The sequence below is a fragment of the Acomys minous genome, assembly GCF_964271855.1.
Source record: "Acomys minous genome assembly, chromosome: 6".
NCBI classification, from domain to species: domain Eukaryota; kingdom Metazoa; phylum Chordata; class Mammalia; order Rodentia; family Muridae; genus Acomys; species Acomys minous.
Window position 1 is genome coordinate 10,557,406 of NC_140487.1, and position 72,089 is coordinate 10,629,494.

A 72,089-nucleotide genomic window follows, 5' to 3' on the forward strand; every position below is an offset into this window, starting at 1 on the left:
TTTCTTCATCTGTACAATGAGATCCTTTGTGCCTATTTCAGAGAGCCTCGGTACAAACTGAATGAAATATAGACCAATGGTGCTGAGCATGACACCTGGTCCTTAGCTTTCTATTGGTAAATTAGGACCTTTAGTGTGAAGGAACTTGTGGTTAATTTTAGTCTGTCTCACTTCCTAGCACATACAGTAATGTTTGGCACATGGTATGTGTCCAGTAAATACTCAGTGTCATATACAGGAATGAAAATTCTATCACACCGGGACATTCCCATTCCTAACAAACAGATTTAACTAAAGGTTAAATTTTAAGATTTAATGTGTTTTATTCCATGGTATGCTGCTTTGAGTGTTTGTAATGTGGGCACAGTCATACCTGAATTAGATAACATGAGTTCAGTGACCATTAACCCATGGGAATAATGCCAAAATATTATATTTCTAAGTTCCTCTTAGACTGATTTATATACAGTCATGTGGTGAGGTTTGGGGAAATGATCTGGCCTCATAAACAATGGTAGTCTTGGCAGAATATTGTATAGTGACATTGTAGCCACTTTAGTACAAGTATAACTCTGTAACACTTGCACAATAACAAAACTATGTGATGATGATAGTCAAATAATGTGTGTGCATGTAGGTACATGTGCACATATTTGTGGAGGGCAGAGGGCAGCTTTGGGTACCATTCCTATGGTGGTTTGATTGAGAAGGGCTCCTATAGGCTTATATGTTTTGAATACTTGGGAGACTGTTTGGGAAGGATTAGGAGGTGGCCTTGTTGGAAGAGATGTGTCAATGGGAACGGGCTTTGAAAAGATTGTTAGAGCCATCCCAGTGTGCCTCTAGACCTCTGGCTTGTGTATCAAGATGTAAGCACTTGGCTTTCAGCCGCCATGTCTTCACTTGGCCACCATGTCTTCACTTAGCAACCATGTCTTTGCTTGGCTATCATGTCTTTGCTTGGCCATCATGGATTCTAACCCTCTGAAACTGTAAGAAGCCAAATCGAACACTTTCTTCTGGTCAGTTGCCTTGTAAGCCTGTCTATCTAGGCTTCCCCAGGGCTGGGATGACAAGTGCACACCACTATGCCTTCCTTTGGTTAGATGATTTATGGATATTGAGTTAAGGGCCTCATGCTTGCAATACAAGCGCTTTTCCTACTGAGCCATCTCCACAGCCCAAAGTGTATATAGCATTGATAAAATACCTGAGAGGAATAAGAAGCCAGTACTTATTAGCAAAGAGCTTCAAACGTTCTTTTAAAGTAACTCTCTTTTACTTATCCTTTAAGGGCATTCGGTAGTATGTATGTTACAACAGTTTTGAACCTTGTACTTAGTTTCAATAAGAATAAGAATCCAATACTTATTAGCAAAGTATTGTTTTTAAACCAAATCCCAAATGTTGATTTTACCAATAAAGACTTGGGAGCCAGATACTGGCGTGAAAGCCTTCTAGCTCAGAGAGTCAGAGAAAGCACCCAGCTGACCTTCTTACTCAGCGGACATCCCAGAAGGAAAAAGCCCCTTCTTCTCCATGCTGTCTTTGTTTTGTTTTGTTTTGTTTTGTTTTGTTTTGTTTTGTTTAGACAGAGTTTCTCTATACAGCCTTGGCTGTCCTGGACTTGCTTTGTAGACCAGGCTGGCCTCAACTTCACAACAATCCACCTGCCTCTGCCTCCCAAGACCTGGGATTAAAGGACTGTGCCACCACGCCCAGATCCATGCTGTCTTAAATACCCTTCAACTGAGTGGCTCTCCTGTCTACTTCCTGTGCATCTCTCTAACCCCTCCTTCAGACTTCCTCTACTCTCTATGGTTTTTTTCCTATGTTCATTCCCTGTCAACTGGTTGCTTGCTTTGCCTCTTGAATTATGGGTGACTTTATTTAATCCTGTTTGTAGAAAATGTGGATTAAAGGTGTGCTAGGGATGAGCCACACCACAACTAGAAACAAGTTTTTCCAATACACAGCCTCGGGGTTCATAGTATGATCAAAGATCCTGCAACAACAAAGAGCTTCAAAAGTCCTTTTAAAGTAGGCCCCTTTTACTTATCTCATAAGTGGCATTTGATAGTATCTACACTATAACCTTCTTTAACTGTGTGCTTGGTTTTAAAGTCTCTCTTTTTAAGTTGTTTTCAGAGTTCATCTAAGATTTAAACACCAGGAATAACTATTTTTTATTTTTTATTTTTGGTCTTGTTTGAAAAATCGTAACCATGTTCATTGGTGGAGGTTATGAATTAGTTGGCGGGTATCCTATATTCATGAGTAACAACCAACATAAATGGCTATTCTTATTTAGGGACTTACATAGAATTCAGTAAGTACAACACCAATTTTGTTTTTAGAACAAGAACTTCCCCAAGCCAACATCCTCTTTCATAGTGTTAAAGAGATGAAATTTCAACTGTCTACATGTAGTTGAAAGGATTTGCAGATAGCATAATGCCTGGGGGGGAATCCTTCCTGTACAGTCCTGTAGAATGCATGCTCATAACTGATATATGTGTATAAGCCAAGGCGCGAATGAATGGTTGGCAGGGCTAGCTTTAGAAATTACATGATGAACTGTAGTTGTTACCATTTGTTTCTCTGTTCCTAACAAAGGTATCCATTTCTGTGTTAATGTTTATCAGAGACAAGTCAGTACTCAGTAATGAACACCAGAATTCCTGATTTGTTTTAAACTGTGAGGCCGACCAGTCAGCTTCTTCTGTTACCTTATTGGCATCTGTATTAGCAGAATCATTCTCACAGCAATAATGCAAAGCATTTCAGAACAATCAGAGCCTTGAATAAGTACTATGAAGGCAACAAGCCCATTTCCCCCTGGGAACCTACTGCTGCCAACGCCAGGTCCTTCCTTATTTTCAAGGAAAAACCAAACCATGAAATTCTATAGAAAAGAAATAGAGAAGTCAGCACAGCCTTCTCCTTTACACACTAAAAACATAAGTGAAAAAGGTCAGCTGAGTGAGATATCATACACACACACACACACACACACACACACACACACACACACAGCCCCGAAGGGATCATATGTGTTAACCCTCTGACATCTGGCACATCTCTTACTTCTAAAACTAATCATGACAGCAACACCTAGCCCACACTCTTCATGTGTTCTCTGCTCTTACTATAATGTTTAGTATCTCTTGGGAAAATACAGGTTAGTTTCCATTGCTCTGTAAATAATGTACTGTTGATGTGATCATATTTTATTTTGACACTCAGACCCAAGAGTTTTAATTTATCTTCTGTTTTAGTATAAAGTAGATTTAATTATCCAAGTTCTGAATATCAAACTTGGGTCATCCAGCTGGTGAAGGCCTCCCTTGCCCTCTGAGACAACTCATTAGCCCTAAGTATTGCTTTTTAAAACATAGAAGGCATATGAAATATCATCAACCGTCTTGTTGTTGCTTTATTTTAAAATTGTGTAACTTGGTCCATACTGATGCAGATTTCAAGGGGCAGAATCAGAACTAGAAGCTTCAGGTTTCAGAGTCCTGCACATGTGACAGATGCAAACACCTAATTCAATGGTCAGAGAGAAGGTTAGGATAATGCTACAGAATTATCAGTAGATTCAAGAAAAACTAAAAGCTCACATCTGTTTTTTACTCACACAGCATGTATTGTTTAATTACTGGAAACTGGTTTAAAGGAGGTATCCTGATGTATACTTTGTGGGTTATATTTAATTTTGTTTTCATATCTAATACAGAATACTATATTTAGGCAAGTAAATTCCAGTGGAAATTTTATGGTCATCAGTAACCTATTTTTATAGAGAAAGACACGAGGAAGTTGCATTTTTGTTGTTGTTGTTGTGCCAAAGCCATTTCAGGCTGGGAAGATAGTTCAAAAGCTAAAAGTATTCACTGCTCTCACAGAGTTCTTTAGTTCAGTTTCTAGCACCCACCTCACATCTGGTGGCTCACAATTTCCTGTAACTCCAACTCTAAGGGATATTACACCCTTTTCTGGCCTCTATGGCACAGACACATGCATGAACATACACATACACAGACACATACAAATACGTCAAAATAAAAATATTTTAAAAAACATTTCAGGGAAGTATTAAATAATGTGACGTCATACTACTTAAGTTAACTTTACTTCTAGTACTAATTGTAGCCTCTCTTCTCCACATTGGATGAAAAAACTCACCCAGGTTTTTATTTTACCCTGTATCTCAGTGTCACTGCATAGTAGCTAAACTGAATACTCAGTGCATATTTAACTACAAGTGGTTTTATGTCCTTGTTAATAATGGAAATTACTATGGATTATAGTTGAAGTTATGAATTTCCTTCAGTATTTCTTTCCACCTCAAAATTATCATCACAATATCAGTTTACAGTACGATTTTGTTGCTTGTAACAAGTATGGGCTGAATTTGTCCACATACAAAAAAGAAGCCAGTTTCAATTAACTTGTCAAGTATGGCTTGGGCAAACCAGACTAGATAATGTTCTGTAGTCTAAATGTAATATTCTGCATGTCTATTTCTTATATTTCTTTTTTCATACACCTTTGTTTTACAACTCAAAAATCTTTCCTTAGCCTTCAGGTGCTGGAGTTGCAGACATGTGGCACCTGGCCATTAGGCGTTTGTTTCAGGAGTATTTGTTGGCCCATGTTCCTTCCTTAGATCACTTTGTGCAGCTAGCTCAAGTCTGGTGTACTAAACAGAACTAGGATGAGTACATTGAGTTGGAGGGCTGTGAAGGGTAGGTTGTGCCTTGATTCCTTGATCTCTCAGCAGTATTTTCTGTACTTAACAAATAGAAGACCTTAGGCGTGGGGCATACCCTGTTATTTTAATTGCAGGACTCAGGAGGCAGAGGCAGGGGGATTTCTGCAAGTTCAAGGCCAGCTTGGTCTACAGAGTGCCAGGTCAGTCAGAGATACATGCAGAAACCCTGTCCCCAAGAAATAAATATTGAACAAACAAACAAATATTAAACAAATAGAAGCCCTGTGTAGTTTCCAGGTAAGAAGGACCCCTATGTTCCTTCCCATCCCCACCTGACCCTAGCCCACCCATAATATCTATTTTATTTCTTCTTGCAGAGATATCTGTGCATCCCACCTTGAGCCCTCCTTGTTCCTTAGCCTCTCTGGGTCTGTGGCTTGTAATATGGTTATGCTGTAATAGATGACTGTTAGCCACTTATAAGTGAATATACACTATATTTGTCTTTCTGGGTCTAGTTTCATCCATCCTGCAAAATTTATGATTTCTTTGTTTTTAATAGCTGAGTAGTTTCCCACTGTGTAAATGTTCCAGTTTCTTCATCCATTCTTCAACTGAGGGACATCTAGGTTGGTTCCAGTTCCTGGCTCTGATGAATAAAGGTGCTACGAACATAGTCAAGCAAGTATCTTTTTGGTAGGATGGAGCATCTTTTCGGTATATGCCCATGGGTGCTTTAGCTAGGGCTTGAGGTAGATGGAGTTCTAATTTTCTGAGAAGATGGAGGGAGAGAGTACATTCAGGCAGAACACTGTATATGTAATAAACAAATCTTAAAAAAAAAAAAAAAGAGAGAGAGAGAGAGGGAGAGACCCGAGTCAAGTGAAGACACTGTAGTTTGAGAGGGAAAGAGAGATGGTTCAGTCAGTAGAGAGTCTGGCGCACAAACATGAGAATCTCTGTTGGATTTCTAGTAACTATAGAAAACTGGGCCCGGTGATTGCACCTGTAACCGCAGCACTGGGCAGGAGTGCGGTCGGAGATGGCCAGTCTTGGAGCTCAGGAGTGGGCTAGGCTGGCTGGTCTAGTATCAGGGTCAGTGAAACGTCAGTGACGGTGGGGAGTAACCCATAAAGATACCAACCATCACACACACCACACACACACACACACAGACACACACACCCCACACACCACATACTACACACACATGCACACACACCACATACTACACACATACATGCACACACACCACATACTACACACATACATGCACACACACATCACACACTACACACACACACTACACATATACACACATACACACATGACACACACCACACCACACACACACACACCACATCACACACACACCGCACACACACCATACACACAACACACACACATACACATAACACACCACACCACACACACACACACACACACACACACACCGTACACACTACACACACACAATACACACTACACACGCACACACATACCACACCACACCACACACACACTGCACATACACACACCACACACACACACACCTACACACCACATACACACACCACACACACACATATACCACAACACACACAACACACACACATACACACACTACACACACACCACACACACACAACACACACGCATACACACACTACACACACACCACACACACACCACACACACCACACACACACAAATACATACACACATACACACAACACACACACACACACACACACACAAGCACACACTTCCATTTAAGGGAGAAGCATGCAACAGAAACCTTAACTTAGTTTTGCATTCTAACAAAAAAGGAACCTACCACTCCGCCTTGTCTGTTACATTAGAACCAAAATGGCCGTATCATCTTGTCAAAGGGGATTCTTGAAGAAGGTGGAAGGCCGCATGACTGCCCTATCCTGTTTTCCTGGGACTTTCCCAGTTGTAAAGCTGAAAGTCTCATCTCTGGGAAACCCCGCAGTTATGCTAGATGATCTGAGGGTTTTTTCCCTTCAAATTTAAGCTAAAATTTGAGGCATGAGGAAGTTTATTTTCTTTACCTCCTGGTGGGTTTTCTTTCCTCAGCCGCACTGGGACTTTATTTCTTTCTCTTGTCTACTTTTGTTTGTTTGAGACAGGGTCTTTGCTGTGTACCCCTGGCTGGCTTGGAGCTCACAACGATCTGTCTGCCCACTGGGATTAAAGGCATGCACCACTACGTCCAACTCTTGTCTGCTTTTCAAATCTGTTCTCAGCTATTTATGCAAACATTAATTACGTCAGCTTGAAGTTACTCTTTCAAATGCTATTTGATACCAAATATCAAAGCCATAAAATAGAACAGTGCATCTGACTTGTTTCCACGTATAAGTACAGTTTAGGACTCATGAGACATGTAGCAAACTTTAACAAGGCGACACATTTAATTCTATCATACAACTAAGGACAAAAATTTGTAAATATATTATGTTTTCAATAAAAAGTCGCAAGAGCATGTATCCACAAAGAGCAAAAGGGGGGGGGAACCCCTGCTTATTCATCCCTTTATTGCTTTATTAAGATTCCAGAGGGGAAATGCCATCATGTACAGCTTCATGACAAGACTTGTTTTGGGAAATGTGCTTCGCGGAGCAATTTCATTATTGTGGCAACATCATGGAGCCACTAAAATGGCTACAGGCACTAAGAAGTATGACCTTCTGGGATCCGCACTGGACTTGTGGCCTGAGATGTGCTAAAGCACACAGCACACGACTGTAACAGCACTGAGCCCAGGCTTAATGAAGAGGTATAAGCAGTGGGCGTGGTGATGCACGGCTCTAATCCCAGGCCCTGGGTGGCACTGAACTACACAGCAAACCCGGTGACAACCACAGCTCTGTATGAGACACTGTTTGGTTTTGTTTATTTGTTTGTGTATTTGTTTGAGGAATGAGAAAGAAACTTAAAACTTTGAGCAAACTATTCTTCACAGAAGTTAAGAATGCCATTTTAATCTTATCCACAAAAATACTTCAGTTTCAAAAGATTTCAGGTAGAAAAGACAAAATTAAATTCAGAATAAAGTAGATATGCTGGGATTTTAATTGTGATAAATAGGAGCACTGTGGGTTCCTGCCTCCGGGTCCCTGCCTCCTGGTTCCTGCCTCCGGGTTCCTGCCTCCAGGTTCCTGCCTCCGGGTTCCTGCCTCCTGGTTCCTGCCTCCTGGTTCCTGCCTCCTGGTTCCTGCCTCTGGGTTCCTGCCTCCTGATTCCTGCCTCGAGTTCCTACCTTGACTTCTCTTGCTGATGGGCTGTGGCCTGTAACCCAAACAAACTGTTTACTCCCCAAGGTGCTTTTGCTCAGTGTTTAATCACAGCCCCAGAAAGCAAAGTAAGCCATAGAGCAGTGCTTAAAGTATAGGTGGAATTTGGAGTTCAAGAAAGGGACAGAGAAAAAAGAAGGGGAAGTGGAGAAGGAAATAAGCACAATGGAAACAGGGCAGGACAGGAAGTCCCGACCAGGAACTATTTGCCATACGTAAAGTAGCAGAAGTCACCACTTAAGTATTAGTGATTGGCTTGAATTTACTGAACAATCATTGTGGTGAAGAAGGCATGGCAGCAGGAGCAGCTCTCAGCTTTGTAACTTCCAGAAGAATCGGAAAACTATCAATGTCAAAGGCAGCCCACAGTGACCTACTGCCTCCAGCTGGGCCCCACCTTGTAAAGGTTACAGAGCCTTTCAAAACAGCAGCACCAGTCAAGGACCTACCATATAAGCATGGGGTCCTGTGAAGGATTACTTTACATCCAACCCGGTAACAGAAGTATTTTTCTTTTCTGGATAAAATGATGTATCTTTATATTTTTCTATAGTTTAAATATGATTTGCTTATGTACAAGAGTTGGTTATAAGAAACATTGACACCACTGGGCGCGGCGGGCACATGCCTTTAATCCCAGCACTTGGGAACCAGAGGCAGGTGGATTGCTGTGAGTTCAAGGCCAGCCTGGGCTACAAAGTGATTCCAGGACAGCCAAGGCTACACAGAGAAACCCTGTCTCGAAAAACCAAAAAAAAAAAAAAAAAAAAAAAAAAAAAACCCAAAAAACAAAAACAAAAAAACCAAAAAAAAAAAAAAAAAAAAAAAAGAAAGAAAGAAAAAGAAAAGAAAGAATGAAAGAAACATTGACACCAATGAGGTCCTAGTGAGAGGTGCTATGGAATCTTTAGGAGGAAACTAGTCCAGGCTATTTTTTAAAGTAGTTCTTGGAGGAACCTACCTTCATTCATTTTTTTAAAATGGTTATTTATTTATTTATTTATTTATTTATTTGTGTGTGTGTGTGTGCAAGCATGTGTGTGCATGTACTCACAGAAGCCAGAAGAGGGCGTTGGATCCCTTGGAGCTGGAGTTACAAGCTTAATGTGGTGCTAGAAACCAAACCTCAGTCCTCTGCAAGGGCAGCAAGACCCCTTAGCCACTAGGCCATCTCTCCAGCTCCCTGACTTAGTTCTTCGCATAACAACTGATTATAGGAGACAGAGTCTCAGTTCTCATTCTCTCATTAGCCACTAACTGCTTGTAGCTCTTCACCTAGGGGGAGGGTCTTATGAGACTCCCCCTATCCATGTTAGCACGTGACCTGGCATTAGCATTGTGTTGGACGTTGTTTAGCCGAGTATCTTGTTGAGATTTCACGAAGGTAGCATTCCTGTTGTGTCAAGAGAACACGATCTCTAGACAGGTTCCCTGGTCCTCTGGGTCTTGCAATTTTCCTTCTCCATCATCTTCTCTGAGGTATAGAGATAGCACCAAGGAAGCACCAATCGGGGTCAGGCACCCGACTGTCGGCTTTCTCAGCATTCTGACTGAGGCCTTCTATTTCATTTTCTTATACACCTATTCGTTCCGGGCTTCGTTTTGTTTGTTTGTTTGTCTGTAGCCCAGGCTAGCCTCCAAGCTTCTATGTAGCCAGGAATGAATAAGTGCTCCCTGATCCTTCAGCCTCAAACCCCTGAGTGCTGGGATCCAGCTATGCAGTCCTGTTCTACGCTGTGTTGAGAACTGCACCCAGGGCTTTGTGCCTGCTAAGGAAAACACTTTGTCAACTGTGAAAATCAGTTGCCTTCCCACTCATCTGGAGCCCAAAGGTACGTGGGAAAGGTAAGGAAATTATGGCAAAATTTTCACAGTGGAGATGTGCTAAATTTTCTCCCATCAAATTTTAAAAATGATTCAGGTTAGGGATTGGAATACGAAGCCCATGAAACCTAAATACATGAAAAGGTAAGTAGGTATTGTAAAACAGGAAAGAGAGGGAAGGAAGAAAGGCTGGAGGGAATATACATGCATGAATACATTTTTTCTGACAAGAGGAATAATAAGTTCTCAATAAGCAAACTCTTTGTAGAGGTACTGCTAGATAGTGCCACATCCTAAGGACCTTCTCTTCAGATGCCATGGGAAAAAATACCTTCCCTGCATCCTTTTGCAAACAACAGCCAAGTTACAACAAGCTCAGGTCTTGCGGAAGTGGGATACCTACCGGACATCCAGAGGGTGTACCCAATCAACAGTACTCAGATCTGATGGGCCTGGAATGAGGACACTGACACCTGCTGGCGTCTTTGAAGAATTGCACCAGATTCATTTCCCACTCAAACATACGCTTAGAATAACAAACCACCTTCCCTTTTATGCAGAACTTTAAAACATGTAGTAAAGTCATTAGTGACATCTCTAGAAACAGAATCTGAAAAACATAAAGTAGGTTAAAAGCAGAAAAGAAAAAATGTGCAGCCACTAATAGGTTCCATGGATGTGCTGTAGATACTGTCTTAGTTAACTGCTTATTGTTGTGAAAGCCACCATGACCAAACAAACTGCTGCAAGTGAAAACATTTAGTTAGGGGTTTGCTTGGCGCTTTAGAGAGTTAGTCCATGACCATCATGGCTAGAAGCAGAAGCTTCCAACAAAGCTACACCTCCCAATCCTTCCACACAGTTCCACTAACCCCACCCATTCAAACATGTGTGCTGATGGGAGTCATTCCCATTCAAACCACCACAAATACTTAATTCTTTCTGTAATTAAACATGTTCAGTGTAGCCTGCCGGATGACTCAGCGAATAAAGATACTTGTCACTTGAACTAAATCCCCCAAACCCATGGAGTGAAAGGAGAGAACAGACTCCAGCAAGTTCTCTTCTGACCACATTCTGCCAGTCTCTCTTTCTCTAGTAAAATCATTTTTTAAATCTATTTTACTTTTGAGATAATAACATAATGATATCATTTCTTCTTTCCCTCCCCTCCCTTCAGACCCTCCCATCTACTTCTCCTTGCCCTTTCTTTCAAATTAATACCCTCTGTTTTCATTGTTCACACACACACACACACACACACACACACACACACACACACTGAAATATAACTTGTTGAGTCTATGTAATATTACTTGTATGTATGTTTTCAGAGCTGACCATGTAGTTTTTGATAACTGTTCCCTTGGGGAAATGGTTTCTCCATCCCTCAGCATTTCCTGGTTGCCTGTAGTTCTCTGTGCTGCTGCCTTGTGGTCTTTCCCCATCTATGTAAGCGTCTCCATTGTTGTTTTCCTTGTTTGGCTCATGTTTTTGCAGCCATGCTGGTGAGACTACCGTTGAAGCTTCTGGCTTTACTAGAAGATTCTTCTTCTTCTTCTTCTTCTTCTTCTTCTTCTTCTTCTTCTTCTTCTATTTTTTTATTTTTATTTTTTGGGAAGACACAATCTTTTTCTACCTTTCCTCCTTTATTTTTTTTTTGAAGGTTAACTCTGAGTATAGCTTATTAGTTCTAAAAATGGCCATCATTTGATTTAGCTGGATCTTAAAGCCCATAAGGTGGGTTATTTCTTTTTCTTAATTATCAGGTGAGATGGGGTGAGGGGGGAGAGTCAGATTCTATTTTGAAGATCAGTTTAAGATGCATGAGACAAGAAAAATAAAAAATGGTGCCTTCAAACAGGGAATTAAGCTCTGCCCACCACATATCCGAGTAGATGGGCCCAGCTGATGGGAGCTTTGGAGAGTGGAAGATGAGGGTCAAACACTGTTTGCACCGGAACCTCATGAAAGAGGACAGTGCTAACGTTTCAGGTAGCTTGGGGGGCAAAATGGAGATGTGGCAAAGTGCCAAGGTTCCAACAAGTGTTGGGGGGTAAGCCCCAAAACTGCCCTATGGTACAAACACCTTTCCCATTAGCCTTAACAGCCACATAGCCACCCACAGCTCTAAAGCAGAATGGAAAATGTCTCTGTTCTGTAAGATCAGATAGATTTCACAGGAACCAGTTTGTGCCGTGGGCTACCTGTCTGGCCTCTGTGATGCCACCTTCCTGCCACACATTGATGGTGTGTCTGCCCCTCCTCAAGACCCAGTCTCTTTCTACAGTCTGCTCAAAGTCCAAGGTATCTGGGAGAATATACATCTTTTCATGAGGAAAATAAAAAGTATTAATAGCAATGTAAAAATGATGATATTACCTGCCCCAACACTATGAAGAGTAAAAGTAGAGGGATAGGGTTACAGCTCATAATGAAACAAAATTTAAACAACATGACACCTGTGGTGGTTTGAGTAAGAACGGCCCTCATGTGTTCATATATTTGAATGCTTCTTCCCTGGGAGTGGCTCTATTTGAAGGCATTAGAAGGCTTAGGAGGTGTTGTTGGAGGAAGTGTGTCACTGGAGGTGGGCTTGGAGGTTTCAAAAGCCCATACATATCCCACCCCCTCTCTCTTTCATTCTCTCTGCCGCCAAATCAGACATTGTGTCATACTCCCAGCCACGATGACACTGTAAACAAGCTCCCAGTGAAATGATTTCTCTTGTAAGAGTTGCCTTGGTCATGGTGTCTCTTCATAGCAATAGAAAGTGATTAAGAGAACATCATTGAGCAGCAGGACATGGTGGCACACGCCTTTAATCTCTGTGAGTTCGAGGCCAGCCTGATCTACAAAGTGAGTCTAGGACAGCTAAGGCTACACAGAGAAGCCCTGTCTTGGAGATGAAAAATAAAAGAAAGAAAAAAAGAAAACATCATTGGTCAATCCTCTGCTGGGGTGCAGTATGAGAGATGAGAGGAGAAATGTTCTACAGCACAGCAGGGCTTATGATTGACAGTTAATGGAATGTTTCAAAACAGATGGCAGGGAGGATTTTAAATGTTCCTAGCACAACAACAAAAAAAGTGTATTTGAAATGATAGCCATGTCTATTACCCTAATTTGACCATGACCTAGTATATACACGTATTGAAATACCACAGTATATGCCAAATACATACAATTGATATGTCACAGAGAGGAACTGTGTCTGTAAGAATTTCAGGGTCTCCCTACTCTGGCAATGGAGTTCTTTGGTTAGTGCCATGGAGCAGCCATGCTCTGGGAAACACTTGTTCATTGTTCCTGGACAGGTCTGCACTGTCCATTCTGTTCCTGGCTCTTGTGGGCTCTCAGCTTTCAAAGTTCACTGTAGTTTGTGTGATCCCACATGACAGCTTCCCCCACACAGTTTCTTTTTACTTTTTGGTATTTCAATATAATTATTAAAAGCTTTCCCCCTCTTAAATGTATTTTGTAATTGGGTAATAAATTTAGTAGTCAAACTGTTTCTGTGTTCAATACCCAAGGGACTGATTTTTGACAAGCGCATGAAATTTTAAGATGAATTCTGCCCCCACCCCAAGTCAGCCCCCCAATTAGAGCCGAGAATCACCACAAAGAAGGGATCCTGCACACTTGGGTTGATGGAAATGGAAATAAACAGATCAGGACAGTAGCATTGTGGTCATTTGTTACACAGCAATAGAACACTGCAACACTGGGCTTGGGTCTGAGCCAATGCTTATTCCCTTCAAAATCATGTGCTATTTATTGATGGTATCACTTTGGATATGAAGCCCTTAAGATACAAACAGCCAGGTTTGGAAGCTTTGGGGACACGTTTGGATCTGTAATTGGTATACAACAATCCTTGAAATATTTCATTTCACAAACTAAACTGACACAGATGTTCCTTTGAACATTTCAGAGGTGAGAATGGTTTAGAGGTGCCTTTCTAGCTGCACAGGGGTTAAAAGGTGCCATCAGCATTTATCTCGGGGCACAGTGACACACAGATTGAACTGTACCTAAGTGCTGAGACACAGCTTTTAGCAGGGCCATGCTTTCTTGTCTATAGGACCCCACTTCTGGTACGAGATTCTTCGCAGAATGAAAGACAGAAGTATTTGAAACCAAGTCAGTCCTAAAGAGCAGTGGCTTAAGCAGGAAGTGTTTACTTCTCAATAAAGTCCAATTAGCCTAAGGCTTGTAAGGTTCTCTATGTAAGGGACTTGGGTGTCAAAGGAGCTTCAATTTCTGTGTGACAGGATCTTGTCTGGTATTAGGAAAAGTAGCCATCTGTTAATTAAGTGGTGTCTTCTGTGGTTGATTTATCTTTTTGTTAAGCTGTGTAAGAAACTGATTTTTATGAAACCAAAGTACATTTTTTTCCCCAACAAATTTCATTTTTCCTTTATAAAGTGAAGGGGGAGTGAGTGCACACAGGCATGAATCTCTTTTTCCCCTTGTGATACTGGATCATAGTAAGAACCACTTGTATTTTGCCCTATATTTACAAAGATTGAGTTTTCCACTAGAGCTGAATTTATACCCAAGAGGTCTGGGTTTGCTGGTTTATTTACTGTTGGGAGCCAGGAGTCCCAAGGTACTACTCTGAGATGTCAAAGCTGCGCATTCAGTGAGTTTATGTCCACACTCAGCTAGGAGTTAGCAGATTAGTGACAAATGAAGCCAGAGAAAGGTGACAGCTTGTGCTGCCTGGTCATAAAGACTTCTAGGGGTACTCATACAAATATGAATGAATTAAGTAGTAGGTGTTTAAGCCAGGTGTGGTGGCGCACGCCTTTAACCCCAGCATTTGGGGAGGCAGAGGCAAGTGGATTTCTTTCAGTCCAAGGCCAGCCTGGTCTACAAAGTGAGTCCAGGACAACCAAGGCTACACAGAGAAACCCTGTCTCAAAAAACCAGAAAGAACTGAGTGTTCCATTGTTTCCTAAGAATTCATCATTGTGAGACTCAACTGCCTGAACGTTCGTCTTCTATTAATCGAAGGGCTCTAACACCACATGGCCTCACAGGCTAACGAGAAAAGTATGTTCCACAGGAGTGTAAGAATTGTATCCAATGTGGACTTACAATTTGGGGGAGGGACGGTTTCTCAGTCAAACCATAGAACAAAGTTGACACTAAACCAACCAGCAACTAGCTCCTATTTGTTAGGTGAAACTCAAACTAAGGATCAAAGTGTCTTAATGTCTTATTAGCATGTTCTAGTTCACAGGGACACTTCTTAACTTTCCCAACAGATTTAATTTCACATTATGGTGCTTACATTTCCATGCTAAAAGCCTGTTACCTGTAGTTTGATGTTTCACTGAGATTGCAGAAGATTTCCAACCTTTTACACACACACACACACACACACACACACACACACACACACACACACACACACACACAGCGGGCCCAAGCAGTTTACAAATTGTCTTTCCAGAGAAAAGTCTCTGGCTTGAGTTCCTTTAGAAACTAGCTTAAGTCAAGTCTGAAATTGTGTGTATGCTGACCAGAGGCTGGTACTAAATGAGTTCCAAGTGTACCAAGATATTGGTCCTCCTAACAGGCCATGGAAAAGCAGAACTACCATTCCCACAGTGTGCCTTACAGATATCAGCATCTCTGAATATGCTGTAATGTACCAGCGCCCACATAACACTACTGTAGTTCCATGACCTTTACCATGTTTCATGTTTGCCTAACACCATACCTCTACATAGTTTATCTTGAGTAGCTTGTCATTTAACTTTTTCTATCTTTATCCTGTGACATTAATTTTCTTAAGTCTCACTGGCCATTTTAATTGGTAAATTAACATTTCATTCATTAATAAGTAGCACTCACTCATGGCCGGTCCTACAATGCTTTAGCATAATGCTTAAAACATTAAATATTGAGATACCTATCCTTCAAAGCCAGTAATGGTGGGGCAACACTCCTCTCAGTCCAAGCACTTAGGAGGCAAGGGCAGGCAGATCTCTGGAGTTGGAGGCCAGCCTGGGACCAGTGATCTCCTGACAGCCAGCACTACAAAGAAAAACCCTGTGTCAAAAATCAAAAAAATCCCTTCTATTTCAAGCCTCCAAATACAGGGATTCAGAATTATAGAATACGCTGTGGCTCTGTCTTGAAGTAATCCACCTTAGAGATGTGAAAGAACATCCTCACAGAAATACATGTCCTCACTGGGGTATTACACAAAACACATGATAAAGCCACTGTATACTCTGCTAAATGTGTCATGGCTGGCAAGGGCACAAAACCAAACATCAGTATGTAAGACCTTTTGGGTGTGTCTTTCATTACTTCAAAACTTGCACTGTGGTTACTATTTTAAACACAGAAATGATCACTTAGATCCTTTACAGCTATCTACAGGTATTCTTAAGAATTCTTTTTATGAACATAGTAAGCCAGAGCTTTCTAAAGCTCTTTTCTGTTTCCAAAATCTGCAAGAAAAGCCTCATGAATGTATGCTATCACATACGGGTCTCATGTATAAAGACCTAACAGAAATACCCACTGCAAGTCAGAAAACATCTGAATAATCTGTGACAAACAGTGCATGTGCTACACACCTAACACAGGGCCTGGTTTCAATATCCACAGCTGTCCTTCTACCCCACGTTCATAGCTAGTTATGTTCCTCCGTGTGTTCCCCCAGTCACTGCCTTTGCTGTACTTGTCTAACTCGTCCACGTTTTAAGCATTCTATACTAACCACAACTTACACACTGATAGTTAATTCCTTCTAGCCCACTGTTTCTCAGCCTTCCTAATGCTGCAACCCTTTAATACAGTTCATGTTGTAGTGACCTCCAACCATGAAATTCATTGCTTCTCATAACTGCAATTTGCTACCATTATGAATTGGAATGTAAATATTTTTGGAAAAAGAGGTTTCTCAAAGGGGTCAATGTGGTAGTCCTTCACTCTAAACACCCATAGTGCCATCTTCCTTATACTTTCTGTCTTGGGCCATTTCCTTGCTAACCTAGTTTAAATTCCAGACCATTACTGTATCCTTCTGAGTCATGGCATCTTGGTAAATTAAGTATCTTGGTTAAATTCAGCTCACGTACTCTATGCCTATACCAAAAGCTCCTTCACACTGACACTATCATCCCCAGGAGGATTTCATCTTGCCAACTCCTTCCTAAGCTCACTTGCCCATTCTTCTAATGCACAGCATTTCTTTGTTTTGTTTCCTTTCTCTAACTGCTACCCACTTCCTACAAAATCTAAGCCAGCCTCCTGCTCTTAAACACATACCTGCCTGCTCATTTCAAAGTATTCCTAAGTCCTCAAGATCAAAATACCCTTATCTCACATTTCACAAACAAGCTCTGAGCAAATCTCACTAACCTTACCTCCTACTACATACTGGCCTCTAAGCTACCAACTCTGTCCAAGCCAGCATTTCCTTCCATTTGGACTACTGTTCACTCTGAACTGCCTGGCTCCCATATGTGAGCTTACTCAACTTGTACCTGACCAGCCACTGCAGTTCCTATTAAAACTACCCCTAAGCTTTAGGTATTCTACCTTTTCATTTCTTCTTTCATATAAACAAAATATGAAGATTCTACAAGTCTACAATCGCTATTTCAGCATGTCTGAGTCTTTCAAAGAACTTCATGTTCACATGCCAATTGAAACTGTGTATTTCAAAAAATTTATTCTAGACTCTAGAAAAGAAAGAGCCAAAATAACTGGCTGCCGTCAATATACACCCATGCTACCTAGCCCAACTATACATCTCAGCAGGTTAATGAGTTATCTAGCATTTAGTTCAGAATCATTAAAACTTAAGTACCTTTTAAAAAGCCAGAAAAATGTTACCAGTTCATTTTTCTTAGAAATCCTGATGCCAAAACTAAAGAGAAAATTAGCCAAAACTGTCACAATGTCATATATTTGCAATGCTTTCAAAGCCCAACAGTGGTTTTAAAAAGAAATTAAACATGCTCTCATTGAATTTTTAAAAATCTATACAATTCAAGCTAATGAAATATTTTATTATACATAGTAAAAGTGGTGTTTAAAAAAAAAACATTTTTCAGGCCCATATGTCTGTAGGAGTATGTGAGGAATGGATTCCACTCAAGTATAAGCAGCAGAACTACTGAATGAAACCACAAATCCACCAACTCCTTATAGTAAATGCTAACATTCACCGAGGCTTCAACTCCTGTGGTGTCAGTAGATATATTTTTAAAGTATTACAAACATGCTTATGATGCATAGGAAGATGGAGAACAAAAAATGCAATTGCATACCATTGGACGCCCAAATTTTCTAATTTACAACATGTTAAGAATGACAATATACAAAGAAAATATTTTAAAATAGTGTATGATTCACTGATGATTTTTTTTTACTCAAATAAATACCAAATTTTGCCATTTTAATGTCACAATGAAATTCAGTTTTCAACCCAAAGGGAGGGAGAATCAACTGAGACACGGTCATGAGTTCAGGGTTATATATATATTACAATCTGCCTTATAATACACTTGTGGCTTTGTGATAAAAATAACTCAGAAACATATGGAATTCAAGCTAATTTGCATAACTGTCACAAGGAAAAAAAGCATTAAATGCATTTCTGAAATAAGTATTCTCATTTAATTTCAGAATCTCAGAACAGCAACAGACCTTGGCCTTGTTTTAAAAAAGTTTAGTTAGACACTAAGCTAGCTAAATAACCTTACTGAGAAGGTTTAAACATAACTGGTATAGAAAATGCTCTCTCTCTAATCGCAATCTTCCACAGGTGGATGAGGTGAAAGGAAAGGTAGATAATTTCTTTAGCAGCATGTATGACTAAGTCCATCAACCACCTTAACTAGAGTGTCCATTTCTGAGCCCACTAAACACAACTGGGCTAACACCAAAAGCTGTCCTTTCATAAGCCAAAGACAATGTCAGGGCTACAGTAAATAGATGCTTTTGAGATATTTCAAACCTTTTAGACATGACCCAGAGGGATCACCTTTTCACTGTAGAAGGAGCAGAGAGAGAGATGCTTGGGAAGGAGGAATGGAGTAAGATGCTTATCTAAACTCATTTCCAACCCTCTGAAGAAAGGAAATGGAACAAGGTTATCAGCTAAGCTCCGTGCTCTAACCACACTACTTAATTACAGTGATCTCAGATGCAACAGCCCACCTCACTGGGCAGCTGACAGCTCAGAATACTTTTGCAATAATTTTTTTTTTGTAACGCAAAGACACTAAACAATCTGCTCATGCAATTTTCATTTATGCATTCTGCATCTCTTTGCCAATTTTGTAGCTAAGGATCTTGTTCCAGTCGATCTTAGTACGTGTAACTGGCAACTGTCGACGTAAGGCTTTGAAGGTAGTGTCCGACATCGTCTGATAATTCTCACTGATGGCAGTCTACAAAAAAAACAGTGGGTAGACCGTTAATAAATCAAGGAAACAACAGGATATCCTCAGAACAGTCTTCACCCAGCCCATGTCACTGCTTGACAGTGAAATAAGAATCCCAACATGGACTAAAAGCTATCTCAAAGTACCTACCAAACTTCAGAACCAGCTCTCAGTGGACACAACACTTTAGAAAAACATACCTGGTATTCATTTTCTGCAGCTTCTACAATCTTTATAAATTCTTTTGCAGTTTGCACCTCATTCTGAAATAAAAGTTAAAGCAAATAAAAATTGAGCCTCTAAGAATTTAGATATTAATGTCTAATTACTATGACTAACTTATATAACACTAGCCTATTTTTGCACAAATCTCTTGCCATTTTTCCATATCAAACTCCCAGATGATGTACCATGCATCTTTGTTGTATGATTAATATTAAAAATAATAATTTCAAGTGGCACCTAAATTCAGGGAAATAACATCTCTTGGAAGTGCAGATTAATTGCTATGACTGGTAAAGTTAAGAAGAATATTACTTGGCATTAAACGTAGAAATTATTTAAACAATAATAAAAATGCCAAAAAAAAAATAAAAGGTGGGGGGGAGACAAGCCCATCCACAAGCCCAGCAGAAGGGAGGCTGAGACAGGGAGCCCAGGAGCTACAGCAGCCCGGGAGCCACAAGACGCCATCAACAAAATGGTGCTCTTTTTCTTCTCTAGTAACATCTGGCCTAATATAATCATGAACATTTATTAAAGCTAAAGCTTCTTTAAAATTAGTATTTACAATATACTGGTACTTCTGTATATAAACACAAATGTCTACAAAGAAACGTGACTGTTAATGTTACACTGTTAGTATCTTTGGAGTTTAAAAAAAAGTTCAATAAAAAAGTAGATGCAAAGACAATTTAAAGAAAAACAAGAGGTTTAAGGGGAAATAAAAATCAAAACCAAAACCTCTTGAATTTGAAGGAACTTAATACATATAGTATTATTTAAAAGTTAGGTATAGGGTCCTGGTCTTACTTCACAACCTTGCTTGAGGCAGTTATTTCTATTATGGTAACAACATGCACAGATAGAAGAAAAAATTAATACCGTAAAACTGTAGTTTTCTTCTGCAAATGACTCCATAAGAAAATGAAAAGTCATCACACAGAAAGGAGAAAATAGAGCCTTTAATCCCAGCACTCAGGAGGCAGAGGCAGGTGGATCTCTGTGAGTTCAAGGCGAGCCTGGTCTACAAGGCGAGTTCCAGGACAGCCAAGGCTACACAGAGAAACCCTGTCTCAGAAAACAAAACAAACAAAAATAGAAGCGAAATATTTACATATTACACGTTCTCAGACAGAGTATACATAAAATTTACAACTCAATAGCAAAAGAACAAATAAGCAATCAAGAAGTCAGCAATAGGGGCTGGAGAGGGCTCAGCTTCGCTCCTCAGAGGACATGGGTTCTAGTCCAGACACACATACTGGTGGCTACGTGTGCTCAACAACCATCTGTAACTCCAGCTCCAGGGGATCCAAAGCCCCTTCTGGCCTCTGCAGGCACAATGCACACATAATGTACATAGACACACATATCAGCAAAACATACATAAACATGAAGCTAAATAAATAAATACAAAGAAAGAGAAATGGGCAACGAATCTGAACGTAAATCAACCCTCTCCACCCTAAAAAGGAAATAGCCAGTAAAAGCACAATGAGGGTCCCTCGGATTAGCTATCAGGACATGGGAACAGACCTGACACAATTAGAGACAACTGGGAAGAAGGAGCCTCAACTGACAACTGCCTCCATCAGGCTGACCCTTTATCATGTCCCTAGGGACATTTTCTTGATTATCAAGATTGATCTGGAAGGGACCTGCCCATTGTGTGCAGTACCCCCGGGCACATGTTTCTGGGCTATATAAAAAAGCAAAGGCAAGCTTGGATGCAGACAGAGTCGACGGCCAAACTCTGCCCAGACAGTTGGTAAGCAAGGCCTCAATAGTTCCTGCCTCACAAATATGTCTGTCAGATATACTGGACTAGAAGGCTGAAGATGATGCTCCAACATTATAGAGAGCTTTGGGTGACTGCTCAGGCAGCAAACTGTCTCTGCCATCTTCTCATTTGGGAAGCTGCTAACCTGCACCCCCTGTATACTCAGGTAATTAATTTTATTCCTTCTCAAGTCTCTGATGGGGTTGAAGACCAGATAATTCAGTTTTACAATTAAGCTTAGCTGCTTAGGGGTTAAGATGTTTTTAGGTCTACATAGATGTTTTAAGTTGATAATGACAAGATATGATAGGTATTGATTTATATTCAGAATTTTAGATGCACCAACATAGGAAAGATGTTTTCTTCAAGGCTGCCAAATACAAACAGCCAAAACACTAAGAATGTAACATTTATATAATTTCTGATTGTTTCATGGTTCTTCTTGCTATTGGTAGTTTACTGTATATATGTGTAATAATATAAATGTATATGTAAAAAATAAAAAAATATTTAATTAAAAAAAAAAAACTGGGGCAGACATGGAAGCAAGTAAGCAGCATTCCTCCACGGTGTCTGCTCAGTTCCAGCTCCTGCTCTCAATTCCTGCCTTGGATTCTCTAGATGACGGTGTGGTCTGAGTACGACTGGCCCCACAGGCTCCTATCTGAGTGCTTGGTCCTAGCTGGTGGCTGTTTGGGGAGAAGTGTACTGTGAGCGGCTCTGAGCTGTGCTTTCTCCGTCCTGCTTGTGCATGAGTGTGTGCTCGTAGCTGCTGTTCCAGTGCCATCCCTACCTGCCTACTGCTCCTGCCTTGAGGGTCATGGAATTGTAGCCCTCTGTGACTGTAAGCCCCAAGTACACTCTTCTGTCCATAAGTTGCCATAGGTCATGGTGCTTTATCACAGCCGCAGAAAAGTAGCTGAGATGAAATATAAAGTGTAAGATGAAATAAGCTCTTTCCTCTCCAGGTGGCTTTTGGTCATGGTGTTTTATTACCGGAAGTGATGAATATAAAGTGTAAGATGAAATAAGCTCTTTCCTCTCCAGGTGGCTTTTGGTCATGGTGTTTTATTACCGGAACAGACAAACTTAAGACAAAGAGCTGCAATCAGAAAGCCAACTCGTAGCAAGGACATAGACAATATAGAGCCGTCATCTACTGCTACCGGAACTTTAAAATAGTAGTCATTCTGGGAAACAATATGGCAATTACTCAAAATACTATACGTACCACATCTCTCTATTCTTATGTACAAAACCATTCTTATGTACAACAAAAAAAATTGTTTAAAGATCTACACAAAAAATAGTACATGAATGTTCAAACCAACAACCTAGAAAACAGGATCTATAATAAATGGTGGGTGAAGCTGCATTTCCACAAAATGAAATATTATTTGGCAACAAAGGGACCAAAACTCTAACAGAAGACACTGATCAAAGCTATTGAGTGGAAAAGAAGCCAGTAACAAAATACATTATTAAGTGGTTAGTCATATGAAGTGTCCATAGCAGGCAAATAAAAAAATAGATAGTAACACCTGTTGCACAACCACAACACCCTCCAACTGTACACGTTAAAAGCGTGAATTCAATGTGAACTACCTCTTATTTTTTAGTATACAGTGTTCTGCCTGCATGTAAGCCTGCCTGCCAGAAGAGGGCACCAGATCTCATTATAGATGGCTATGACCCACCATGTAGTTACTGGTGATTACCTCTTAAAGCTGCCCAAAACGTACAGAATTGCAATTTCTCACCAACTTTAATCTACTTGAAAACTCTTTAATCTGAAGGAAAAATATCACTAACAGTCAATTATAAAGTTGCTGTTTTATAGAAATATTATGTTATTTTTATTTTCATTGAGGAACTAACTACTTACAGACACTGTGAGGGAATCTTGAATATCTTTATGACTCACTAGCTGAACATTACCATCTTCATAGTAATGAACCTGTTAGAAAAAGAAATAAAGCAAGCACATTACAGGAATATGTTTCCAGGGCACTCCTCACATCAACAATCGTGAGCTCAGACTTTGCTGGGGGCTCTAGGCCTTTTAGACCTTCTGACTCTAGCAGCCTTAAGTCTAGAAGGAGACTATATATTCCTGCTAATATTCACGCACACACAGCAATTGTTAGATAGTTTACCTCATACTCACTCTACTGGTAGCCCAACCTGAGATGTCTCAAAATGATCTAATATTCTCCTCCAAACATTGTTCCCTTGTGTATTTCTACCAACCATTTCCCCAAAATTTGGAAATGAATTTACTTAACAAATATGAATTGACTTATTACTACAAACATTATATATGTTATAGACACAGGGCCTTTAAAAAGACATAGTTCCTGACTTTGTATTCCAACACAAGCATATTAACAGATTCTTTGTTTCTTTCTTTTCTTTTCTTTTTTTTTTTTTTGAGACAGGGTTTCTCTGAGTAACAGCTCTGTCTGTCCTGGACTCTCTTTGTAGACAGCCTGGCCTTGAACTCAGAGTGATCTGCCTGGCTCTGCCTCCCGAGCGCTGGCATTAAAGGTGTGCGCCACCATGCTTGGCTATAGCAGAGTCTTTCAAAGGAATAAAAAGGGCTCTGAGAGCAATGACAGGATATTTATAGCTGTGATATTTATAGCTGGACTGCACAGGAAGCAGGAGGTAAAATAGTTGAGGAAATAAAGACAAAGGTGACACAGTAGTCAGCTCTGGGCTTAGCATGTCAAGCAAGTATTTCTGGTGTGGACCACAAACTGGTGTTAAACTTGAAAGTAACAAATATAGGTTTAAAAATTTAAATTATCTGTGGTGAAGGCTATATGAAAAAACATTAGGGGACAGGGGTGGTTTGGATGAGAACGGTCTCAACAGGCCTATATATTTGAATGCCTGGACCGCAGTCGGTGGAACTTTTGGGAAAGGATTACAAGGTGTGGCCTTGTTGGAGGAACTGTGTCACTGGGGACACCCTGTGAAGTTTTTAACAGTGTGCACTATTCCCAGTTGGCACCTTGTGCTGTGAAACAGGATGAAGCTCTTACATCCTAGCACCATGGCTGACCACTTGCTGCTATGCTCCACCATGACAGTCGTGGATTCACTCTCTGAAACTGTAAGCTCAAATAAACTCATTCATCTGTGAATTGTCTTGGTCATGGTGTCTTTTCACAGCAATAGAAAAGTGAGTAAAACTGGGAGTAAACTAGTTTAACAAAATAAAGTTGCAATACCCTCTAAGCACTATGCTAAGCTCTGAAGGCAGAACTAGGACACGCTGTTCCAACCAGGGACATCATTTTGGAAGATGATGTATTGTCCAGGTAAAAGCCACTGAGGCCAAACTGAAGGGAAAATGGTAACAACAAATGGTCTCCACTCGCCGAGTCCTTGATGTCTCACTGTAACCACTTTACCCATGAACTAATCTTAAATAATCTAAAACCCTTTAAACTGTTTCAACAGATAGAAATAAGCAGGAGATCAAACAACCCCCTCAAGTCACACAAACAATTACTGGTTAGAATTCAAACTCATGAAATCTGATTTCAAACTTCAGGCTCTTAACTTCTACTCTTGGGTCTCTTAAATGAACAGGCACCAAAACATATAAAGGTAATATAATATAAGCAGGGCATGGTGGCACACGCCTATAATCCCAGCACTTGGGAGGCAGAGGCAGGCGGATCTCTGTGAGTTCGAAGCCAGCCTGGTCTACAAAGTCAGTCTAGGACAGCCAAGAATACACAGAGAAACCCTGTCTCAAAAAATCCAAAAAAAGGTAACAGAATAAAACTAGGAAGTCTCCCAAAGCCAGATGACATAGCTCCAGCACTGGTTCATTTTTATTCCTTTAGAGCTTTTAGCACACAATACTCTTCACAATGGGCAATATTGTGATGTGTGAACCTAAAGATTAGCCAGTACACTCCTTGTTCCTTTGACTTATGTAGTAACACTAATATTAAAACAAGCATTTACTTATATTAAATAGTAACACTAATATTAAAACAAGCACTTACTTATATTAAATGTTCTATGTAAATATTGGAATTTACATTAAGAACCAAAGAGTTCAGTTCTAGAGCATTTCATATAAAGTTATTTAAAAGCCATATGCAATATAGTAAGATATTATATTTCACCAAACTCTATTCACTTAAGATCACAGAATAACACATTGAACTCAAATTTTTACTTGAACAAACTCTATGAGCAGACCAAATGGCAACATCTAATTTTAACTCTGTTTCAGAAACTGTCAGCTATCCTGTGGACTTTTAATGACTAGGGAGTGAAATGCCAGGTTATTTATGACTTAAGACGAGCACTACTTGTGTTTCCCATTGCCCTAAAAGAAAATCTAGAAAGGTTATAGTATTCTATGAAAGTACAGGCTGCTTGATTATGACTTAGTTCACAACCACCTAGAGACCAGTAAATAATCGCTTTCTCATACCTGAATTTTCAAGATGCCAACCACCTGTGTGGTGGAAGGAGTGACTGTAAACTTCCACTCTGACCTCCAACGACCATTCCTTAAAAATAAAAACAGCAGCTGTAAATAAGGGTAGGGAAAATAATTTGAATCAATATTGTTTCAGGTTTAAATGTAATGCTACAGTGTAAAAGAGGACAGAAGATATTGGGCACGGATTTTTATAACCACTGAAATATTCAAGAAATTCAAAGTTTAGTTATGAGACACATTAAAATGTTACCCAAGAAAAAAACAAACATAATGAATATAATTCTTAAAATACAACTCAAAACTAAATAATACAAGAATTGGTTTACTATTTATTTATATATGTAAGTACTTATTTTCTGTGTATGTGTGTGTATCCATGTGCCACGTCATGCATGACGTCAGAGGACAACTCTTATGTGGTTCTAGGAAATACATTTAGAACATCAGGCTTGGGAAGCAGGTGGCTTTACCTGCTGAGTCATCATCTTACTGGCCTAACCCTACCCATCCCTCGAGGCAGGGTCTCAATATGTAAGTCTGGCTATCCTAGAACTATGTAGACCAGGCTGTCCTCAAAGCCACAGAAATCCACCTGCCTCTGCCTCCCAAGTGCTTGGCTTAAAGGTGTGCACTACTACACTCAGCAGCTCTGAACAGTTTTAAACTACTTCTTTGTGTATGTTTGAGTAGGAAGGGTACTTGGTCACGTGACTAAACACTGGAGCAGCCTTGGGTTAGGGCCCAAACTGGTCTAACTGGGGTTACTAACACTTGTAAATTTACCCTCAAGAGTACACCAAACAACTTGACTAATGAATCAAAACGCAGTGTACTTGAAAGGTAAACATTTTTATCACATTTACTCTGATATTCAGTATCTATTAACAAAAAGGGAACCAAAACTAAGATTTCTTTCAGTTTAAACTAATAAAAATCTTAAGAGAATTTTAGAATTTTATCATATACAATTTCAGAATAAAATTCAACAATTTTCCAAACCCCTAACAAATCAGTATGGGGAATGCAGACTTTTGTACAAACAACTGTTGTGTATGCATGATTACAACTCTACAAATTGTTACAGAGCATGATTTCAATTCTACCTTCTCACACTGCCCAACAAAACACTGTTCACAAAACCCACCTAACCTAAAGCTCCAAGTCTACAGAAGACTCGTGGCTTAGTTTTAACTGCCCTGTCCTCCTCTCTTGCATTCGCCTCATACAGGAAGACCCCACTATCTGAATGGGCAGATGGCCTGCAGCCGGTCTGTTTACAAGCACATGTGCTTAGGTGGTGGCCTGTTCCTTTCTCGAGTCACTCTGCTCTCCCACACTCTCGGCGACTGTCATAAGGTTTGCCGCACTCTAATGACCAGGATAATCATCACTGAGCTCTCAAAGGGCAGCAGCTGTATTTGTCAGGTTTCTATTGCTCTTACTCATACAAAGTACAGTTGGAATTACATGGAATACAAACAACCTTATAAATAAGTGCACAAAACTTGAACTTACCAAAAATTTTTTGCTTGAAACTGATGGCTTTCTATGCATGCAATAATGGTTTGCTGCCCATCTATTTTTTTGCCATACACCTTATTGGCAAAGAAAACAAGAACAAGAGTGAGTTAAGAGTTAAGGACAGACAATGTCTAATGTTAACTAACTGTAAGATACTGTAGAAAGTGGGCATAATCTATGGCAATAGTCCTATTAGGTTGGTTATGTAAACAGAACCAAGGCCATGTAACCTCACTTGCTTGGGGAGATGCCTCCACTCTATGCCAACTAAGTCTCTGAAGGATTGCAAGCAGTGGATTTTTCAGGATCTGATCTGCATTTCTAACTATGGCTATGGAGAAGTCCAAACTGAGGTGCTAAAGAGCCTATCTGGATACAAACAATACTAGGAAAGTTCAAAACCAAAAACTATTCATATTTACTACTATATTTCATTCTGGAAAAAAAAAGGCTAAATCAATGATCAAATAACATTAAAAACAGGAAATTAAACTATAAATTGAAATGATTCCTTTCCAAATTATTTTATTTGTTCTAAGAGTTCTGTAACTAAATGAAATTTAGTTTAAGCTGAATATGAACAGAAGACTAAAGAGTGCTCCATCTTATCCTTTAATCCAGCATCTATCCAAATTGAATTTAATGCACAATTAGTCTACCATTTGAGGCTATCATAATATAGTTTTAGAAAGTCAAACATCCTTGGAAGAAAAAGGTTAGAAGCTATAAACCGCTAGTCCTATACATTACTGTAAGTTTCAAGGAACTATACAAACTGTCGCATACATGTAAGTAACAAAAGGAAAGAACTGCCCACGGAGGACTCACAGTGCAGACCCCGTTTGGATAATGCTCTTTTACATAAGCTCGCAGTGCAGTTTCTACGGAAGTTCTCCAGGATTCAATCGCATTTTCTGCTTCGTAGGGCCTTGGATCAGTTGCTTCCTTTCTTAAATGATCAAATTTGAAACAGATTCTGTTTTTTGGATCCAAAAACTTTCCATTTCCCAAGTCTCCATGTTCTGTTATCAACACCTTCAATTTTCAAATGGATTTAGGAAAAAATATTAATATAGACACAGTAACAGACACTTCCTTAAGCCCCTTCCCGAAACTGTATAATTATACTGTAAGCAACTGCTTTAACTATATTGTGCAGATATATTCTTTAAAAGAGTAGGCCACAAAGATACTGAAGGGATGTTCTATTAGAGGACATTAGTGTATCTGTTCCAGACAACTTTTGGATACTGAGTGGAGAAAAAAGTTGAGTTCCTCCTTACAGTGCTGGAACTGACCATCCACCCCTCTACTTGCCTGCCCACCTTAAAGCTGGAGATTACTATTTCTAACAGCAGGCATGCATCCCTCAAAACCGAGGCCCTGTCAACCTGATGGTTTTAATGCAGTGATACAGCTCTTCAGTCCTGATTTGTCTGGCACCCTGTCTTCTCTGTTCTCCACATGTGCTTTGATTTTTTTTTTTAATAAGCTAAGCACTATTACTGAATTCCAAAAATTTAAAAGATACTTTGTACATGTGCATACATTTAAGAAGTATATGAATAAACCTTTTACTCTGTATCTTACTTTAAAAACAAACATTCTCTTTCTCCTCCTTCTACAGCTGTGCTAGCCTGTCAATACTGACGTACAAGACTTCCCCATCCCTGATGTAAATCATGCTGACAACATAAGATGCCACATTAGATAAATATGTACACTTATCTACGTATCTGCACACACATATAGTTTGTGGGACACTGTTTTCAAACAATGATTAAAATGTATACACAAACTTTTTTTTTATGCACCTTGCTTTGACCCAAAATGTAATCACCGAAGGCACCAAGATGGATGACCACGTGGCACTCAGCCCACTGGGGAAATAGGAACTGAACATTCTGCACTTCTCAGAAGTCTGCTGAACGCTTGTCTCAACAGAACCTACCCACAACCTTCTGCTGTCCTAATGGCCAGAAGACCCCCACCCCAAACTCTGCGCAGTTCCTTTTCTTTAATGCTCTCTTGTCCCCAACGAAAAGCACCTTATAAAACCCCAAACTCCTTTTTGGCAGTGCTGCATTCTCTTTTTGCAGTCTGTACCCTGAATAAAGCTTTGGCTTTCGGCTTCAGCAGACTCTGGGGGTCTGGTTCTGTAAAGCTACACATACACAACTTTTTCTAAAAACAAATATCTACAGAAGTCCCTCAAAGTCTCCTAGCTATCTCTCACCATCCTCTTTAATGGTTGCATAACATTCCATGGTGTTAATAGTATAATTTAATCCAATTAATTACTGGTATGTCATCTCTTTATTTACATGTGTTTACAAGAGTTTTCTTTCCTGGAGAAGGAGAAAGCACCATTAAAAATGGTGAGGTATTATTTATTGTAAATCCTTAACATTGTTCTTATTTACAATGGATACTTTTAAAACTTTGACACACAGCAATTATAGAAGGATAGCTTCTGAAAGTCCGCTCATTCCACTGTGAGTTCTAGGGATCAAACTCAGGGCATCAGGCTTGCACAGCCAGTGCTCTTACCCACTGAGCCATGCCACTGGCACCTTATTTGTTACTACTTTTAAAGTTTTTAAACCTATGGTCATGTGTAAAATATATGCTTTTTAGGAACTTTCTTGGTTTTAAGTATTATAATTATGCTAGCTTGTTAAAAAGACTTTAAAAAGCATTGAACATTTTTAGAAGATGTATTCTATAATGTAGCAAATTTTCTTCTAGGGAATTTATCTAAAGAAAACCACTGCCAATGTTACTAAGAATACAAAGAAACTTGGTATAGTCTTTTTGTAATGGTAACCAATTAAAAGAAAAAATTAAAACACCAAAATCTCTGGAGAAATGAAGCAGTAAGTGTGCAATTAATTACATGTATGAATGTGTGTGTCTATTCATTGTGACTGCAGGTGCCCATGAAGGCCAAACGAGGGCATCAGAACCACTACACCTGGTTATTGCTAAAAGTGGTAATACTAGTTCCAAAAATAAAAATGACCATTTCAGTTATTTTGCCAGTAAATGTCCATAATTAAAATGAGTAATGTGGCAGCATCTCACAATTCTTCCATGGTAAGTTTTTATAAATAAAACATAAACAGTGTAACTTGATGTTTATGAAACTTACCTGATCTTCATAGCCTTCAATTTTTACTGGTGTAAACTGGTCCAAGTTATACTGTGCAAATGCACTAAAAAAGGAAAAAGCCAATTATTTAAAATTGTTTTAATGTTTTTCATAGTTATCTGCCAATTAATCTATACTGTACATGTTGTGGTTGATAAAACTGTAATTTTCTTACCTACCTTTATTAACTACCACTAAAATACAGATATGCTTGTTTTAAAAACCAAGCAATGATATGCAGCCCTTAACTTGGCAGAATAAAATAACCATATAGAAAATATAATGTAAATACAAGTGGTTTCTTAGTCAAGAACCTGAAAGCAATGATTATCAATATATCATACACACACACACACACACACACACACACAATTATTTAAGAAATCAGGAAACAGACTAGGTACTGTGATAATCCAACAGTTCCTATTGCCAAAGGTCTTATAGTTGAACACAAGAAAACACCAAGCAGGAGCAAAAAGTAGAAAGTAACATTCAAGATTTACGAATTCATTTTTGGGGAATTACACTGTTCAAGCCAAAGAAAGAGAAAAGAAAAAGAAAACAAAAACCTGGTATAATCTCATGAATGTGATACTAAGAATTAAGCAGGCTCAGTCTTCTAGAAAGTGGGAGGTGAGTGCAGGATGACGGCTTAGTGAGTGAAAGTGTTTACAGCATGTGCATGAGGAACTCAATTCAGATCTCTAGGATACTGCACTCAATTTCTGAAACCCCAGTGCTGGGGAACAGAAATAGGCTAACTCCAGGGATCCACTGGGTGACAAGGTTAACCAAGAGTGCGCTTCAGGTTCAGTTCTACACCATCAGTGGAGAGCAAGAGACCCCATGTCAATCTCAGGCTTCCACACATGCACACATGGGCAAGTATTTACACATGGGGGATAGTGGGAAGAAAAGAATGTTTTATTTAGAGGGACCAGTAAGAGTAAAGGCATAAAAGAGGCTCAATGTCACAGAAAGAACCAACCACGTGGTCACTGGCATTTACTGAATTGCAGTGGAAGATTTTTTTAAGTTGTTTATTTATCATCCTTGTGCTTGTAAGTGATGATGAGGGGGCAGCTTGTCATGCTGCTTGTGTGGGGTCAGAGGACAACTTCACGGAGCTGGTCCTCTCCTTACGGGTTCAGGAGATTGAACTCAGGTTGCTAGGCTTGCACTGCTGTGTAACAAGCACTATTACCCACTGAGCCATCTTACCAAACCCTGGAAAGTTTTGAAGACAGAATAACTATTTTGAAAAGCAAAGCACAGTGACGAAGTTCCTCTAAAGATTAATATGGCAGTAGTATATACGACAATATCATGCAGTGTGATGATTAGCAACAGAAAAACTGCAATGCTATCATAAAAGCCCACAGCAGAAACTCAGCTAAGAAAACAGTACTGAGATAGACTCAAGAAGAAGGCCTCTCTACTCTTATGAGTGAAGAATAATAGACTCATCAGATAATTATGTAGTATGTATGATGGAAAGACCCAAGGTATGAAAAGTTATAGACAGAATTAAAACTGTTTTTCTCTTAAATTGATACTGTTCTATGATATCTAGGAAACTGCTTCCATTTAATGAAACAGACAGTGAGAGTTCTGCACTTTAAGACTACTAACTATTACAAGAACGATAAATATAAAGACACAAGGTAAAATTAAATGGCCAACTCTTGAAACTCCCAACTTAGCATTTTCAAAATGGAAGGAAGTAAGCACAGAAGTGCAGAGACAGGAAGACAGAGCCGCTACCACTTCTGACTTTCTCAACACAGTAAGAAATTTTCCTAAGAATAACCCCAATGTGGTCAGACTGTCAGGAGTTTGCATCTGCAATGCCCGCAGAAGGCTCATGCTCCACGGCTGCTGCAGCTACTGAGTGAGGCTGTGGCAGTCTGAGGAGGTGAGGACTTGTGTTGGAAGTAGGCCACTGGCGCATGGCTTTCCAAGTTACACTCATCTCCTGGTCCTGCTTCCTGGTCCTCTGAACAGCCTCGGCTACTTGCTCCAGCTACCATGGTTTTCTCAACATTATTTACTAGAACTCTCCAGAACCATGAGCTAAACTAAATCTTTTCTCCCTTAAGTTGCTTATATCAGGTATTTTATCACAGCAATGCAAAATTAATTAATACATTATTTACTTCAAAGGAATGCTTGTAAACTGAAGTCACTTAAGAGTTTAGGGTTTAAAAAATGTAAACACTTAAAAGTAGCAATTTAATAATAGGTGGTCCCAAAGCCTTTTACTACCCACGGCATCAAACTTAATGTATCTTTTAACCTGGGAACAGGAATAAGAAGAATGGGAAACTTGAAAACCATAAATAAGAGATAAGGCAAGCTTTCTCTAAGACACTTAAAGTGAGCACAGTGTAAAAGATACTCAATAACGGACAGTCAGAAATATCTGGGTTTTGCTCCAACCCTATCATTAGCTAGTATGAACCTCATTTACCTTATGAACCAAGTTTGCACTAGATGACTTCCCAAGTCCCTTCCAATACAAGCATTAAGAATCAGGCAAATGGGAAGAGGGGGTTGGTCCAGTGCTTAAGGGCACACACATGCAAGTTTAGCCGCCAGCACCCATGTTGGGCAGCTCCCAATTGCCTGTAATTCCAGTTCCAGGAAATTCAGTACCCTCTTCTGTCTTCTGTAGACACCAGCACTCACATGTACATCCACACATACAAGTATACATATAATTAAAAAGAAAATAAACCAAAACTTTTTAAAAATAGAAAGTGTTTTTCCTTTGTGTTCTAAAGGCCTTTGATGTCTCTAGTATCCTTATTTCATATGGCCTGATACTGTACATGTCTGAAACTGATGAAAAAATTCCTAAGAGGCTGAATGATTTCATAATCGTGAAGCCTGATATTTTTTTTTTGTCCACTGAATAAAAGATTATTTGAAGCTATTTCATTGTGTTCTAGATTTGATACTTTAGGCTCTTCAGTAAATCTGATTTTACTTTGAAACATACTTTAGTTTTGGCTTTTAGTAAAGCTTCATCAACTCAATCCATTCTAAAAAAACAATAGCCCTGCTTTTTCCTCCTTGGGAAAGAGAAAGAAAGAAAAAAGAAAGAGAAAGAAAGAAAGAGAGGGAGGGAGGGAGGGAGGTAGGGAGAAAGACAGGAAGGAAGGAAGGAAGGAAGGAAGGAAGGGAGGGAGGGAGGGAGGGAGGGAGGAAGAGATGAAGCCACAGTGTAGGGATGGAGAGAGAAGAAAAGGTACACATGTAGAAAAGAGAAATAAATCAATCAAAGTTCAGTATAAAAGCAACTGAAGAGGAGCTCACATTTCTGGTGATAAATTTGCTCCAGAGAACTGATGTGGGAACATACTGAGTGCTTTTGTGATTCTTCCTGAACTTAGACTATGCAAGCCTCAGATTTAAACGCAAATGACAATCATTTCTTTTAAAGGAAAACTCAAGTTGAGATCTGAAAAATGTACACATGTATATGATGTACATAGTACGTCTGTCTGTCTGTCTGTCTGTCTGTCTGTCTCTCTCTCTCTCTCTCTCACACACACACACACACACACACACACACACACACACACACACACACACGTCCTTCTGTACATGAGTGATATGCAGAGGTCAGAAGATGACTCGAGGTGCCAGACTTTGCCTTCTACCACATTTGAAATAGGATCTCTTTATCACAGCTGAGTACAGTATGCTACCAGGCCTGATATGCTGGCAGGAAAGCTTCTGGGGACTCCTGTCTCCACCTCCTATTTTCACCACAGGAACACTATAATTACAGATGTGTACTGCGGCATCTAGCCTTTATTTGGGCCCAATATCTGAACCTGAACCTCATCCTCATGTGGCAAATGTGAGCCAGTCCACAAGTTGGGACATTTTAAACATCTCAAAGCAAAGGAGAAACAATGACATCGGTGGTCTTTTTGTTCAAAAGTATTTCAAAAGACACCAAACCCGATTAATTCTGAGGCCACTTCACTGGTCACAGCATATCTCTGCATTTCACAGATACCTGAGTCTGATGATCTCAAATGAACATTTAATTTTAAGAAACTATACAAAGATATGAGTGATGTTGTGCAGTATGGAAAACAAGAGGCAAACATACAATGATAATTTTATTTTATACTTGTCCCTAACTACCCATGTCTTTTATCAGTCTAATACATATATGTACATGTGAATACTTAAATAAATAGCTGTACAAATTTTAACTGTACTTCAGAAACTCTTATGTCAAGGATTAGTGTTTTAATATCACCTTTACAACATCTTTACTCTCCCAGTCATTTTAGCTATGGCAACATAAAATACTTACTGAGCTGCTCCTTCCCTGAGAAGATTATCATTATTAAGCAATAATCGAACATCTGTAAAACAATATTGTTTTATATATTATTTTTCTGTTTGAATAGTGCAAGAAATATAGTTTGTTTTAGTTATACATTAACACCTCCCATACAAGCAAGATCAAAATATTCTAACGACCAAACTATCCACAAATATGCATCACAGTATTTAAAAAAACCAAAAGATTTTGGTTAGGTAACATAAGAAGAAATTTAAAAAAGAAAGAAAAAGGTCTAAATGTTGCTGTAGGCAGAATATACAGTATCTCTAAATAACTAAAGATAACCTGCAACAGAAAAATGGTCTGATACAATTTCCAGAAAATACTTCAGATTATGCTTGTTAGATAATACATTCATAGATTTCAAATGAGTTTGAGCTGTAGAAAACAGAACTAAACAGATAACAGTTTGTGACCAAGGGGCAGGAACAAGCTTTCTGTCCTTCCATACTCTTGCAAGGAACAGACAAATATTCCCACTTTTCCTGACTTTGGGCAGTTTTCATTTCCTTAAAAATAAGTAAAAGAAGACAGTTCTTAAAGGATTTACTACATCAAGCCTTAGAGTTATGGATTAAACACATCACTGGGGTCAAGATGTGAATTCAGCTGTAAAGGTACTTGCCGTGGTATCCTGACAGTTTGGATCCTCAGAACCCATAACCCATGGTTAAAGGAAAAAACCAACCCATTCAAAGTAGCATTTTGACCTTTACACAAAGGTCATAGCACATGTGCCCACATATGTATGTATGTGTATGTATGTATATATGTATGTACATACAGACACACAACAACAACAACAGCAACAATAATAAGTTTTTAAAGGTAGTTTGAAGACTTACCATTAAAAACTTCATTAAATTCTCCAGGAGGAGCATGGATGATGAATTTTGCTGCTATGCGTACCTAAGAAAAAAATGAAGATATAAATATTACAGTATACACTGTTAAAGTAACAAAACTCCAATCAATTACACAAGTTTCAAAGTTCTTCTGAAAATTACTTGGAAGAATGTAACATTTTTACACTCAAAACATACACTTGCTATTACTGTTCAAATCATTTAGTATCATTACACACACACACACACACACACACACACACACACACACACACACTATACAGACAAATGAAGGCCAAGAATTTAAGACACAATATTAATTCTTTTAAACCAAAGCAAAGAAACTCATGAAGAAGCCCATATGTGAGGATGGAAGTAGGTAGGTATATTGCATGCAAACATTCCAAAATAAAGAATACTCTGAACTTCTAGTCCCAAACACTTCGAATCTTAATCCAAATACAAAACTTTATCAGCAAACCTATTCAAAACCATACAAAATAGTCTTAAGACTCAACAGAAAAAAACAAAAAACCTAAGCATGATATGTGAACAGATACTTCATCAGAATATGGATTTAAAAAAAATCAGAAAATACACCTCCACACAAAACAGAAAGGCTAAGATAAAAAGCTGGCTTGTGCGGGCTCAGGACAACTGCAGCACCTTTAAATACTTACAGGAATGTAAAGCTGTACATTGTACAACTAACATGGCAAAAATATTTGGTACTTCTTATAAAGTTAGGCAAAAACACAGTATCATTCCAAATTCTTTCTCTCCCCCCTCCCCCCGTGTTTCTGTCTCTCTGTCTCTCTGTCTCTCTGTCTCTCTCTCTCTCTCTGTCTCTCTCTCTCTGTCTCTCTCTCTGTCTCTCTCTCTCACACACACACACACACACACACACACACACACACACACACACACACCATTACATTCACACGAAAACTTATTCAAAATTGTTCAAGACTGGAAATAATTTACAACCCAAACATACACTATCAGGTCACTAGACAAATAACCTGTGGTGCATCTCTCTACTGTAATTATTTAGCAATAAAGAAGGACCTACTGACACACAGAACAACTTGCAGTAACTATAAAGCACTGCACTTTATAGTATGCTCTTTAACTGACACTGGGGTTGTACATCCAGTAAGCCCATTTTTAGTTAAAGATAATGTTAAGTCAGAAGTATGTAATTCATCTTACCTATCAAACCCCATGGTTTGCCAGGCACAATACACTACAGTGTGTCCTTACGCTTAACTGGGAGGTGGAGATCGCAGTCTCATAAGCATATACCACACATCCTTAGTCTAGGAAAAGACCTAAGTTCAAATCTGAAATAGTTTTCACTGAGTGTGTACTGCCTTTGCACCATCATAAAGGTTAGAAAACTATGGGCAGTCCCATCTCAAGTAGGGTCATCTCTCCAGAAAAGGAGCTTGGTAACAGTTGCCATCTGTTTTGGGATGGGACGGGAAAGGGAATGACTAGAGGAAAAGAAGGAAAGGGAAGAAAACGAGGAGGAGAATGAAGGCGACAGAACTACACCACATCCAGATTTTGGTAGGCTTATTATTTTATACACATGTTAAAAGTCTTCAAGGAAAGGAATATACTTCTATTGTATGCCCATTTTGAAAATAATTGTTTCACCCAGCGGTGGTGGTACACGCCTTTAATCCCAGCACTTGGGAGGCAGGAGCAGGTGGATCTCTGTGAGTCGAGGCCAGCTTAGTCTACAGAGCGAGTTCCAGGACAGCCAGAGCTGTTATACAGAGAAACCCTGTTTCAAAAAACTAACCAAACAAACAAACAAAAAAAATTTTTTTTCTTCTAAAATGTTTAAGAATATTATTTAAAGGCATATTATATAGGCAGATTGTATATGTGAAATTTTTCTCTATTTATATCCACCAATCAGTACTGTTAATCAGTTTTGGTCAGAAAAAGCTTTATTTGTATTTTATTTTGTTTTTGCTGTGTCCAAAGTGCTGAGAGTTACTGTTGAAAGCACAGCTCTAAAAGGAACATCTGTATCTCCAAGGCTCATTGAACATTGTAGAAGGGACAGAAAAATGTAAGAGCCAGGAGTAGAGTGCTAGACCACTGTCCTCCAGGCATACCTGGTCAATATACTCTTCAAGTCTCAAGTAGCTGTGTTATCTGCCAAGAGCTACATAAGACTAGGCCCACAAACATTCCGCCATAGATGGAGAGAGAAGTTAATGAGGTCTCGCTCCTCCCTGAGTATCTGCAGGCTTTTAATGGTTTACTGGTTGGTGCAGTCACCAGTAAATTGTCCATGCTCCTGTACATTACCCTTCACCCATGGTTATGCAAGCAAGGGGGTCTCACTGGCCTTAGAAGACGCTGAAGTTTAGATGCAGGCCAGGCGAGAGAAGCATGCTTCAAGTGGGAGAAGCAGCTAGGGGGAAAGCCTCTTGTAATTCTGAGGCTCAAGAAGGGTACCAGACAAATTAGAATTTACTTGGTTACTGCTAGAGCTGCTTAGCTTTGTAGGACTCAAATCCATTAAAATAAAAGGGACAACATGTATCCTAAGGAAGCTGAATGAGGAGGTAATGATCACATCAACAGAAAGATAGGAAACAGGAAGAAAGACGAGATACATAGACATCCTGGTGTCATTTCTCACCTTCCAGCCCTAGGCAGAAAACATTGGCCACAAAGTGCAGCCTTGGTGTAGGAAGTAATTGTTTCCCCTGATCCCCTTTAGGGGCATACGATGCAGTGCCTCCTCCGGCTAGAAGGATTATTATCTCCAGACGCCTCTGCATGGCATGCAAAAGTTCTTATGTCCTTGACCTAAATCAGCAATTGGTAGGTTACCGTAGACTCAGACCTGCAACCATCCTATTACTTATTTAAATATATATATATATAAACTAATTTTATTTATATACTGAGATAAAATACACATACTCAAATGCACAGTTCAATGATTTAATGAATGTGCATACAGTGAAGCAGACAACAAAATTCCATCACTATATAAACTTCCCTCGTGCCTTCATCCAACATATCTGCCCCCCCCCACACACACACACGAGAAGAGGAAGAGGGTAAGAAGAGAGAATATGAGAATACTAGTCTGAGACCTAGCTGAAGTGCCTTCTACCACAGCACCCCCTTTTCAAGCAGCACTGCCTAGAATCCTTCTCTGCTTTATCTCTGTCTTATTCAATCCTCTTTCCCTTGCACTGAGTTGTTTGTTGTTGGTTGGTTGCTTACTTACTTTGGTTTTCGTAGACAGGGCTTCTCTGTGTAGCCTTGGCTGTCCTGGACTTACTCTGTAGACCAGGCTGGGCTCGAATTCACAGTGATCCGCCTGCCTCTGCCTCCCAAATGCTGGGATTAAAGGCATGCATCACCACACCTGGCCTTGTCTGTTTTTTGAGACAGGGTTTCTCTGTATGGCTTAGGCTGTCCTGGCCTTGCTTTGTAGACCAGGCTGACCTTGAACTCACAGAGATCCACTTGTTCCTGCCTCCTTGAAAGCTGGGTTTACAGGAATGCACCATGGCGCCTGGCTTTCAAGAGTTGTTTTAAGGGCTGTTTTCACTATGAACTCTTGTATGGCGTAAACCATTATTTTGGGCATCTTTTATCTTCAACCTCTAGGATCATAGTCAGTTCAGTAAATACTCCATAAATATTGTCTGGTTAGATGGATGTTGTTTTAAAACAATTAATGAAACCTAACATTTCTTGAACAGTCAAAAATTATAATAGATACTTGTTCCTAAGCCTTCAATTTAGCAACACCTAAGGAATGCTAGTAACCATGTTTGCTGGGTTTTCCTAAAGAAACATCGTCAACAACATACAGAGAGACACCTAAGAAATACATTATGGGAACTGGCTTTTGTGGCTATGGAGGTGTAAAAGTCTCAGTCTTGCTAACTGGGAATAAAGGAAACCTGATGGGGGGGAGGGGCAGGGAAAACGGTGGTGGGGAAGTAGAAAGAATGACAACAAAGTATAATGATACACATATATAAAAAAACTCCATGGTAAAACAAATGATGTGCATGCCGTGGTAGTCTGAACTAAGCATGTCCCCCACAGGACCATGTATCCCCATCTGATGGCACCATTGGGGGTTACAGACCTTTAGAAGGTGAGACCTTGCTGAAGGGAGTGCATCACTGGGGACAGGCTTTGAGAACTTATAACCTCACCCTGCTTCCTCTGTGATAAGCCAGCTTCCTGCTCATGCGGCCCTGCCGTGATGGACTCACCCCTTTGAAACCATAAGCCAAAAACCAAACGGAAACAAATAAAACAAAAAACTCAAAAACCTTTTCTTCCTTAAGTTTCCTTTGGCTACAGTGTTTATCACAGCAACAGAAAGTAATATATATATATATGTTAGCCAATAATTGAAGAGAAAGGGGGAGGAAAAGTACAGTTTCAAGGAGAAGGAAATGGACCTGGATTATTATGTGCACTTGCTAAGCCTACAGTCCCATCTATTCTGATTATGTAAACTGTCTTAACCTCCCCCCTCTGAAGGTGAAGAGCTGTTATGAAGCACTAACATCAAAGTCTTAGTCATGGCCACAGCTAACAATGGAAAACTGCCTGTTAATAAGATAATCAAACATATTTTATAAGCTTAAGACTTGATGTGGTTTTTAACATTCTTAATGACATGTGCTACATACAGAACCATCAAAACTAAAATATTTATACCAAGTTTTATATACATATATATACATGTATGTATGTATATACATATATTAGTGATACAAATTAGTGGTTAAGCTTCAAAATGTTTAGTTGATTCTTTTTAAAAAAGTATATACCTCTTAGAATTTGTCAGCTTTATTTATAATTTTTACTGTGAGAGCAAAAGTGATTTGTAGTTTTTCTTCTATGGATTTACTTGCCTCCTTTATTGCACTATGTAAACAAAAAACAGCAAGCGCCTTCTCATACCTAAAATGGATGGCAGTACCACTGAAGACTGGAAGGCCAAGGGAGAAGACTGAGAGCCTCAAATTCTACCTGGAATATACCAGCCATGCCTGAAATATTAAAATCTAGACTAGGTGAAATTTCGTAAGAACTTCAACTTTGTATTTCTTAGATGTGTCTTGTTACAGTGAAACAAAGTACCATCTTCTTAAGATACTGTGGTAGTTATAGACATGCAAGCAAAACACCCATACATACAAAATAAAAACAAAAACAAAAACAAACAAATGTACCGTATCAGTGAGGTAGCTGAGCAGGTTAAAGCCCTTGCTGCCCAGTAGTGACTGTTAAGAGAGTAACCAACTGCTCTCTGATTCTATTTGAGGTCCATTCCACAGAAAGTACTCATGTCTAGCACTGTAAACCCAGGCAAATACCCATGGCTAAGGAGGTCTGATGCCCTAATGGAAACTTACACTACTGTATAGCTAAAGGGACAAGACCCCAACTGCCTTCTAAATCTGTGTTTATACTCACAGACACTACTCTCAGCTTTAATCAAAGAAGCCTCACTTTGCAGTAAATGGAAGCAAATGTAGAGACCCATGCCTACACAAGACACTGAGAATAAAGAATGGCTGGGGAGAGGCAATACAAGAGCTGGCAGATAGGGAAAGGGGCTTAAAATGCTGTCTTCTAAGTACAACGCAGCCCTGGCAGCTATGAGCTCACAGCAGCTGTGCCCACTGGTCAAACCTCAACAGTCAGCTTCAGATGCAGATGGCACTCGTGCGTCCCTATCACTTACTGCTGAACTGCTGGAAACTAATGGGTTCTGGAGGAGGGAGGCATGCCACACAATCTTGTGCCCACTGGTGAGTCTACCAGGCTCTAATAGAAAGTTCCGAACCCAAAGCCACACAGATGGCTCTAGTTAACCTCTGTGGGACACAGGACAAAAAAAAGAACCCACGAATATGGGAAATGATCCCTGTAAAGAGGGAGGAGGAGTTGGCAGAGGTGGGAGAGAAATAAAAACAAGCGGGGGCGGAGACAAGATTTTATATATATATATATATATATAAAATTGTACACGACAAAACTTATCAATATAAGCAACAACAAAAATTGTTAAGTTTCTAAGCTCTCTTCTAAAATCCTTAAAATTCTGCCTGTTTTAACTGGGAATACAAAGGAAGATTTCGCCTGTGCACTGCCACATCTGGATACCCTGAAAAGAGCCTGGCAAACAGCAAATCCATTTGATATTTGTTGAATAGTAACACAAAATATAAGTTACCTCTGCCCCATACTTGAAGCTTAGTAGTTACTTTGTGCGGAACATAATCTTGACGTACTAGTGGCCTCTCCTTTGTTTAGAACGGCCAGATATTACGGTGTGAGTATCAAATGCCCGCCACAGGCTCAGGGACTAGGACTTGGCTACCCTCTGACTGGATGCTTCCCACAGGATCGATTCCCCGATGGATCCAGAGTGTGATGGCATTACTGGAGCAGTGGGGTGGGTCCTAGATTGAAGACCTCTAGAAGAGTGTACATGGGGGCTATATTTTGCCCTGGCCCCTTTTGTATTTCCTTTTCTCTGCTTCCTGTCTGAATGAGCAAAATGAGAGCTCTGCCACATGACAGAGCTTTCTAGCAGCTTCACTACCCATGTTGGGGTGGGATTACTTGTTGCTACATCTGTCAAAGGGTACCCATGTTCCTGTAAGCAACACTAATAAATTAAGCTACACTAAGCTACACTTGAGTGCAATTGTTTTGTTGGTCTGATACCTGTGTCCTATCTGGACTGAATGGACATTTGTTTATGTTCTTCCCAAGAAAAGTCATAAAACAACATGTATTAGTATAGTATTAGTATTTTTGAACTTTTATTTACTCATTCTGTGTGGGGGTGGGGTGGGGATGCGCACATGGCACACCGTGAAGCATAAATGGGGTCAAAATACAACTTTCAGGTGTCAGTTCTTTCCTTCTACTGTGTTGATTCTGGAGGTCGAGCACAGATTATGAGGGCTGGCAACAAACGCCTTTACCTGCTGAGCCATCTCACCAGCCCTAGGATCAGTATTCCTAAAAACACTCTATAATACAGACATCTTCACACTACGTTAGTTTTGTTGCGTCCTACAGTGTTACAAGGATGGTTTATATCTATGTACATCTGTTGTTTGCAGTGCATTCATTTTCTCTACACCAACACTCCTTTTCATTCTATCAGTCAGATTCTGTTCAAACACCAAGAAAGAGCACAAGAGAAACGTGAGAATCCCATTCAACTCCATGGTCACCTGTGTGCAACTGGCTTTTTATCAAAACCAACACAAATTCTAGAGAAGCATTTTTTTAAACTCCCATAAACATAAATTTAATTAATTTATTAAATTTATTTTTGGTACTGGCAAATGAACTCAAGGCCTCATGTATGGCAAGCAAGCATTCTGTTAATAAGTTTCTAGCCCATAAACTTCAATTTTTAAAAAGTGAAACTTGAGGTATTTTTATAAAAACCCAACCATTAGATAAAGTAATGTATTCCTGATAACAGTTTTATAATTCTGCTATTTTTGGACCTGTGATTTCTGCACTGAAATGCAAAATTTTATTCTTTATGGAAAATGGCTCCCAAATGCCCTGAAATACACTATAAAATTTTCTCATTCTGTGAAGTCTAAAAAATCCATTTATATTATAGCTGCTTTGAAATTCCTGCCTGCAGTAGAAATTAACTCAACAAAAATTCATTCACAGGATGAAATTAGGAATGAATATTCCAACATAGCTTACTGGTTAAGCCTACTTTTTGTTAAGACATTACAAATGTTACATTATGATGAACTATAGCTGCTCATAAGTTATTTGTATACACACAAGATTTCCTAAGTCAGTTATGACTATAGGAGGGGAAAACACTTTTGTTTAAATATAAATTGTATATAGCATTTGAATTGCAGACACCTGTACTTCAAAAAACAACAGGAATTTCATTTAGAATACCTAAGACTTTAAAAACCAATGGCAAAATTAGGCAGCTAGATTTTCATAGAACAATCTGGCATTATATGCTTTTCCTCTTCTCAAAACAGGTTTTCTCCCAATCCTGTGACTGTATGGATTATTCATTCATGCACTTAACCTTTTTACTAATCACAAGCAGTGTACTGACAGGTGCTAGAGATGATTGTTTCTGTACGTAGGGATTCTAACAGAACAAGAATCAAAGTAAACCAGAAAATATTAAACAAAACTGTGTTTAATACCAATGATGTGTTATTAAGTTCAAGAGAGATTAAATGAGCCAGATGATCTGAACTAAATCAAGAGAAGAGTAAAAGTTCTAACTTTTAAAAAATGATTTTTTAAGTAATAAAGAACTTTATTTTTTATTTAAATAATTTATTCAGATTACATCCCTCTTGTTTTCTCCTCACTTGTATCTTCCTGTTCCTCCCCTCCCTCCCTCTTTCACACTATTTCCCCTCCCCTAGGTCTGTGACAGAAGGGGACCTCCTCCCCCACCATATGATCACAGCCTATCATGTCTCATCCTGGTAACCTGCTTACCCTTCCTCTGAGCGCCACCAGGCCTCCCCACCAAGGGGAAGTGGCCAAATAGGGGGTATACCAGATTTCATGTCAGAGTCAGTCCCCACTCTCCACACAACTGTGGAGAATGTGCTGTCCATTGGCTAGATCTGAGTAGGGGGGTCTAGGTTTACTGTATGCATTGTCCTTGGTTGGTGCAGTAGTTTATGCAAGGGCCCCTGGGTCCAGATCCGACAGCCTTGATGGTCTTCTTGTGGGTTCCTACAAAATTTATTTATTTATTTATTTTATGTTCATTGCTGCTTTGCCTGTCTGTGAGTCTGAGTGTGTGATGGTGTTTAGATCCCCTGGAACTGGAGTTACAGATAGTTGTGAACTGCCATGTGGTGCTGGGCATTGAACCCACGTCTCTGGAACATCAACCAGTGCTCTTAACCGTGTAACCATTTCATCACCCTCTGTATAATGTTTATCTTTCAAAACATGTGAAAGACCAGGAAGCGGCACTGAGCAACACGGCACAGCACAGTTCCCAGCTACCCACAGCTGCAGTAACAGAAGCGGAAGTCAGAGAAGTGGATGCTGGGATCACTGGCGAGATGGGAGGTCTAGGAAGAGAACATTCTCTCAACCATTACTGTCTTCCTTCAGGGGAGTTTGGGAATGGTTCTCTTTATATGAGCTCTACATGACAATTTCATATAATTTCAAATTAACAAGAAATGCTTTACTATACAATACAAATGACCCAAGAAAGAAAAACATAAAACTCTTTTTGGCTTGGAGCTCCTATAACTATGTAAGATGTATAGCGTCACACTATGATAAATAATGGCTTTAAGGGACCTTGTTGTTTCTTCAGCTAAATTTACCTCCTATTAATACTGTGGCCAAAAGAAATAAGGTCATTAAAATCACAGCACACTCAAAAATGCAATTGTACATGATTTTAAAAGGAACCCTCGTGTCCTAGATATTTTCTCCCCTTTGTTTTTTGTTGTTATTTAGACAGGGTCTCACTGTGTAGCACTGACTGCTCTGCAACTCACAAGCCGGACCATAAACTGAACCCTGGGGCACGCCTGTTCCTTCCGCCCAGCCTCTACCGTGCTGTGATCACAGGTGTGCACTGCAATGCTGCTGCTTTCCCAGGCTGGCCTAAGAACTAGATAGCCTCAGCCCGAGCCTCCTCAGAACTTACATTACAAATCTGCTCTGCCACACTCAGCTATGATTTATTTCTAAAATCCCTCCTTTCATGGGGACAGTAAGAAACTATATAGCAGTCATATAGAATGTTCATGTTACATAAAGATAAACTTTAATTAAAAATTATGAAAACACAAATTTACTAGTTAGCCTTTTCTTAGTGAAACGCAGAGTTAGTATAAACACAAATTTAGAACCAGCAAACCTTGGATTCCCACAAACTTGAGTTTAAATTTCACCTTTGCCATTTCCCTCCTACATAAGATTTTAAAACCTTCATTTACTTATGGGAAAATGGTAAAAATAAAACTACCTACCTCAAAATTAAGAAAATGCAATGTGTTTGTCTTACAAAGTACAGTGTTGGAGCCAACATAGTGCTCTGCCTTCTGTGGACCTGCAGCCTAAACAGACACTCCTCACATGTACAAACTACTTAAAACTTACTCCTTAAAATCAAGAGCAAGGAAACAACAATAAAAAAGCACAATTTAAGTATTGGTCTTAAAACATCACCTTAAATCCATTTCTGATCCCATATAAAACACCCTCCTCCTAAAACAGTACAAGTCTATTGGGTAATTAAAATAACAAGAATGTTAAAATTTCAATTTACTAGCTACTTACATTTAATTTGAAAGTTTGGCCACTTATTCCTTAAATTAGAAAATACTGCTGTTATAAAATCTGTACATAAAATTACAACAGAATATTCTTACCCAAGTCACAAAAAAGATGCTAAGTCTAAACTTAGAATTCTCATTAATCTGTTCCCAACATTATGCCAGTAGGTGAACTTACACACTATTCTGTAAAACCTGCCTCTGAGTGTGAAGAATAAGAAGTCTTATTTCATTTTTAAAATTTCAAGCCTTTCCAACAACATGGCAGGTCTCCATTAACACCCCCCTTTCTCTCCTCAGCTATCGTTCTAGCTAATTGAGCCACTAACAAAAAGTAAACTAAACATGAAAATTCCCCCTTGGAAAACTTTGTAACATTATTTAATTTTCCGTGCAGTGCACTGGTATATTTTCAATCAACAACTTAAAACTATTCAGTGTTACACATGTTAATATGTACAGCAACTTTTAGGGACTTGGGGTCTAATTCTGTACATTAAGGCAAAGTATGTTGCTGTCCCCCCACTTTGTTAACTTACCACTTTCACCAAGAGCACAAACAAAAAAACAAAACACTTCCAAAAACATACATGAGGCTGACTTCTAAGCAATCGGAGGGATAAAGAGACAGAACCCTAATTTCGGTACGACAACACAGTATGAAAAATATAGGGTCCCAACTGAAAATATCCTTAGTGTTTCTCTAACACCCAAATAGAAGCATGTTTCCTACATGGGTCTACTCGTCTGCAACTTAAAAACTAAGCATAAGGTCGGACATTTCCAGAGTTCAACACATTCGTATGTCAGTCAAATCTAAGTTTTAAAAATGTCCGTCTTTTCCAGGAAATACTCAAGATGTACAGCGTTCCTCTCACGTGACTCGCCCTTAAGTATGAGGTCTCCACAGTCGCCAAAGAAAATGGGCAAGAGTCTTAGTTCAATGATCGGATTTCCTATGGCAAATGTGAGAACTTGAGTCGTGCATCTGGTACCATTGCTGTCACAGCATTTAACACAGGAAAAGGAGTTGAACCCGCTCTCCCTCTTCAGAGTAGGTCCTATCAGAAAGATGGGATGTCACCAAATCTGCCCCAAGGGGAGCAGCAGCCAAGTTGAGCCGAAAACAACTATGGGGGTTGGTGGTGGTTGTCTTTGTGAACAATAACTGCCTTCCGGCGAACATGGGAGCAGCAAAGTAATAATGAGAAAATTAATAAAAGAAAAAGATGGCAATAGGGGGAGGTGGGGGGGGGGGAGCAAAGGGGCGGGATGTGGAGATTGCGACCTCCGGAGGGAAGGAAACACCCTGGAGAACCAGGAAGCACTTCGCGTTAGGGAGGAGAAACTGCAGGAAAAAGTGAGGGTCGACTAAGCCGCTTCCCCCTCCCGCCCGCCCGCCTCACCCGTGACAGCCCCAGGCCAGGCGGCGCCGCTCGGCCGTCCGCCGCTCGCCAGCCGGGACCCCCAAGGCCGCGGGTCCCGCCGCCGCCGCCCCCGCCGCCCCCGCCCGCTCGGCTCCGCTTCCTATTTTCGGAGCACACACCCTACAAGGAGCGGAGGGGCCCGGCCTCGGGGAAGCGGGCGCTGCACCCCGGCTCGGGAAGCGCAAGCGTGCGGCCCACCACCGCAGCCCGCCCGGGGGGACAGCTTCCAGCCCTCACGGCCCGCCCTGCTCCGCACCGCCGCGGCGCCTACCTTCTCCTCATCGGACAACTGCTCCTCCAGATCCGCCATCTTCCTTCTGGCGACAAACCGTGGCGCTGGTGGCGGCGGCGGCCACCTGACTTCCCCCTTCCCGTGCGGTCTTCCGCGCCGCGCGCGCGCGCCCCCGCCAAGGGAGGGGCCCCGCCGCCCAGGCCGCCGCGCGCGCGCGCCCCGGAGCCCCGCCTCCCGGGGGTCCGCGCCACTGCGCACGCGCCCCGGAGCTCCGCCTCCCTCCCTCCCTCCCCAGGTCGCAGTCCGGAGTGCGGCTGTGCGCGTGCGCGGCGCCTGCGAAGCCGGATTGCTATGGTATTTCCTATCCTCCCAGCTCTTGGTGCCTTCTCTACCCAAGGATGACCATATGGGCCCGGTTGGCGACGGGTACGTTCTGAGCCCATGACTTTGTTCCCATGAAGTCCTGAACGCTGCCAGATGAAATGTGGAAAGCTGTACCAATTTAAAACATTTTTAAGGATTAGGAAAAACACGTTTAATTAAAATAGGCACACACACAATCCAGTCCATAATTGGAAGATTGCTTTTGATACGTTCGTTTATTCATCCGACAAATACTTACTGTTCTTTTATGATAGGAAGGCCTCTGTGCTGGTTCTTAGGAATAAACACTGGTGAAGAAAAAAGCAAAGAACCCCAGAGAAACAGCTCGTAAATTCAACTCTACTAATTAGACATTGAGCTACGGAAGGCATTGTAATCTTGGAAGGAAATGAAATGTTAGTTTAGCCCTGAATCTCTGTCCTCATGAGCTGACTGGCCAGAATGCATACAGGCCTTCCAGTAACAATTTCAATCCCATAAGCCAGTTTTTAAGGTAATTATTCCATGAAGAACTTGACAGATATTAAAAACATTATTCATTGCTTTCAAACTTACTGGAAGTCTCTTATTTTTATTTGCTAAATCTGGAAACTCTACTACTGAAGCTTCAAGCTCACACACACAAAAAAGGAAAGATGCAGTTAAAGCTGACACAGGAAGCAGCCGGGAATCTTGTTAAAATCGAGGTTGCTAGTTCAGTCTGCCAGAGACCAGAGAATCTGTATTCCTTACATGCTCCCAGGTAAGAGGAGAGCTTCTCAACTGAAAACGACACCTTGTTTCGCAAGGACGTAGAGTTTAGCTAGGAGTTAGGACTTGAATAGTTAGAAAGTGAGAAACGGTTGAAAGCATTCGGACAGTGTCATGACGCGAACAGAAGTGCGTTCGGCAGTGTCGATCTGCCGGCTGTGTGTAACTGATAGGTGTGAGCACCCTAAAGGCTTCCAAGAGTCCGAGAGCGCTAGCATTAGCTGACTTACTAGAGGGTTCCTTTGCAGAGGACAGGAAGAGGAGGAATGCCGACAAGGGCGGGAGCAGCAAGTGTCCGCCTGAAGACTCCGACCTGTGGAGACAACATGAAAGTCAATGGCCAAGGACGACAGAAGCTACAAATCAGTATCAATTTCCTCTTTCATAGTTTCTAAGCCCTGGCTTTCCTTAGCAACATCCCGTATTCTGTCCACTGTAAGGGCTGTTCCCTCCCTAATGTCTAGATGCTCTCCACAGAATAAAGCGTAATGGAGGCGCCTTCTCCGACATGCCAGCAATGCAGTTCCCAGCACCTGCTTCATCAACAGCAGCTCTGGGATCCAGGGCTTTCCCTCCGGTGTCGTTCCTGTGTTCTTAACATTTAATGTCTCACGCGGCGGGTGCTCAGTAAACGTTGCACAGGTAAGTTACAGGCAGCATGCCTCTTTAGAAGCCTCACCCAAATCGTGTCATGTTTTGCAATAATTTGAGTCAGAGTCCATTTCTAGCTGTGGCTTTGGTGATGTTTTGCATATGGTTCCCATAGTAATTCAAAGAGCAATTAGCTATGTATAGTGAGAGTTGGTGCCTACAGTCATCTTCCGGTACTCTCTTGATACAGCTACGCGGAACTGCAGAAATTGGGGGAGATTTCAGTAGGTATAAACAGGAACTGATGGTCACATGACTGCAAAAAGACGTGCTAGTATCCTTGCCTCTGATGCTTCATAATCAAGAAATAAGCTAAATATTCCTTCCACAGTTCTGACCACATGAGGTTTTTGACCCCCTTTCTTTTTAAAATAACTTTTATTTATTTATTGATAATATTAGATAATATATTTTGATGTTATTCATTCCCTTCCCCCAACTCCTCCCACACCCTCCCCATGATTTCCCTATTTAGTTTCCAAACTTACCTCTCTTTTACTTGTTAGTGGTTTAATCGTGGCTTTTCAAAACTTCCCTAGAACTGACATTTTAAGGCTGCTTTTCTTTAAAAAAAAAAAAAAGCCATTTTGTTATATGTGCATTGGTGTTTTGTCTGCATATATGTCTGTGTGAAGATGCCAGATCCCCTGGAACTGGGCTTACAGACAGGTGTGAGTGGTCATGTGGGTGCTGGGAATTGAACCTGGGTCCTCTGGAAGAGAAGCCACCGCTCTTAACCATTGAGCCATCCAGCTCTGTTTTTTTTTTTCTTTTTAAAGTCACTTATATGTGTCTTAATCTAATTTCCTGTAGACGTGCTCAAAGTCCGTAGTTATTTTTAAATTTATCATGACATTTGGTGAGATGGCTCTGCAGGATAAGATGTTTGCCGTTAAGCTCGATGGCCTGAATTTGATCGTTAGATCCCACAGAGTAAAATGTGTGAACCAACTTCTCCACGTTGTATTCCAACCCCCCACCCACCTCAATACACACTGTGCCATGCGCCTCCCACCAAACAAACAAACAAACGGTAAACTTATTGTGAACAGAGGTTACCCAATTCCATACAATCACAGTCTTGGGGTGCGTTGTTGTGTAGTAGTTTCCTTTGAGATTAAAATCCCGTGTGCTAAGTCTAGCTTAGTGAAGTAGTGGGTGGAATGGGGTTATTTACAGGAGTATGGTTGAAGGGTCACTCATAGAAGTATGGTGACTGCACTTGGGGGAAACAAAATCATGACAGCATGGGTAATAGGTCACAAAAGCAGCACTCTAAGTGCCTTCTGTGTGATTTGTAGACAGCTGACTCCTTAATAGCCTCCTTTCTCCACTTATGCATAACTGCTTATATAACTTGTACATTGCAAGAGCAAGAATTGTGAATTTTGCTTATTCCTTGAGCCTTGTAAATTTCATCACTTCTTGACTTATTCTTTTGTTTTGTTTTGTTTTTTGAGACAGTGTTTCTCTTTCTCTATGTAGCCCTGGCTGTCCTAGAACTCGCTCTGTAGACAAGGCTGGAGATCCACCTGCTGGGATTAAGGGTGTGCGCCACCACTGCCCTGCACTTCCTGACTCTTAACATGACTCTTTCTGGGAGGGAATGTTTTGGTTCTGAGAATATAGCTACACAAGGGAAACCCTGACTGAATCCTGTAGTTAGAGAAATAATTGTGTTCTTCTAGACTCCTGTGTAAACTTTTCTGTTGATTTTGGCCATATACCCAGTACAGAGACATTCATCATATTTTGTAATTATTAACTTCTAGATTCTGATCTTTTTTAACCTTCAGTTAATCTTGGGAAACTTACTCTGATAGCTTCCTTTTTTTTTTTTCCATTTGTGATTGAGAATATTACCAGTGAGATCACAGGCAATGTGCTTAGCATCCTGGCCAGGCATTAGAGGTCTTAATGATGTTAGTTATTATCATCATAATACTGTTTTGCTTTTCAAGGCTGTGGCCTAGTCTTAGTTAGCATCTGGTATAGCCGGTGTCTGGCACATAGTGCTCGAAGAGAACAGTTGTCGGAATACGTATCAAATGGCTTGTTTCACATACCTGAGTGGGAGGTTTAAAATTGTGCTACAAGTCAAAAGGTGGCTTAGAGTGTCCTAAAATGCAGGTTGAGGAACAAGACAGCAAGCAGTTTTCCTAGAGACTCCCAAATTATGCAAATAATAATACATACTCAGCCGCCACTTTAACTAGTTCCACAACTGATTTTTTAAATTCTCCTGTCACTTTTCTTCTGCTGTCACTGTAGATTTAAGTCCTCAGTGTGGTTCATGTTTCAAATGAAGCACAGAGAACGGGTAACCCCTAATGTGATTCTTTAGGGCAAATAAAGGCGGTATAAAAACTTCAACTATGGCTTATAATTTAGATTATTGATAATACAATATTTCAGGCAAACAAGAAATGTAGTTCCTTCTTTCCAGACCCCATTCCCTTTCCTCACCTCACAAACAACCACTAACCCACACCGCGTGCTTACCATTGCTACTCACTCTCATTCTTTTCCAGTCTGTTTTCTCTCCAATGTCCATAGAATGTAGTCTTTTAAACGTATTCATAGAAGCTGGGCGTGGTGGCACACACCTTTAATCTCAGTACTTAAGAGGCAGAGGCAGGTGGTCGCTGCTTGAGGCCAGCCTGGTCTACAAAGCGAGTCCAGGGCAGCCAAGGCTACACAGAGAGATCCTGTTTCAGAAAAAACAAACAAACAAACACCAATGTATTTATAGAATGAATTATTATCATTTTTGATAGAGCTTTATAAACATCATGGGTAGAGAACATTAGACCAATTACTGACCAAACAGAAAACAAACAAACTAAAACAAAACCAACATTAAAACCACCCACCTTACTTCCATGGCAATGTAAATTTTGGGCTCCAAATAAAATTTTATTAGATTTTTTTTTAAACCTGGAAAGACGAAGCAACATAGTACACATGAATGCTGATCCCAAATGGAGCGGTAGGTCAAACATCTTCAGATTTGTATTGATAATGTCTCATTAATGACTTAATTTTTTTCCCCTGGGGTGTCTGTGTGGAGGGCATGGGGAGACAGGGAATGTATAGGAATGTGCCCAGCTGGGCAGGTGCACCTGGAAGGCAAAGTTTGCTGGGATGTCTCCAGTTGCTTCTGGAGCTAGGGACTCATTGAACCTGGACCTCACCACTTCAGCCAGACTGACCCACCAAGAAGCTGCCTGTCTCTGCTGTTTGACCCTAGGATTACAGATGTGCTGCTACACCTGGGGTTTTTTTATTTAGTTTTGGACATGATTTAAGGGATCCAAACTCAGACCCTCATGCTCGTGCAACCCACAGAGCCATCTCCCCGTCCTGTGGTCAGTAACTTTTAAGACTTTTATCTGGACTCATTAGTAGCAATACAGCAAAAACCAAGATTGTCTGCCCATTGTCTTTCCACCAGGCCACGCCTGTCTGCAGGAGGACCAGTCCAGGGAACTGCAGTAGTGTCTGCCAAAATTCCTTCCTCCTGCTTCTTTGGGAGTACCACAGTGACTTAAGTAAACTGAAAAATGTTTCTATGACTGGCGCTCTCTTCACAACTGACCTTAATCCCCACTGCCGCTGCTCTCTCGTGGGGTGGCTCCCACTGTGGCTCTGATACTTGTCCTGAAGTATAGGGCTGTGTGCTCTGGTCGCTTCATCTTCTGCTTGTAACACGTTTTGATCCATGGTGGGTGGATGCTGAGCCATGTGTTCTGCGCTGTGTGGTAGAGTACCCAGGCTCGAAGTGTTATCTTTGGTGAGTTGCTTCTTTTGACAGCAGCTGTGACGGACGCTACAAATGCTCTCACCAGATAACCTCAGAACATGTTTTGTGATTTCCGTTCTTCAGTGCTTTCCTCCTTTACCTCACAGTATCTGTAATTTTTGGAAAGAGTCGCGCTAGTGAGCTGCTAAGTACAGAGCTGGGTGTTTTGCTCCACGGATGCTCTGAGTTAGTTCTTGACCTGTCAGAATGTCAGGTTCCCAGTGCAAGCCGAGAAAACTCACCTCAGAGACGGAAGCGTAAAATGTAAGCATTATTTTCTGAGCTCAGGGAGGTGGCTAGTTCTCTGAACATGTTCCCAAAAGGAGATTGTAGCATTTCTAAGAGAAGGGAGCACAAACCAAGGGCGAGGGGGGCGGACTGTTGCATTGGTCATATTCTGACACAAGGGGTTCAGCGGGGAAGTAAACATGGATGTCTGGGCCTTTCCAGGTTACCTGGTTTCTGGACCCTCAACTCAGCGTTTTGCAGTCACATCCTCTCTTGGACTTGGGCCTGGAATTTAGACTGAGTGGGCAAGCTTAAAGTGAAGACAGGCAACACATTTACAGCCTGTGTGCCTTCGTTTAGACAATGGACAATGGTCACTTCCCTCTTTACATCCTTTACTGGCTAACAGACAGACATGACACCCCTGAAGAAGCAGGTTGGGAGTTGGGTTCCAGGGCCTGGGAACATGGATTCAGTTTTGACCCTGTCAACAAGATGGAACTTATTCCTGAGATGGCTGGATTGGAAAACTGTCTCTTAACAAGAACACACACACACACACACACACACACACACATCAAAATCAAACTTTGCTTCAGAATAGGACAACTCAGAGGTATCATTTACACTATTATAATACTATTCAAAAGACGATATAACCTCACAAACTCAACTAAGTGTATTTCTTAATCTGATACACTACATAGCTCATGACTGAAACGTGAACTTAAGACAGATCACAAAGCAAATATTTAGTATTCGTGTTCACTAATTCTATTTATGTAATAATTTATCGTCTTGTGCTTACAAAGTTTCTTTATGATTTTTTTCATATATACTTAGTTTTGGCTGCTTCTCAACCCCCTTTTAAATCTGATTCTTAATACAGACAGACATAAGTGTTCATGCAATGATTTCCGTGAGATTTGTTTCAATGAATTTTAGGTGACCTGACTTATTTTAGGAAGTGGTGTGTTTGTTAAGTCAGCATACAAAGTAACGGGTTTCACTATGAAATTTGTTCTTTGTGATCACTGAGTTTAACAAGGGTTACTTACATAAGCATCAGTGAGGACTTATTCACTGGAACATGGTCAACTTGCCTTTTTGGTTGTGAGCCTTAGCCTTTAAAGGCTGAGCCAATCTCTCCTGCCCATACCCAGAGGATGAACAACATAACAGATGTGGAATTTTTGGTTTCTTTAAAAACTCAGTTATGTTATGTAAACATGTTTTTGTTTTAATCCCAAGTGTGGGATATGGGACTGCCTTAGTTTATCCACAGCTAATAACAGCCTCATACAGGGCACGATCTTTGCCAGGTGGAGATAGTTTAATTCTGATGACTTGGAAAAGGTATAAATAAGAGAGCACAGGGACAGAAGGCTTCAAGGGCGTTGAGGAGATGGACAGAGGAGGAAAAAGGCTGCTGGTTCTTCCTGCTTCTGCATTTGCCATTTGCTGTTGCTGGACTGCTAGATATCCTGACTAGTGAGCATGGTATTTTCCCAAAGAATCTGACAACCCTAACTAGGTGAAACTAAGTCTAAAGAGGTCTAAATCCATCCCCTTTCCCTTCTAACCTTCTTTCTCTTCTACCTAGGGTTAGGGGGCTGGAAGGGAGGTAAAATCTTAAGAAACCACAAATAAAGTAGGGTTTAAAAACAGCATTTACACTGCCACTGGGGAGAAGTGTGTGTATATGTGTGTGTGAAATTATGAGCTTTCAATTTCTGCTCTAGCTCACAAATAGTGGCACAGAGACCTTTCCATTTATTCATAAGCTTCAAGCTCTATAACTGGGCAAATCCATATCTATTCTAACCTGACTATGCTAGTCTGGCCTACTTCTCAGACCCATGCTCCTTTCCCTGCCATCTTAGTCTTACTCTGGCTGCTCCTCATGGCAACTCTCTCATAGCAACCTCCTCTCTCCTCAGCTCTCCACCTAGAACCCCTTCACTGGGATCAGAAGTCCAGCCCTAACTCCCGTGCCTTGCTATAGGCGGTTCGGCTCTTTATTAACTCATCAGAAGATGGAGAACAATTTTTACGCAACATTGAGACAGGAGATAATTCATAGAAATGACAATGTCAACATCTGGACTGCAGATCTGGACATCAGATCTCTGGGTACAGAAATCAGCGTTTGAATACACAGGGCACAAAACCATCCCCCAAGAAGCTGGGAAGGGGGACAACTCTGATTGCCCCAGCAACCATTAACGGCCAATAGCTCTATAGGGAAGGTCAGACCTTATGAGCCTCTCAGAAATCCATGACAGAGTGTTGACAGGTCCAAGCTGGAGAATGTTTTGTGCACTTAACAACAGCCTTAGATTTCATATGCTTGTCACATATTTTCTTCCAGAATATGCCTTTTAATATTGTTGGTCCATTTTTCATCTTGCATGCATTCTCACTGAAGTTTCTCCTTTCTAGTTTCTCTTCCTCAGCGCCACAGAGCATGCTTGGGTTTTACTTTCACTTCTCTTACAGAGGTGATGAGAGGGAAAGAAAGAGGAAAAACACTTTCATATTTATATAATTTAAGACATGCATCCCATAAGATATCCCAATCTGCTATGTAGATAAAATGCTAAATGTATTTGTATTAATTGTAGTGGGGGAAAAAAACATCTGAAAGTTATGAAATTCATGTTGTTGCCACATTAAACATCTTAAATCAAGGCACCAGCTCCACAGAACTGAATTATCTAGCAGTTGTGTGTATAGTGAAAGCTGTTTTGGAAAGCAAAACAGTGGTTAACCTAAAACAGCTCAGGAGAATTCACTGTAGCTCAGATTTGTATGCTAAGCAAGCAGGATGCTCTAGCAAATTTGAGAGGGGAACAAAAGACTGATGTTCAAGTCTCCAAGGAGGCTGTATTTCAAAAAAAAAGATTCCTCATTTGGCTGTGTTTATTGTCACATGGAAAGGCCTAGTGTCAGCTAACCAGGGAGCCTTGGGAAAACAGGGATTCTGTGTCTTTAGAAACTACAAGCAGGTTTTTTATTGCAAATTCAGAATTGTTTTCACTGTTATCAGGAGCTACTAGGAGATGTGAAAGGCCTTCTGAGGCCAGGTTGCAGAGGACTAGGCTTGTGTGGAAGCAGTGGGGGGTGGGGTGGGGCAAGCAGAAAGAGGAACATGTAGCTCACAGAAAAGGGAAACTGGGGATCCCAGGCTGAGCAAGCGAAACTACAAGTGAGACTTAGTTTAGAGCAAGGCCTGACCCCGGTGTAGATGGCATGTTGAGCTCACGTATTTACGTGCTGGAAAGGGTAAGCTAGCTTTCTGGGGTCTTTTTTAAAGGTACTAATAATGAGGGCTCATTACCTAATTACCTTCATTACCTAATCTCATCCTAAATCCACTCTAAACCTAAACATCACTACCTTAGGTGTTAGGATTTCAGCATATGAATTCAAAGGGACTATTAATATTTTGACTGTACAAGACACTTTTAGAAAAGCATCTCTACTATTCCTTTAAACCCCTACAATTCCTGTGAAGTGACTAACGTGCCTCCCTCTATCCTATGGACAGTGAAACCAACAATTGTCTTATTCTGTCTCTACTCCCAACCTTCTGTAGCTATTAGGAAAAAAAGACACCAGGCCTCACACGTGGCTTATTTTATGTTGTTACTCTAGTTAGCTGATTAAACTGCAGATTGGAAAAGTTATATCCCCACAGATCCCTAGGTTCAGGTTATAGATTGCTGATTAACCTATTATTCAGTATGAAAAACAAAAATGACAAAAATTGAATTGACCATTCAATTCACTGTAGGGCAAGTGGCCCAACTTGTCTGAACAGAGAATCAGTGTATAGTGGATTTTCAGGAAGTGTGGAGTTTATGGGTCGCTGTAGTTGCGGAAGCTTAAGAACTTTGACATCATCTATAGAAGCATGGTTACAGATGTGGACTGGTTGTCACAGGATGAGAGGCATGATGTGTATGCACCGTAGTCTGTGACTGGCTGGCTTCCAGAAGAGACTCATATTGGGCCTGAACAGATGGCTTAACAGTTAAGAGTACTTGTTGCTTTTGCAGAGGACCTGAGATTGGTTCCCAGCATCCACATGACAGTTAGCACCCATCTCTAACTCTAGTTCCAGAGGAGCCTATGTCCTCTTCTTACCTTTGTGGGCATTGCACACGTGTGATTTATATAAATGCATGCCGGCAAAATACATATACACATAAAATTAAAAGGAAAAAAAAACTGGGGCTAATGCTGATTGGTTGATTTATAAAGATGATCAGTGAAGCATACTGTTGATGGGCATGACTGGGTTCCAAGCTGGTTCTGATCTTTTCCAGGTATGGCTTAGGACAATTTGGCCTATCCCAAAGGGTGTGGGAATTTGTTTCTGGTTGTTGTTTTGTTTTGTTTTGTTTGTTTTTTTCAATTGGGGTGTTGTGAGACTTTTCCTGAGTAGATATGAACAAACATCTATCTACCCTAGAGTGGGTATTGACAAGAGACCAAAGGCATGACTCTACCAGAGTCTCCATAGTGATCTATTTACATGACTGTGAGTGACTCAGAAGCAGCTGTACCACCAAAAAGTTTATGGCAGCACGGATAATGACTCATGAGAGGTGCATCCTGGAACTCCCTATATGGCTTGTCACACCTCAACTGGTCAGAGTCTCCTTTTCTGTAGCAGTTGTTACTGTTTTTATAACCTTGGAAGGAGCCTTGAAAAATCTTGTTGAGAAAACCTTTGAGTTTTATTTACTTCCTGGGCCTTGTAAAGGTTTTATTTACTTCCTGAGTCTTAAGGAGCCTGCCTCCATTTAAGGAATGTTTCTGTTAAGAGGAAATAGCTGCCCAACAGGGGTCACCAGTAATAAGGCTCATATCCTTTTACCACCCACAGGTTCTTTGGCAGGATGAGAGTGAAAATAGTAATAATATAGCAGGAAAGAATTTAGTTCATTTAATCTGGAGGATTTTCATTTAAAAAACAATTTAAGTAGTGCTTAAAGAAAATGTAATCTAGTACTTAGTGCCTCTTCCTTTTTATCCAGGGCAGAGGGAGACAGGTGCTTGGGTTTTATCATAATGATGATAGTTGCTTGGAAGTCATTTCTTGTCCTGGGTGTCACCTGATTCTGGTTTCACAGTACACACTAGCTCACTTTGCTCTTGGTTAACTCCTTGAAGTCCTGCACACAGGCCTCATCACAGTTCAGACCCCTCATCTAGGGAAGGGAGAAGGCTGTGCCACCAGTAGATACTGATTTTGCCCCATTGTTCCTTCAACCTTTGTACCATTCTGTCACTGGTGAAACTTAGAATATAGGCAGGAAACCGGAGCCTCTCCCAAGTCCACTGGGAAGAACACCATGGAGAGGAAGGCTTTCCAGGGGGTTCTCTAGTGTTCCATCCTTGGTTCTTGCTATACTTAAAAATCAAGGCAGTAAGAAATAAGGTCATAAGGTACCAGATATTATGTTGTAGAGGAGTTTATTTATTTTTTTTAATTAATTTATTCATATTACATCTTGATTGTTAGCCCTTCCCCTGTTTCCTCCCATTCCTCCCTCCCTCCCACTTCCCCCCTTCTCCCCTCCCCTATGTCTGTGATTGAGGGAGACTTCTTCCCCCTATGTATGCTCTAAGATTATTGAGTCTCTGTAGAGGAGTTTATTAAGTGAGTATGGGGGAGGGGGAGAAGGAAAGGGGAGGGGTACCCCAGGGAGAGAGAGAAAGTAAGAGGGTAGAGCAGGTAGGGGTATGGAGAGAGAGAGGGGGGAGAGAGAAAAAGAGAGAGAGAGGGGGGGGAGGGAGAAGGGAGAGGGAGAGGGAGAGAGAGAGAGAGAGAGAGAGAGAGAGAGAGAGAGAGAGAGAGAGAGAGAACGGAGGGGTTAGAGAGAGAGGCCATGAGGAGGGTCTATCCTTTTATAAGACCCTGGGCAGGGCCACACCCCGATGGCAGGTGAGCAATGACATCACAGGTAGGTGGACTGAAGCAGAATCCTAACATTCCTACCTTTTCCTGTAATTCAAAAATGAGGAACGTTGGATTGTTTTCATATAAGATAAAGTATATAAATGTAGGTTTATTGGAAACAGCTTTTGGCTTTCATGTAAGAGGAAAAGAGAGAGAGAAAAAAGCAATAGCAACAAAATGTCCAGATTACATAGTGAAGGGGAAGGAAAAGTTCTGCCCTGAAAGTTTAAGGTGGAGGGCAGGCTACGTCAGCCATGTCCTGCAGCAGATAAGGACCGAGGAGTGCTGGGAGAACCTGGAGCTGTTTGTCCTGGGCCTAGAGCACAGCATCTCAGTCTTTTGCAAATGGACAAGGGGTGAAACAATCGTCTTAACTACTTCCTGCTGACAGTAGGGCGGTGATAGGGGGTTTAGAAAGCTAAATGTTGGCCAGGTTCCAGAAGAATAGGCTGTTGTATTTGTTGTCCAGGGTCTGAGAATATCTACAGCTGCGAAGGGCAGTGCAGGCCCAGCAAGGAGGAACAATGCAGGTCCAGCTGGCACTTTTTCTGAGGTTGGACGGGAGCACTTGTGGGTAGCTGCTTTGATGATGTCCCAGATGTAAGAAGTCTGGCAGGATACTGGAACATATATGCGGGCAGAAGACAAAGTTAGCAGGTTAGGGAGAAAATTCCCTTTAGGTGTACATTTGAAACTCTTGGGAGAGCAAAGAGAAAAGGGAAGAGACAATGTTGATAATGCATGAAAATGTTGGGAGAGGAAAAAAAAAAAGGTTTGGACATGGGAAACTTCCTTTCATTTTACCCTAGGAAATGCTTGAACACGGGAGAGCAAAGAAAAGGTCTGGATATAGGGAGCTTCCTTCCATTTTACCTGATTGCTGGCAATAATTAAAGTAGTTTAGTTTTGGATCTGTCCAAGTTTGGTTGCAGAGGCATGTAAGCTTAGAAGCCCTTAATGTGTGTGTTAGGGTTTGAAATTCTCAGAAGGCATCCCAGAGGAGCCTGGAGAAATGGCGAATGGACTGTTTGTCATGGGCAGCAGTGGTGGCGGCAGCAGAAGCAGAAACAGTGGTAGCAGAAGCAGCAGTTTCGCCCGGTGAAAAAGTCCTATAGTTATAGGTTAGGGAGAAGAAACAGCCAGTCGTGAAGACCAGGGTTCTCAGCTGGTGTTGGGTGTAGAAAGGTGGCAATTGGGTAGTTAGGGAGAGGGGTGTCCCAAAACCAGTGAAAAGGGGGAGGAATCCTACCCTTAGAGATAGGCGATAGGTGAGAAACTTAGGCTTTGGATTGACAATACTTATCTGGACTCCATTGACCTGAGAGATGGATTTCCTGTAGCTTACAAGAATAAGGGCAGATAAATTTAGTATCATTACTGTTGTTAGACATGTACACACTGTAGGAAAAGGCAGGAGACATGTAGCATACTAGAGGCTTGGGAAGAGAGCTTTGTGTTAAAGCATGAACAGTACAATGAGAGACATTTTAAGAAAAAGACGAACCAAAGGAAATTTAAAATCTTGGAACTATGGTAGGAGTGTAGAGTGGACTGTTTTATGCTAATTAGAGTAATAAACTAGAGCTCCATTGATCAGTGTCAATACAATAATAGCATGGCAACAGGAAGAAATAAAGCATCCTTTAGACGTGTTGACCTTCATAACTTGCATTTACCAATTTAAAACACGTTCTTAAAACACCTTCTTGGAAGCTTTAAGATACAGGTGAAACTGCTGTGAGCAGCCACTGTCCTTTAGCTAAAAGAATGGTAACAAGGTAGACTGTTTCTAACCTGACCGTTTGGTCTCCTGCATAGGAAGAGGGCTGGGAAGGTACCTGAAGTCTCCCATGATAGAAGCTGGCCATGCGACTATGTAACCCAAGTATGAGGTTAAAACAGACCTGTAGCATTACGCTGGGTTTGGCGAGGCTGCTGAATAATCTAAGAGCCATCTGTATTCCAACAGGTCAAGGAGCTTGAAGGCTGGAAATGTCCACAGCTCTTGTGCTGGTTGAACCTCCAGTGACGAGGCATGGAGAACAAGCATGCGTGTGAGCAGTGACATCCATAGGCCAGATTTGCCAACAGACAACGCAGTGGGGCCAGTAGTGTCCCGTTCTAGTTGCAGCAGCTGTGAGACCATGTGGCCTTTCGGCTGCATCTGACACAGGCTCCTGGCAGAGCTGGCTCAGGCTGGACCCTGGCGGGAAGGGTATTGCAGACCTCTGTTTTTCCTCAGGGGCTGTGGCTAAGGCCTGGAGTATAGTTTGCTGTAACTGCGCCTGTCGGGAAGGCCTCTCTCGGGTCTTAAAGATTTTACCAGTTCCCATATGGGGGCTCAGGACACATCCTCAGTCTTTTAATTAATATGACCGAGACCACAGTTTTGTCTATCTTAAGAATATTTAAATAGACATCTTTGTTCATAGTTTATCTTAATACTTAAAGACTAAGACTTTAGGTTTTATGTTAAATTGGAACCTTAGAAACATAAACACAGTCCAAAAGCACAGTTCATAAAAGAAAAGGGAACAGTTTTGTATGATAATAACACCACATTTAGAATTTTAGGCTAAACATGGTTTAAGGCAGTGATTTAAAATTTAACATTGCAAACAAATGGATGTTAATACAGTAGAACATTATAAAAAGAAAAACCCATTAGCTGGGAATGGTTGAATCCAGGTTAGCTGATGACAGGAGAAACAGCGTTTATTTACTTGTCTAGGAATTAGGAAAAGCATAAATTAGTAACAAACCACATTTTGGATCAGGATATAACATAGGCAATAAACAATTGTATACCCAATAAACAATCGTACAATTTTTTTTTTGAGAGCAGAAAATAAAATTAGAGACAATTTTTATTTTTTTAAAGTTGGAAAATAGATTTAGAGAAAAGGCGGCCTTTTTTTTTTTTTTTTTTTTTTTTTTTTTTTTTTTTTTGCCAAGAGCCAGGTGTATTTAACTCTTTTAGTCTATAATTAAGGGAGTTAGCAAAGCTGAGAGTTCGCAGACGGAGGTCTGGAGCCAATTACTGCATGAAGGGGATTGACTCCACCCCCTGGCCTTTCCTAACCCACCCTTGGGCAGGTAGGGCTTAGAGAGTAAGGGCTGCGCATGTGCAAATCCACTGATGCTCCGGCTTACCTGCAATGGGAAGGGGGAGGGACCAGGGCAGCGGGCGGGAAGCTAGTGGTCATGTGGCTAGACATGGAGGGGAAAGGCTGTACCTTTAACATGCCGGCTACCGCATAGCGGCAGATTTAAAAACTCAGGGTGACTGAGCGCAGTGCAGACAGAGAAGCGGAGCTGTAGCAGCCCGTTCCACCCCAGCTTTGTGTGGCCTGCACAGCAGGAACAGACCAAATAGAGACGCGTGCGGCTAGCGGGGCAGGGAACCTCAAAGAGCCCAGCAGGATGGCTGTTATTGGCCTCCCTTGGAATCAAAGGAGACCATCTAAGGCAGTCTGCGCATTCCGGGGCCTTGGATACCCAGTCCAATCAGAGGAAAGTTGCGTGCGGTAACCCCAGAGAAGCCGGTGGATGATGGGAGTTGAGATTTATAGGCAGCTTACCAAAAATATATGAGGCAGGCAGGCCGCTCCATTGGGGGAGGGGGGAGTGAAGCCATGCGGACAGAAGCTGGTGTTCTGGTGTCCGGAGAGAACGAAGCAGCCAGCCGAAATTTGTCTCAGCTTAGAATCGCAGGAAAGGTGGCAGTCTTGAGAAGCTGTTTGGAAAGGCTTCTCCACAGGTGGCCCGAGACGAGCGGCTAGGTTAGTCTGAGGCAGCGGGGAAATAGGAGAGGAGACAACAGAAACATGTTACAGACCGTAAAGGGACATGGGATTCCACCGTGAAGACAACAGAGAGCACCTCTGGGTTTATTATCCAAGTCACGTGGCACCAATGTTAGGTTCCCCCCAGCGATCGGCATCTCTAGCTCTGTTGTCCTCTTAAGGAAATCCCAGCTACCCACAGGCATTGCTCTTGTTCCCAAAGCCTTCTTTTTCAATTTGCAGCCCTGGGTTCTCTACATCTGGATCATCTGCACTCTGCACATTTTTATAAGCAAATACAGGAGTGGCGGTTACATTAAAAAAAAAAATACAGATTCTGATTCAGTTGGGGGTGAAATGAGACTTGAAATTGGGCCTTTCCACCTAGCTTGCAATTGAGACCTCGCTGTGGATCTGCTGCTACAGTCTGAAGAGAAAGGTTCTGTGTTAGGATTTTGCTTCAGTCGGGCTATCTGTGATGTCATTTCCTACCTGCCATGTGGGCGTGGCCCTGCCCAGGGCTATATAAAAGGACAATTCTACCTTGCCCTCTACATCCCCTTACTCTTCCTCTCTCTCCCCTCACTTCCTCTGTCTCTGTCTCTGTCTCTGTCTCTGTCTCTGTCTCTGTCTCTGTCTCTGTCTGGGGTACCCCTCCCCGCTTTCCTTCTACCCATGCTCATTTAATAAACCTTATATAACATAATATCTGGTACCTTGTAGCTACCATTATCTCATACATAAAATTCTGTAGTGCTATTAACCAAGTGCTGGAATTATCACCAGGAAAAATGGGGAAGGCTGCTGACATAAATAAGTTGATGTCACAATATGGGGATTCGGCATCAAAGAGAGTCTGGGGTGAGCGCAGAGCCTGTACATCTGGTCCCCTTTGTGACCTTTCTGTACTGTTTGTTTCAGGTATAGGACTACATTATGCTATTAAGAGATTATCGTGGATTCTTTCCTCCTTAGATAATTACTTAATAATGTATTTTTATTGCTTGAGAATGTAGCTCAGTTGGTAGATTGCTTGCCTAGTATGTTTGAAATCCTGTGTTCAATGGCAAAACTGCATAAAACAGAAATGACACCACAGTCCAGGAAGCAAAGGCCGGATGACCGGAAGTGCAAGGTCATTCTCGGGTACATAGTTGAATTCAAGGACAGCCTGGGCTATGTGAGTCTCTACCTCAAAAGTTTATGTATAAAAATTTTTGGGAGGCAGAGGGAGGCAGATCGCTGTGAGTTCAAGGCCAGCCTGGTCTACAAAGCAAGTCCAGGATAGTCAAGGCTACACAGAGAAACCCTGTCTGAAAAAACAAAAAAAGTTTTTTTTGAATATAAATAAAGCACAAAATATATTAAATATATAAATTTTTGAGGTGTTGGGGACAAGCAAAAGAAACATTTTAGTACTACCATTTCATTTTCAGACTCCATTAATCATAGGGAAAAACTAAATTCAAGATGCCAGGCCCTAAGGGAGCTGGGGACATCCCAATAGCTGAACAGCTTCTGTTGTAAGGAGACAGTCATCTGAGTCCAGCCATTTCAAGGACAATTTCTTCATCTTGCTGGCAGAGTCAAACAAGTTCATGTACCCAAGCCCGGGAACGAATTCCTATCTCACTTCTCTAAATATTTTCTGTGAGCTGGTAAAGAGTATAGAAATTGATGTTATCTAAACCAAGATATATAAATAATGAAAATATATAACCAACTGCCTGTTATGCCATAATTAACTAAGCACAGGTGGCCCACTCCTTTGCTCTGTTATCACTCCGAGCTCCAGACCAAATGTCTAGGAGGATGAGTGAAGGGCCTGAGGCCAGGTGTCCTGAATCAGACCCAGACTCCAACAGAAACCCCCTTGTTTAACCCATAATGTGAAAATACAGTTGGATAACACTGCAGCTCACCACCCCTACTTTGCTTGGTGTTTCTATTCTTTAAAGATGTTGTATAATCTCCCTTGCAGGACTTGGTTCAGATCCTGAACTGGTCACCTCCCTGAGCTCGGAAAATAAAGCTTATGTTTTAAGCTTCTGTGTCTGAAGTGAGTTGTCTCGGCATCCACTCTGAACCCAGCAGAGGTAGGGGCTCATCTAGTTATCCTTATAATAATGTATATATGTAATAATGTATATAATAATGTATTGTTAAACTAACATGTTTTCATGGGCTCCTGAAACAATCATGAACTCTAGACATCTTGCCTCGTAGAGAAACTCCCCTGGTCAGGTGCAGTGGGCCTGCCTGTTGGACCCAGTACACACATCTGCAGTTTCAAACCACTTCTCTGAAATGGTGCTATTTAAACTCCTGAGAAGGACAAAATGTTTTCCTAACTCCCTTGAATTTTATGAAACACCTTTCTGTGGCACTGCATTAATATTCAGCATGAGAATTAATCCAATTTGCTCATTCTCCTCCCCACTGCTTTCCAAATTGCCGCTCCCTTGGATTTGTCACGAATAAAAGGCAGAGGTATAATATTTAAAGGGCTGTGCCCATAATTGCAAAAGGAGGAACTCTGAGACTCTTTGCTAGAAAGAACTGGATTGCACTTTGAGTCCACAGCTGTGGTCGTGCATCCTTTCGGCCTACAGATGTGATATTGTAACAGCTGCAATACCAGCTGAGAGAGGGGTCAGTGGAGCAGCTCTGAGTAAAGTGGGTCCTAGGATACTGTGCGCAAGGCTTTTTTCCCGTGGCTCCCAAGAGGCCTAAGACACCTCCGAGGAAAGCCAGTGTTCTATAGAATTCAATTTGTGTACCAACAATTGAATTCATAGCCCTAGCACACTTTATAGATATCAATTAGAGGGCCAGAGACAGAGACAGGGACAGAGGAAGAGAGAGGAGAGGGGAGAGAGAGGAAGAATAAGGGGGTGGAGAGGGGCAAAGTAGGATTGTCCTTTCATATAGCCCTGGGCAGGGCCACGCCCACATAGCAGATAGGAAATGTCTTCTGCTGAAGCTGTGCATATCAGGGACAGAGTTGAGCATTTGCTCATTGTACTCTTAGAACCTTGGGATGAAGTTCGCCAGGCCGTGTTGGGGTGTGTGTAGGGTGGGGTGGGGGGGCGGTGCACCTGGATGTACATGGCTACCGAAACTAGAGGTCATTCTCAGGGTAGTTCCTCCAATGCTTTGGTGTTGTGTTGTGTTTTAGTTGAGACAGTGTCTTACTATGCGTCCCTGACTGGTCTACACCTGGCTTTGTAGACCAGGCTAGTCTTGGGCTCACAGAGATCCACCTGCCTCTGTCTCCTGAATGCCAAGATCAAAGGAATGTGCCACCACAGTCAGCCAGTTTTGTCTTTTTAAATTTGCCTGCAACTCACTGGAAAGGGCGAGATCCCTCCCCTGGGATTCATTTGTCTCTACCTTCCCAGAGCTGGGATTACAAGTGTGTGTCCCCATGTGTAGTGTTTTTATACAGTTTCTAGGGCTCTAAGTAAGATCTTCTTGCTCATCCAGTGAATGAATTACTGTTACTGACTCAAGCAATCTTTCCACTCCAGAAAGCTTTTTATTATTAAAGCGATGGAGCAAGTCTATTAGAGTACTAGTTTACATCTGGTATCTTTCATAAAGAATGGTTTAAATTTTGAGAAAATGTGTAAGGCAAAAAGTCCACAAAAATACATTATTTAGGAGGAGAATCGATACTTAGACAAAGTCTCATATAATCTTGGCTGGACTCGGACTCACAGTAGCTGAAGAGTTGCCTTCGACTCTTGGTCCTCTTACCTCCAGCTTCCTGTCTGTTTTATAAATTAGTAAGTTTGGTGGGTCTAACTTAGAAACTCCATTAACTTCTAAACAGAACGGTGACTCACCTCACCATTGTCGCTGATTTTTGATGCCAGAACCACACCTTGATTTCCTGAAGATGAAAGGGGAAAACCAAAACAAAACCCGGAAGGGAAGCAGTGTCAAGGAGAGCAATGACCTACTCCCAGGAAGAAACAGTAGCACAGAAGTTCCTAAGGCAACCGGGGTCAGCTGGGGTCAAGCCCCTTGCCACGCATCAGTCCTCTATCCTTCACCATGGTACAGAGGTAGGTGCCGTCCTTTTTGGCCTAAAGCAGAGTGTTTCAGCATCAGTCCAGAGTCCCTGGCTACTCAATAGCTCATGAACCCACTAAGTTTTGTGTGATCTGACTTGGAGCTCAAAAACTCCTATCCCAATATTTACATCATCTGCTTCAGAGAGGAGATTCCTTCTTCCCTTTCTTTTTCACTTAGCTCTTGATGCCTCTCCAAGCAACTGAGAGATCTTCCATTTTCTTTGTCTAGTGACACCTCCTCACCTCACTACCAGAATCCACCTGGACACAGAACATGTGATCCTCATTGAAATCCATTTTTGGGCTCACGGGAGTCAGTCAGTCATGAATTGGAACCATCTTGAAAGTTCAGAGCAAAGCTCCTGGGGACCACTATGGAGCCAGAGTCAGAGCCTAGCAAAGGCTGCCCTCTCACCCTCAGACCTCTTGCTGCCTGTCTCCTAAACATCCTCTCCCTGTGTGGATACCCTGTGCGCATCTCAGCAGTGAGCCCTCCCAACTTGGCCAATAAATGGAGCCGTATTTTTGTGCAGACAGCTTCGGCTACTCCTGACCTTGGTGCCTGTGGAGGAGTTTGGGTGCCCCAGACAGAAAATAGCCTGTCTTGTATAGATCTAATTTAGAAAAATTGAGCAAGCAATTTAATCCATCCATGCTTTCTTTATATTGGTAGTAAAATAGAAAATGATTACAGTACCTGTGTCATTTGACTATAATAAAGGATGAATAAGATACCACATAAAAGCACTTTAAATAGTGTTTGATGCATTAATAAATAGGAACTGTTATTATTGTGAGATGGTTGCCAGTAGGAGAGAATACAAAGTGACCCCCATTATGTTTTTGAAGACATTATAAAATTAGAATTCTTGAGATGCCTTTCACTGCCTTAATAGGCCCCTTTCTATTTGTATAATTAAAAACAAAAAATAAACCAAATCAAATCAAAACAAAACAAACCCCAAAAGACCCCACAGCTTTTCCAGACTGAAGATAAAAGACCAAATATGGCACCTACGATTGTGTGGGGACCAAACAGTGACCCAGCTAATGACATTAATTTCCTGAGTTGTCAAAATAACTCACCCCTTTATGCAACTGATGCTGAGTCCGCTGTATGTGTGAATCCGAGTCTATGTCATATTGCCAAATCAGGTGTGCTTTATTGCTTCTACCTTTACCTGCAGAAAACCTGCGTAACACTGGACAGACACATCTCATGCTGAGCTTTGTTTCTTTCTCACTCATGAGCCTGGCTTTCTCCTGCTTGTCTAAATACCTATTCTCCTCCTAAATAATGTATTTTTGTGGACTTTTTGCCTTACACATTTTCTCAAAATTTAAACCATTCTCTATAAGATACCAGATGTAAACTAGTACTCTAATAGACTTGCTCCATCCCTTTAATAATGAAAAGCTTTCTGGAGTGGAGAGATTGCTTGAGTCAGTAACATTAATTCATTTACTGGATGAGCAAGAAGATCTTACTTAGATCCCTAGAAACTGTATAAAAACACTACACATGGGGACACACTTGTAATCCCAGCTCTGGGAAGGTAAAGACAAGTGAATCCCTGGGGAGGGATCACTGGTCATCCACCTCGCCCTTTTCAGTGAGTTCCAGGCCATTGAAAAAGACAAAACTGGCTGACTGTGGTGGCACATTCCTTTGATCTTGGCATTCAGGAGACAGAGGCAGGTGGATCTCTGTGAGTCCAAGACTAGCCTGGTCTACAAAGCCAGGTGTAGGCCAGTCAGGGACGCATAGTAAGACACTGTCTCAACTAAAACACAACACCAAAGCATTGGAGGAACTACCCTGAGAATGACCTCTAGTTTTGGTAGCCATGTACATCCAGGTGCACCGCCCCCCACCCCACCCCTACACACACCCCAACACAGCCTGGCGAGCTTCATCCCAAGGTTCTAAGAGTACAATGAGCAAACACTCAACTCTGTCCCTGATATGCACAGCTTCAGCAGAAGACACCTGCTGTGCCCAGTGTCAAGTCAGCTGCCTGTGGCAAATGATGGATCACTGTAGGCACAAACCTGCTCATCCAATTAACAAATCGGGATAACTCAAAAGTGACAACCCAGGTACAAAACTCCCTGTCCTGGCTCCTAAGACCTCCACTGAGATGGTACTTAAGATCAGCACTGTCCTTTCTAAAATATTGCTTCCTCAGAGTTGCTGATTCTAAACACTCCTAAACACATCTCTCACACAGTAACCACCATCTCACATTTGCCCTGCTGGGGATCCCAAATTGTGACATGTAAAAAGAGTATGCTTTTAAAAGAATAATAAACTTGTCTTTTTCATCTGGTTAAAAACAGAATATATTTCCCTGTGTACTTTCTAAAATCTATTTTAGTTAGCACAAGGAAGTGGGTTTCACTGTGACTCTTCATAGCTTTATTATTATACTGTGTACATTTTTCTGTTATTTTTTTATTCATTCATTCATTCATTTATTTAATTTATTCAGATTACACTCCAGTAGTTATCCCCTCGCTTGTATTTCCCCATTCCCACCCTCCCTCCATCTTCTGCCTTATTCCCTTCCCCCAGATCTCTGACAGAAGGGGACCTCCTCCCCCACCATATAATCACAGCCTGCTTTCCTGTCTCTCCCATCCCTTTCTCTCTGGTCCCCCAGCCTTACCTCAGGACCTACAAACACACACACACACACACACGCGCGCGCGCGCGCGCGCGCGAGAGAGAGAGAGAGAGAGAGAGAGAGAGAGATTTTCAATATATGAGGGAAAACATGTTATTTGTCTTTCTGATGAGACTTACTTTGCTTTTTTTTTCTACAAATGTCATACTTTCATTCTTTTTTTTCCTTACAGCTGAGAAACCCATTGCATGTATGTATTACTTTTTCTTCCCTCCTTCTTTCCTTCCTTCCTTCCTTCTTTCTTTCCTTCCTTCCTTTCCTTTTTCTTTTCTTCCTTTTTTTTCTTTTTCTTTTTTTGGTTGTTTTGCTTTGTTTTGTTTTTTTTTTTACACAGGGTTTCTCTGTGTAGTCCTGGAATGCATTCTATAGAACAGGCTGTCCTTGAACTCAGAGATCTGTCTGCCTCTGCATCCTAAGTGCTAGGATTAAAGATGTGTGCTACCACTACCCAGTTTATATGACATTTTCTTTATCAATTCATCTATAAATGGGCCATATATTGTTTGGTTCCTTATCTTGGTTATTGTGAATAGTGCTTCAATAAATGTGGGTATGCAAATATCTCTATGATAGACTGGCTTAGAATCTTTTTACGTAAATTTAAAAAGTGGTCATATGACAGTTTTATTTCTAGTCTTTAAGGAAGATTTATACTCACTTCTGTTGTGGGTATAATAGTTTCCATTCCCATTAGCAATGTGGAAGAGTTCATCTTGCCCTACATCCTTGCCAGCATTGACGGTTCCTTTTCTGGTGACTGACATTCTGACTAGTGTGCAATGGAATGTCAGTGCAGTTTCAATTTGTATTTTCCTGATAATTAAGGAGATTGAATCTCCTTTCAAATACTTATTGGCCATTTGTATTCCTTCTTTTGAGAACTATCTATTTAATTCATTATTAATGCCATGGTTTGATTTTATTGGTGTTTAATTTTAAAAGCTTGTTACACATTCTAGACATTAATCTGCTGTCAGAAATAAAGTTGCCAAGGATCTCTCTTTAGCCTGCCTTTTCACTCTGCTCATAATCTTCTTGGTATAATAAAGCATGTGTGTGGGTATATGTGTGGTATAAGCATGTGTATACATGTTGGGGGGTATATGTGTGTTTTAGTTAGGGTTTCTGTTGCTGTGATAAAATACCATAACCAAAAGCAACTTAGAGGGGAAATGGTTTCATTTCCAGAAAACAGTCCATCATACTGGGAAGTCAGGGTACAAAGCCAAGGCAGGAACCTGGAGGCAGGAACTGAAGCAGAAGCCGTGGAGGAATGTTGCTTACTGGCTTGTCTCTTATAGCTTGCTTAGCCTGCTTTTTTATACAAGCCAGGACTCCCTGCCCAGGCATGGTACTGCTTACCTGTGCGGGACCCTCCCACATCAATCGTTAATCAAGACGACACACCACAGACTTGCCTAGAGGCTGATCTTATGGGGGCATTTTCTCAACATCCTCTTTTCCCAGATGTAGCTAGGTTTGTGTCAAGTTGACACAAGTAAATCAGCACAGTGTGCCTGTGCCTGCCCATGTGGAGGCCAGACAACAGTAGTAAGCGTCTCCCTAGACCTGAGGCCTCCCCTGGCATGGACTGTTTAAACTTGGATTTGCAGTATGGGGCCTGAATACTCCACTGTTGAGATGGCCTTAATCTAATCAGAAAACAGTTGGCTACCTCTCCAACAGTCACCTACTGCTACATCCATTGGCATATCTTGCCTCATAGGTTCTATTGGGGTTCACATAGCTCCTAGCTGTTTAAGATGTTGACTCCCTTTCGCCCCTAGAAGTCAGCAAAGCACCTTCCTAGGAAAACACTGACCAGCAGAGACAAAGCTTCTGATAAGTTACAGCTTGATACTCTGTACCTTGCAACAAGTCTTCAATAATAGAATCTTGTCATCCACTTCTGGTAGGCATCTAGGAGGAATGGCAAGACCTATGTTTTTTTCAAAGGGGTTGTTCTTGGGGGCTTTCCTGACCAACACCTAATAAGGAGGTGTTGTTGGAAGGCTTTTTGCTATTGACTCAATCATTTTGCTTGCTATGGATTTGTTGAAGTTGTATATGTTATGGGAGGTTAAGCTTGCCTAAGAATG

At 41.1% G+C, this 72,089-nt stretch overlaps 2 protein-coding genes and 1 long non-coding RNA gene across 3 annotated transcripts in view; 1 reads left to right on the top strand and 2 right to left on the bottom strand.

Annotated features, from left to right (window-relative positions):
- The window catches only part of LOC311599776 (uncharacterized protein), an 11,529-nt gene extending 2,604 nt beyond the window's left edge, over positions 1 to 8,925 (top strand). Inside the window, exons 3-4 of the mRNA XM_084785767.1 lie at positions 5,280 to 5,398; positions 7,293 to 8,925. Coding sequence (XP_084641893.1) covers positions 5,280 to 5,398; positions 7,293 to 7,470 — 297 coding nt within the window. The 3' untranslated portion in view covers positions 7,471 to 8,925. The remainder of the gene's footprint in view (positions 1 to 5,279; positions 5,399 to 7,292) is intronic.
- An 8,856-nt stretch (positions 8,926 to 17,781) lies between these two features.
- CAPZA2 (capping actin protein of muscle Z-line subunit alpha 2) lies at positions 17,782 to 47,850 on the bottom strand. The gene is made up of 10 exons (XM_084787570.1): positions 47,693 to 47,850; positions 35,643 to 35,706; positions 34,765 to 34,816; positions 30,429 to 30,492; positions 28,106 to 28,312; positions 27,272 to 27,351; positions 25,745 to 25,823; positions 23,168 to 23,239; positions 19,481 to 19,543; positions 17,782 to 19,286 (listed from the first exon to the last, which is right to left on the bottom strand). Exons 1-10 carry the CDS (start codon positions 47,729 to 47,731, stop codon positions 19,146 to 19,148), a joined length of 861 nt encoding a protein of 286 aa, XP_084643696.1. The 5' UTR covers positions 47,732 to 47,850; the 3' UTR covers positions 17,782 to 19,145.
- An 11,939-nt stretch (positions 47,851 to 59,789) lies between these two features.
- On the bottom strand, positions 59,790 to 63,714 carry LOC311600299. Its single transcript, XR_014780204.1, has 2 exons — positions 63,021 to 63,714; positions 59,790 to 60,059 (listed from the first exon to the last, which is right to left on the bottom strand). It is a non-coding gene; the product is annotated as an uncharacterized lncRNA (long non-coding RNA).
- Positions 63,715 to 72,089: the final 8,375 nt, after the last annotated feature.

Excerpts from the sequence above, each read along its gene's own strand:
- CAPZA2 (XM_084787570.1), bottom strand. The coding sequence starts at position 47,731 with ATGGCGGATCTGGAGGAGCAGTTGTCCGATGAGGAGAAG. Across the intron at positions 34,817-35,642 it reads ATTTAATGAAGTTTTTAATG|ATGTTCGATTATTGCTTAAT; the intron begins GTAAGTCTTCAA and ends ATTGTTTTACAG. Across the intron at positions 19,544-23,167 it reads AAGATTCCCTCACAGTGTCT|AATGAGGTGCAAACTGCAAA; the intron begins GTAAGTAGTTAG and ends CTTTTATTTCAG.